The sequence below is a fragment of the Misgurnus anguillicaudatus genome, chromosome 9, assembly GCF_027580225.2.
Source record: "Misgurnus anguillicaudatus chromosome 9, ASM2758022v2, whole genome shotgun sequence".
Lineage (NCBI taxonomy): Eukaryota > Metazoa > Chordata > Actinopteri > Cypriniformes > Cobitidae > Misgurnus > Misgurnus anguillicaudatus.
In genome coordinates, this window is record NC_073345.2 from 36,940,421 (window position 1) to 37,012,509 (window position 72,089).

The following is a 72,089-nucleotide window of genomic DNA, read 5'->3' on the forward strand; positions in this document are numbered from 1 at the left end:
GCTATACGGCTGCGTCCCATTCTTACCATTCAAGCAGATTTTGGTAGAGGTAAAACCACATGTGGTAGTCGTTCAAATTTATTAAAATTTCGTTCACTTGTAGTTTAGCAATTAAACTAAATGTCTTTACAATTTCAAGAATGTCTTTACTCAAATTCAGTAAAAACAGCAATTATTTTAAAAACAACAGACTTTGGCGAGCTCGCACGGCCAGTAGTTAAACATAAAAGGTGGTGACTGAAAACGAGAAGGTACCTATGCTTCTTCCGGTGATGTTAAGAATTAAAACTCAGAAATTTCACCATCAACAAACCAACAGAACCACAACACCGCGCGCCGCCTGAGGAAATCTTGAGTTTCGTTGAGCGGAACCAAAAAGTCAGCCGCGACGGTGGAGTTAGCAACATACCTACTGTAATTGTTGTTAATAAATCTGTCAGAAGAAAGTGTGTAAAAGTTTGACTACAGTAACCATATCTAACCAAGCTTCAAGTACCAAGATAATTATTTCATTTATTTCTCTGAATTCAGATCAACTGTTCATTTATGCAGTTTATGTTTTATTTATTATATATGCAGAACTGTAAAAAAGGTAACAGTTATGCTACCTATATGACAAACCTAGGAGACTTTGCTGTAAGAGAATTAATCATGTTTTTGTTTTCTTTTCTCAGGTCCGGTCAGTACCCACCACCCTTCCCTGTTAACATCACCCACAGTTTATACTTTTTCTTAGAAAACCAATGGCTCTTTTAAGAGCCACTTCAATAGACCCTTTTACAACCCACGTGATCAAATAGCCTGCGTTCGCATTTTGGCAACGGAAGTGATGTTATTTCCCAGTGGTTCTAACGTGTAAGCAACTCAGAAAGTTTATTAAAACGATTTCCCCACATCAAAACGTCTGGTTGCAGCATTTGGTTGCACTATAATATTCGTTTAGTATTTGGCCATCTTCTAACGTCTTCTATCCACTCCACTATAACTGGAGTAGTAACTGTGTAGAAGATAAGTCAACTTTTTAAACTAACGTTCTCTCTCTGTGTTGCTTCACTGCTGATTCTTGCCGTGCTTCCGTTGCCAAACTGCGTGACGTTGCTACGTCATCATTGTGTACAAACAGTAAAAGGGTCACTCACTCACTCACTCACTCTTTCGCAAGCTTCTCTGTTTTCAAGTAAGTATTGTAATTAGGGGTCAAGCCCAGAATGGGCGAGACCCCTATTGGGATTGTTAGTTTTCTTATTATTATTATTATTATTATTATTATTATTATTATTATCTATTATTCTTCTTCTTCCGCCATTGCGTCTATGGCAGCCCATAGAACCGTACGTAGGAAAGTTATGAAATTTGGCACACTCATAGAGGACATTCCAAATAGTCACCACACCAAATTTGGAGTGTCTATGTCAAACCCAATAGCGCCACCAACAGTCCAAATTTTCACTTAAATTTTTGGTTATAACTGCTGACCCGTACGTCATAGAAACGCAATTCTTGTTTCTTCTGATTCCTTGGCTCATGCCGATTCGATTGCACCATATGACGTCATTTCCGTTATGCTAATTATTTCGATATTTTGAATTGTTTGTAAAACCTACTTTTTCGAACTCGTCCTAGAGCTTTTGTCCAATTTGCGTAAAGAATGGGTGTGTAGCATCTAGAGACACTCATAGCAAAAAGTTATGGAATTCGTGTTGATTCAATTCGTTACCGTATAACGCGTCAATGAATTTTACGTAGAGCGCGAAAAAACGGATTTGAGGCTGTATCTTCACCAAAGTTAAGCGTATTCATACGAAACTTGGTAGTTTTGATGCCAGTCACGACCTGATGGTCCATGCCCAGTTTCGTAACAGCGCCACCTAGTGTTCACGAGATTTGAAAAATTGCTATTTTTCCTTATAACTACTGCAAACTTGAGTCTAAAATTATAAAAGTGCTATTGTTAGATTCCTTGAGGCATGCCGAGTCAAACGATACCAAAAGGTTTTCGGTCGGCCATTTTGGGGGTCGGCCATTTTGAATTTTAACTTTTTTTGTAGGAAAGTTATGAAATTTGGCACACCCAAAGAGGACATTCCAAATAGTCCCCACACCAAATTTGGAGTGTCTATGTCAAACCCGATAGCGCCACCAACAGTCCAAATTTTCACTTACATTTTTGGTTATAACTGCTGACCCGTACGTCATAGAAACGCAATTCTTGTTTCTTCTGATTCCTTGGCTCATGCCAATTCGATTGCACCATATGACATCATTTCCGTCATGCTAATTATTTCGATATTTTGAATTGTTTGTAAAACCTACTTTTTCGAACTCGTCCTAGAGCTTTTGTCCAATTTGCGTAAAGAATGGGTGTGTAGCATCTAGAGACACTCATGGCAAAAAGTTATGGAATTTGTGTCGATTCGCCAATCCGTTTCCGTACACCGCGTCAACAAATTTTACGCAGATTGGGAACAAACGGATTTGAGGCAGTATCTTCGCCAAAGTTAAACATATTCACATGAGATTTGGTAGTTTTGATGGCAGTCATGACCTGAGGGTGCGTGCACAGTTTCGGTACAGCGCCACCTAGTTTGAGCATGTTGATGAGCATGCCGCAATGGATTTGCGGCTATATCTTCGCAAAAGTTTTGCACACTGGCAGTGGTTCAGTGGTTCAGGGGTTAGTGGTGGTTGTCTACAAATCAGAAGGTTGGTGGTTCAAACCCCAGCTCCACCTGACCAAGTGTCAAGATGTCCATGAGTTATATGTCATAACAGTCATTGAAAAGTGATTTTTTTTTTGCTTATAACTACTGCAAAATTGAGTCTAAATTCATGAAAGTGCTATTGTTAGATTCCTTGAGGCATGCCGAGTCAAATGATATCAAAACGTTTTCTGTCTGCCATTTTCAATAACAAAGCATACCAACTTTTTCAAAACTCCTGCTACAGCGTTCATTTGATTGGCTTGGATTTGGTACACACCATCTAGACTCTAGAGAAAAAGTTTTTTGTCAGTTGTTGTATAACACATCAACAAATATAATGGCGAGCACGAAAATGGATTTGAGGCTATATCTTCGCAAAGGTTTTGCACATTGATGTGTGTATTGGCAGTGGTTCAGTGGTTAGTGTAGGTTGTCCACAAATCGGAAGGTTGGTGGTTCAAACCCCAGCTCTACCTGACCAAGTGATGAGGTGTCCATGAGTGAGACATCTAAGCCCAAATGCTCCCGATGAGCTGGATGGCTCTTGTGTGGCTGACACTGTATGAATAGGTGAATGTTTCACAACTTGGAAATGTCATGAACTGAGGGTGTATGGAATGTTTTGTTACAGCACCACCTAGTTCATCAGTGACATTTTTTGAAAGCCCTTGTAAACTTTTCAGTGCCCCTACTGGTTAAGAGTTTTGAGGCTTTATCTCCAGATCACTTTATCGTATGTACACCAAATTTGGATTTGTCATCACAATCATGACCTGAGGCACCATATTGTTTCGGTGCAGTGCCCCCAGTGGTCAAGTCATTTGAGGCTATATTTCAACATTGCTTAATCATATGTATATCAAATTTTGTGGGTGTCATCACAATCATGACCCAAGGCATCATCTATTGTTTCGGTGCAGTGCCACCTAGTGGTCAAGTCATTTGAGGCCATATCTCCACATTGCTTAATCAAATGTACACCAAATTTGGTGGGTGTCATCACAATCATGACCTGATGCACCATCTATTGTATCGGTGCAGTGCCTCCTAGTGGTCAAGTCATTTGAGGCTATATATCAACATTGCTTAATTGTATGTATATCAAATTTGGTGGGTGTCATCACAATCATGACCTGAGGCACCATCTGTTGTTTCGGGGCAGTGCCCCCTCATGGTCAAGTCATTTGAGGCTATATTGCTTAATCGTATGTATATCAAATTTGGTGATGTCATCACAATCATGACCTGAGGAACCATCTATTGTTTCGATGCAGTGCCCCCTAGTGGTCAAGTCATTTGAGGCTATATCTCCACATTGCTTAATCGTATGTACACCAAATTTGGTGGGTGTCTTCACAATCGTGACCTGAGGCACCATCTATTGTTTTAGTGCAGTGCCCCCTAGTGGTCAAGTCATTTGAGGCCATATCTCCACATTGCTTAATCAAATGTACACCAAATTTGGTGGGTGTCATCACAATCATGACCTGATGCACCATCTATTGTATCGGTGCAGTGCCTCCTAGTGGTCAAGTCATTTGAGGCTATACATCAACATTGCTTAATTGTATGTATATCAAATTTGGTGGGTGTCATCACAATCATGACCTGAGGCACCATCTGTTGTTTCGGGGCAGTGCCCCCTCGTGGTCAAGTCATTTGAGGCTATATTGCTTAATCGTATGTATATCAAATTTGGTGGATGTCATCACAATCATGACCTGAGGAACCATCTATTGTTTCGATGCAGTGCCCCCTAGTGGTCAAGTCATTTGAGGCTATATCTCCACATTGCTTAATCGTATGTACACCAAATTTGGTGGGTGTCTTCACAATCGTGACCTGAGGCACCATCTATTGTTTTAGTGCAGTGCCCCCTAGTGGTCAAGTCATTTGAGGCTATATCTCAACATTGCTTAATCATATGTATATTAAATTTGGTGGATGTCATCACAAACATGACCTGAGGCAAAACCCATTGTTTCTTCACAGCACTCAAGATTTGAAAAATGGCTATATTTGCCTTAATCTACTGAAAACTTCTTAAATCTTAAATCATGACGGTCATCAACCAATACTTCATTCTGTGCCCTTTTCGGCTTGACCCCGGCATCGCTGCTTGCAGCTATATTTTTATTCTTTTGTTTTTCTTTCATTTTACTCTCTCTCTCACTGTCCAAAACAATTAGCCTATGCCTCTTTGTCTGACCAATGTAGTATTGTTGAAATGGCTGCTGAGCAAGACAGAGGGAGAGCAGAGGGTGTTATTTTCATAGCAGACATGCTTCTTGCTCAAATCAAGGTGAGTATATTTGTTGAGATTGTGTTCTTGCAGTATTGTGATAATTCTAAAGTGTGCGATTTAGAGTGCAATAATTGTGTGAACTGCTCAAGAGTTGGCTGTATTTCAGTATTACCATACAAGGCACACTTTCTTTTATGGAAGGCAGAGGAACCCAAGGGCAAAGCAACAGCCATTAAAGGGAGTACATTTAATGTCCGATAGGTGGAGAAAATGCTGAAGGACGTCCACTACCAAAAAGAAGCAGAAGTGAAGAGATACAAAGCTTCAGCTACAGGTAAACCCTTGGTATTTCTAGCTGACGTGATCCTAATGATCTGAGTGACCTGTTGGGTTTATATTCAATGAGCATATCAACAATGTATTGAGGTCCTAGTCCATTGAGTGATTTATATACCATTAATAATACTTTAAAATCAATCCTAAATGTAACTGGTAGCCAGTGTAGAGACCTGAGGACTGGTGTGATATGTTCATATTTTCTGGTTCTGCTCAGAATCCTGGCAGCAGCGTTCTGAATGAGCTGGAGCTGTCGTATGGTCTTTTTGGGAAGGCCAGTGAGGAGGCCATTACAATAATCCACCCTGCTGGTGATAAAAGCATGCACAAGTTTCTCTAAGTCTTGTATGTAAACAAAGCATCTAATTCTTGCGATGATAAGATTCATATTTTTGAGATGATAATATGCTGATTTAGTTATTGCTTTGACATGACTACTGAAACTAAGGTCCGACTCCAGAATCACACCAAGATTCCTGACTTGATTTTTAGTTGTTTGACCCCTAGCGTCAAGGTATGCATTCACCTTGAGAACTTCATCTTTAATTCCAAACGCAATGACTTCAGTTTTCTCTTTGTTTAACTGAAGAAAGTTTTGGCACATCCAACTGTTAACTTCATCAATGGATTTGCACAGGGAGTCAATGGGGCTATAGTCGTTAGGGGATAGAGCTAAGTAGATCTGAGTGTCATCTGCATAACTGTGATAGGCAATTTGGTTCTCTCTCATTATTTGGCTTAGTGGGAGCATATACAGGTTGAACAGGAGTGGCGCTAGAATTGAGCCTTGCGAGACTCCGCATGTCATGGATGTCCACTCAGATTTATGGCCACCTATACTTACATAATAACCTCTACCTTCTAAGTATGACCTGAACCATTTTAGGACCATCCCAGAAAGCCCAACCCAGTTTTCCAGCCTGTCAAGAAGTATGTTGTGATCGACAGTGTCAAAAGCAGCACTGAGGTCGAGTAGCACCAGCACTGATAGTTTGCCTGTGTCTGTATTGAGGCGAATATCATTTATTATCTTTATGAGCGCTGTCTCTGACACTTTTCAATCTGGTTTCAGACCACACCACAGTACAAAGTAACCATTAGAAATTAAGAATTTGTTCAGCTGATTGAAAACAACTTTTTCAATGATCTTGCCTAGGAAAGGAAGATTTGAGATTGGTCTGTAGTTGCTCAATACAGTGTTATCTAAGGGGAATCCAAGGCACTCTTCATATATCAAAAGGTAAAAAGCCTTTATTTAAATATGGCTATAACATTAAAAACATGGCAGTAACCCACGCGTAGCGGCACAGATAGCCTTCTTCAGGCTATCTGTGCCGCTACGCGTGGGTTACTGCCATGTTTTTAATGTTATAGCCATATTTAAATAAAGGCTTTTTACCTTTTGATATATGAAGAGTGCCTTGGATTCCCCTTTTTTTCACGTTTAGTGTACCCTACACCAAAGAGCACCTAACTAATTTTTCCCAAACTAAAATTTTTTCAGCTATTTTTGAGCACTTTGGATTTTTTCTGATTACAGTGTTATCTAGGTTGCTCTTTTTCAGGAGGGGCTTAACAACTGCAGTTTTAAGGGACTTTGGAAAAGTGCCAGAGTTAAGTGATGAATTTACCACTTTTAGGAGATCTGCTTCCAAACAGTTAAAGACACTTTTGAAAAAAGATGTTGGGAGTGTGTCAAGGGCGCAGGTTGATGTTTTAAGATGCTGTACTATTTCTTCCAAAATTTTACCATCAACTGCTTCGAAATCAGACATCGTAACTACTTTCTGATGTTGTGATCTGACTTGCCGACCCCGGCGCAGCTCAAGGATGTACTGATCACCTTTCTGATATTATTGATTTTCTCAGAGAAGAAGTTAGCAAACTCACTGCATTTGCTGTCTGAGAGCATTTCACTAGGAATGTGACTTGGGGGGGTTGTTAGTCTCTCTATAGTAGCAAAAAGAGTGCGTGTGTTATTTATGTTGTTGTTTATAATATTTGAAAAGAATGTCTGTCTAGCTTTGCCTAGTTCCACACTGAAAGCACGAAGGCTGTCTTTATAGATATGATAATGGACTACAAGTTTTGTCTTCCGCCACATGCGCTCAGCTTTTCTGCATTGTCTCTTCATATTCTGCACCTCTGTTGAGTTTCTCCAAGGTGATTTTTGCCTGCCATTCTTCTTCCTGACTTTCACAGGAGCAGTATTATCGATTGCACTCTTAACTTTAGAATTAAAGGAATCAAGGAGAAAATCAACAGAGTCTGCAGATATGCTTGGTGTTAAAGATATAGCCTTCATAAATAGCACACTGGTGTTCTCATTTAAGCATCTCTTTTTGACAGACACAGATTTAGTTTCAATAGTAGGAGAGATTATTATATCAAAGAAAATACAGAAATGATCAGACAGTGCTACATCCTTAATAACAATTGATGAGATGTTTAAACCCTTACTGATAATTAAATCTAGAGTGTGTCCACGATTGTGTGTGGGTCCATGTACATGTTGAGTCAGATCAAAAGTATTTAAAACAGCTGTGACATCTTTTGCCATAATACTGTCTGGCTTATCTATGTGAATGTTAAAATCTCCAGCAAGAGCAAAACAGTCAAACTCTGAGGAAATCATTGATAACAGTTCTGTAAAGTCCTCAACAAATGCTGGGGAGTATTTTGGGGGCCTGTAAATAATGATCAGTAGAATGCATGGGGTACCTTTCAACACAATACCTAGATATTCAAAGGACACTTGCTTACATTGATAGACATCTTTAAAAAGAGAAGCTACACCTCCCCCTCTCCTAGCAGTTCTGCAGACATTCATAAAAGTAAAGTTAGGAGGGACTGTTTCATTAAGGACTGTTGCACTGTAGCTTTCTTCTAGCCATGTTTTATTTAGAAACATAAAATCCAGGTTGTTTGTGGTTATTAAGTCGCTGACTAGAAGTGATTTATTTTTAAGTGAACAGATGTTTAAAAGTGCTAACTTAACAGTACTATTTTTTTCCCTAACAGAGATCTTAGTTTGATATATCACAGGCAGCAGATTAGATTGATTTGCCACACGGTTTGATACAGCCTTAGGCTTTCTATCATGTACTAAAACAGAAATAGAGAAAGATATAGGTACACTGAGTTCCTGCTTTTTATGTATACAATTGAAAGTATTAGTATTTTCATAGCAGAAACTCGACACACATCACTGAGAGCCGTTATCAGTTGTTTTTGGTTCACCTACAGCAGATGGTGGAGGGTGTGTGACTTGGCGTTGTGTCTGAGACCGAAGAGCTCTCACAGGACGAGGAGGGGGAGCTGGGCCCACTGGTTTTGGTGGTTGTGGGGCTTGCCGTTTTCTGGTCGAAAGCTGGGGGCTCGCAGCAATAGAGTGGGATAGTTTAGTTCCAGCATAAACCAGTTCCTCCAATTTTCCGGAGAAGGTCAAAAGCGGGGATGCTGGAGAGAGGAATGACATATCTAGTGAGGAGGAGTCCTGTTGCTCTGATGTGACCGGAGGCTGTGATATGTAGTCCTGGTTTCCCTGGCTGTTTTCCAGAAAGTCGTTCTTGGGTGCTGAATCTTGGAGCAGTTCTAATCTGACACAGTCTGACTGTGGTGAGCTCTGTGGGCATGACTCAGCTGAGATTGTGTCCATGAGCAGTGGTTGTTGTGGCTGTGTGGTGTTATCTCTGTCCTTGTGGGATATGTCGACGTCATGTCCATTTAGGTGCTGAAGAGAAGTCCTGTGGTCATTCATACTCTGTCCAGGTGTGTGTGTCCCATTCAGGTTGAGTGGATTGGCGCACACTGCTGAAGGATGATGAAGGGAGAAATAGATATTGTCCTTTAGCACTCTATGGTAGAGAAATTTTGAGTGTATTATCTTACAGATTAGTATAAATGTTTTATATGGTATGTTTTTAATGTCTACATGAATAAAGTTGTCTCTCTGTTGCTTGCATATGAATGTGTTGTTCCACAGCTGGGCCTGGAGGAGATAAGGGGGTCCATGGTAAGGATAGCAAATAGTTGTATGATGTGTTAGAGAACAAAGACACTGAGTTTTACCACCCATGGAAGGATTTATGTACCAGCTTGGAATGTTATAGAGATAAAGCCACAGCATCACCAAGTTGTCATGAGTTATGAGAAGGAGCTAAGGGGCCTGAAGGTTTTGAGTGCTGGGCATTGGGACAGTACAGAGCGAAAGAAAGGCAGGGCTACTGGACCAATATTGGACCACTATATAATATACTGAAAAACTCAGAACGGGGTCATTGTCATTATCATTTTACCAGGTGTACACCCTATGACCAGTATTGTGTTTCAAGCTGTCTGACACAATTCTTTAATAAAATACTTTGAAGAGAATTTTGCATCTCAACCGTCTCTGATTCTCCTGAAAAAATCCACGACATTATTGGCGCTGCGAGCAGGGTTACAAGAGAGAACATTGGACAACCGAGTGGGATCGTTCAGAGGCCGTTCATGGTCGGGGGGAGATGTTCTCCATCCTGAGTCGATTGTTTCTTCTTTGTGGGTGTTAAACTGCTAAGGCTGGCCAGCCGCTTGCTTCTTAAATTAAGGTAAGCAAAGCGTTATAGCATTTTTTCACCTGAATTGATGAGATTTTTGACTCTGTTTGGAAAACACAGACAGCCCGGCGTTTTCATTTGAATTCCTGAATTCTCTCTGTAACACATAAACTTACTAGTATTGCGATTAATGAGAAGGGACTTGTGGATGATATTACAAGATAAATTATCTCTAATGGGGAAACCTGGTCTTCCGAGTAGGTGTACTCTTATCTGAGGGTCAAGAGGACCCAGCTGTGAAACAGTTGATGGAAATTAATATTAACATAGCCAAGAGGGCGTTGACTGTTAATAGCCAAGAGGGCATTTAATTATACTAAATTTTGCTGATTTTATGGACTCAAACTAAAACATAAATTTTGAAACTAAATTTTGTAAAGCCAGTGGGCTGATTTAAATAAGAGTATCTGAGATGAGTACGGATATATCTTTTTAAAGTAAAGAAAACCAGTGGGTTTGATTGTTAGTTGTTTCTTGAAGTAACTGGTTAAGTTATGAAACAAAAGTGAGATAAGAGAGAGATTTTTGTTGAGGGAGAACCAGTGGGTTGCTTAAATGAGTATTTGAGAGTAATTTATCGATGAACTTTGATACTATAAATTGCTCTATGAAACAAATATGAAGAGTTTGCATAGTTTGGGTACCAAGGTGCTTAGAATGTGCAGACGAGGGTGAGCGAGAGAGTCTGGAGTGCGGGAAAAACCAGTGGGTTGCTTGAGTGAGTGTTTATGTGTGCCTCTATCGATGAACTGTGATACTATAGAGAGCTCACTGATATGGACACTGTGTTTAAGGGTGCTTTATCGATGAACTGTGATACTATAAAGTATTCTTTGAGTTGAACACAGTGTTTAAGGGTAATTTATCGATGAACTATGATACTATAAATTGCTCTATCAAATAAACACGGGAGAGACAAGGGAAAAAGCTTCTGTCCAACTTAAAGTTAAGAAAGTGTTTATTAATTGTTGCATGGTAAGGACTTACCATAAGTGAATAGTTTTAAAAACGTCCCAAAAAAAGGATTTCTGCATCTTATTAAACTCATATGAGAATTTTGATTTTGAAAGTTAGGGGTAAGAGTTATCCTGTGTGAAAAATATTGTCCGTGATGGAATGTCAGTTGTTACTGAAAACATTGAATTTTGGTGGAACCTGAAATCTTTATCTAATATTGAAAAGTCATTATTGAGTGTATTTGATTTAACAAAAGAAAAGTTAACAGAAGGAAGTTTAACCATTAAAACAGTAGTGTCTGAGATCAATACAGTTACGTATGCATTTAAAATAGCCCAATTAATCAGAGGGATCTTTTTTGTTAGTTTTAGTTGGCCTGAGATAAGAAGTTTTTCCAGTTGTAAGATTTATGTGTCAAAGAAAATTGTGGGATATAGAGAACTGAGCATTGTAAGTGCTAAGTTTAAATTTGAATCAAATCTTAAAAGTGGTTGTGTGACAGATAAAGTGATTGGTGAAGGGGAGATCATTTACATTCTTGTGGGACCCTTTGTGATTTATTCCAGTCGCCTGACTGGAACATTTTATAGTGCAGAAAAGTGCATTGATTTATTGTTAAATAAATAAAGTAAACAACCATTCAGTGTAACATGGAAGCAGCAACAAAAGAATTAGAGCGTGCTATCACTGTGGCCCCGGTAGAATGGTGTAACTTACAAGACAAAGGCTTTGATGGTAAAGCATTGGCTAAGTGGTGTAGTGATCTAAAATGGTATACCAGAAGTAACAAATATAAGAAAGGAGAGCAGCCTCCCTTTCACTGGCCAGAACAGGGAACATGGAATAAAGAAAAAACAGTATGAAAATTTGGATGACTAATTACATAGCTAATCAGGAGTTGAAAGCAAAGAAGGATGGAAAGAAAGAAAAGAGGAAAGCTTTGTTAGATGGAAGGAATTGTGGGAAAAAGCTAGAGGTTGCTGGAGTAAGGAAGCAGAAAGAGTGATGGCTGATAGAGAAGAGGTCAGAGCTCGAGAGATGGCAAAGCAAAACGAAAGAACAGAAAAGACAAGATTGCTAGAACAACCATTAGACACTGCAAACCAATTACCTGTGGTAACTACAACAGTTAAGCCACCGCCCTATGCACCGCCCACTCCCCGGCCTCCCTCAATCCATGCCCTCCCTCTACCACGCACACAATCACCCCTCCCTTCACCACTCTCTCTGAAAGTCACCCTCCCTTCACTGCTCTCACTCCAGCCCCAACCACCCCTGTTGCTTCACCAAATGCTAGTACACTGTATCCAGTTATTAAAGGAACTATGCAGCTTAAAGGGGAATTAGAAGTTGAGGGAATTGTTGAGATGCATAGAGGCAAGGAAGGATCAATCAGTGATCAAAGTCAGGCAGCAGGAGGAGCTAGTCAGTATACCAGGAATCAGCTAGAACATCTGGATCGATTAATTGAACAGAGAGCAAAGGAAATAACAGAATTAACTAAAGAAGTGAAGTCTTTGGGTTTAGCAGGGCTACCACAGGACAGAGAGCTGGGTAAAAGATTACAAGAGGAAGAAAGGATGATTTTGGAGCAAGAAAGGCAGGATAGAGAGAGAGCAAAAGAAAGGGTGCTTAAGCAACAAAAGGTTAGGGCAGTGCATGCTATGGAACAAAGAAAGCGAGAAACTGACGAATGGCTAAATATGAAAATGACACAAGAGTATCCAGCCTGTAAAGATGGTATAGATATGACAAAAATGTCAGGACCTGATGGATTAAGAACTTACAGAGCTAAGATGTTGGTAGAGGAGAGAAACAGAGATTTGGAGTATAGGGACACATTAGCTTTAGACTTTGACCCAATGGAGGACAGATCCCCATTATTGAAAAGTACCCCTAGAGGTGGAATGAATGAGCCAGGTGTTAGTGTATTTCCTTTGCGTATTGAAGGAAAAACAGCTGTGTATGTTCCATGGGCTCATAGGGATTTAGAGACTATAACAAATTTGTTGCCAAGTTTAAGAGACGGTGCTGGTCCCTGGATTGCTGCGTTGGAGAAAGAGACGCAAGGTACAAGATTGGCGGTGGGTGACATAAAAAGCATTACTGGCAAAAATTACTAGTTTAAGAGAAATGGAGGATGTGTTGTGGTTAGCAGGTATGGGACAGAGTGTGGTCTCGTCTGATTTTGACGGCCAGGCTATTGACTGTTACAGAGGCAGACTTTGGGGTGCCTTGAGAACTGTGTTTCCTGTCAAGTTTGACAGCACCAAACTGACCCCCGCTGCACTGGGTCAGGAGGACTGTGCACTGTGGATTGCTAAAAACATGCAAATTTGGAGAGGGCAGGGGCTGAGAAAAGATCCTACTGACCCAAGAGACTTTGAAACCAGACTTTTCAGAAAGGAACTGCTGGACGCACTGCCAGTGTCTGTGCAAAACAAACTGAGTGACACCCCAGGGCTAGATGCAATGCCACACGGCCAGTGGGTGGAGACCCTGAAACACCATGCTTCCAAACACCAGAAATACGAAAGAGACTTAGAGCAACAAGCTAAAGAGACTGAACGAAAGCTGGCTCAAGTTAGTCTGGAGGAAAAGAAAAGACACAAAGACATTAGTAAGGCCCCCAGGGGAACCTATGTAGTGGGATGGGCGGGGTAATATGAGTCAGCGAGCAACTCTCAGGACGAAAAGGTTGCAACACACCCTCCTAACAAGTATGAACAGGTAGCTGATCTGCCAAAACAAGCTGCGGATCAAACCCAAAATCGGAACCCATGGCAGCATCCCCATGGCGCAGCCCCGTCTCAGCCAGTAGTTGTGAATGTGATGGCACCAAATGGACAGAGCAGAGGATTTAGTGTTCGAAAATGGCCAAGAGGAAGAGGAAGGGGATATTTTCAGAACAGGGAATCCGCTGATCTGGGTCCATATTTCGGGCAAAACAATGTTTGCTGGGGATGTGGGGAGAATAATCATGCTAGGCGTGACTGTCCAACAAACCCATGGAAGCAATAGGGGTGTTTTTAGGGTCCCATTAACCAACAGGTAGCATTATCAAAAATGATTGGGAAGAACCTAAATTAACATGCATAATTAATTGAGTGAAAATTGAATGTTTAATTGACACAATAGGATTCTCTGGAAAACCTATGGAAATGTGTATGTCAGAACCAATTATGCTTCAAATAGAAGGAAAAACTGTTGTAAATCCATTTTTGATGGCACCTCAGGTTCCAATCACATTAATTGGAAGGGACATTTTGTGTAAATTAGATGCTACCATCAAAACCACACCACAGGGATTAACATTGCAGTGTCTAACCAAAATAACTAAACAGGAATTAACCCTTTTAATTAGACCAAAAGTATGTTGGATAGGTAGCTAGGCAGGTATCTAATTCCATTAGAAATGACTGAGACAGGTATACATTAGAAGCAAATCATTTTACAGGATAGCAACACAAGGGAGTATGCTTGCAATATGTAGATGATATTTTGATAGCACACAACAACAGAGAGGGTTTTAAGAAATTAACAGAACAAATTTTGAGCAGATATACAGATAAAAGTATAAAAAAATGATATTGGCAAAAATCAGTGTACATTACCTAAAAAGAGTAATCTTTGAAGGGCAAAAACAAATTTGTGAAAAACACCACAGAACCATGCTTGACTATCCATAGCAAAACACAGTGAAGCGGATGAGGGCATTTTTGGGAGCCACGGGGTTTTGTAGTTCATACCTGAGTTAATACCAGAATAGGCCAGTAGGGTAAAGTAATTTAGGGAATTTAAAAAATCAGACAGATGTTGCTATATTGTAGTTGTAGTGAAGGAATATCACACATTTGTATAACAGAAGGCATTAAAGAGATGAAACTGAGAGCAGACTTGGTTTAAGAAGAGATCACACAACTATTTGAGGCAATAAAAAAACCAGCTAAAGTAAATGTAATTAAGTGTGCAGCACACACAAAGGGAGAGTGATTTATTGAAAAAGGTAATGAAAAAGCAGATGAGGAAGCAAAATTAGGTGTGGCAAAACCAGAGTTAGCTGAAAATTATGGCTATGGTTGTGACAGGATCAGGTAAAAAGAATGACAGTGAACAGGTGAGCATTTCCGCAGACGTAACTGTAGATGAAATCAGAGACATGCAAAATAAAGTGTAACAAATTTAAAAGATGAAGTGGCAAAGTAGAGGTGTTGTCAATGTAAAAGGTTTGTGGAGATCAGAGCAACAACAATTAGTAATACCATCTAGAATGGAGAAAATGGTAATGATGAATGCGCATGGTAGTGAACATTGCGCAAGGGGGGAGATGATAGATAAGATTTTGAGACAACAGGGTTTCTGGTTTATCAATATGCAAAACTAAATTAGCAAATTTTTGTCAGAATGTGACATTTATAGAAATGTGAAACCAGCAGTACACCCAATGCGTCTGTTTCCAAGTGTGGAAGGACCATTTGTGCATCTAGTGATGGATTTTGTAGATATGATCCACCCAATTAAGGAGAAAATGTTTTACATTTTTGAGATGGACAGAAGCTTATCCAGCGTGAACGCAGAGTGCGCAAGCAGTGGCTGGAGCACTTAAGAGGGAAGTGGTCGTAAGATTTGCGCTTCCCAAGGTATTACAGTCAGATAATGGACCAGGATTTCAGGCCAACCTGTTGAGAAAAGCACTTGCTAGGGTAGGAATAACCCAAAAATTCGGATCAGTGTATCATCCACAGTCTCAAGGGGCGGTTGAGAGGTGTAACGGTATACTTAAATCAAAAATAGGCAAAATCTGTGCACAGAGTAAACTAAATTGGGTTTAGGCCTTACCAATAGCGTTCATGGCCATAAGATCTAGTACTAACAGGGAAACGCGTTTATCCCCTCATGAAATGGTAACTGGGAGACCAATGTTTAAAGCTAACCAAAATTTTATGAATTTGGAGCATGAGGAGGATCTAAAAAAATAATTGAATATTAATGAATATAATATATGAATATATTAATGAATATTAATGAATATATTGCTGAACTAATGAGAAACCATAAAGCTATTTTACAGATTGAAAGCAGGCACAAAGAGACACCTGGTGACGAGACTGCAACACCTTTTCCTGTAGAAACCGGGGTGTACATTAAAGTTTACAAGCGTAAGTGGGATGAACCCAGACGAGAAGGCCTGTATGAGGTAACAGAAGCTAGCACAACTATTCATTGCTTCCAGGTACCAGAGAAGAAGACCCCCGGCGACTGTCTCCATGTCATTATGTTGAAATACTGATATGATAAATAAACACTGTAACCTTATTTTTTAGATAGTGATGTGATGAACCATAGAAACTGGATTTGGAGATCACAATGAATTGGTAACGTATGATTAAAGTATTTAAGGATATGGAGGATGAAGATTGCATGAATGTTGTTTATTTGTTTCTAATAATGAAAATGTTTTTCCCACCAAGTACAGGCTTATAAGAGTAATTGTACATGTTTTAAGAGAACCTTTGGAAATGAAGATGTTAAACATTTTACAGATGGGTGGTGCCAAAGAGAAATTGATGTTACAAATGATAAAGAGGTATACAAGGTAAACTGGTTTATAGGCAAGAACACAGAAAGGGCAGACGTATGGTGGATGTGTGTTGACATGAAATTAAGGCCAAATTTGAGAGTAAATTGGAAGGGAACCTGTACCCTTGTACAATTAATAATGCCATTTCAAATGTTTTCATTACCTGATTTTGGGAGCGTATATGATAAAATAAGTGTTAAGAGTATTAACAGACAGAAAAGAAATCTGCCTGGTGGATCTTATGATAATAGAGTGTATATAGATGCCATAGCGGTTCCAAAGGGGGGTGCCAGATGAATAAAAAGCGAGAAATCAAATTGTTGCAAGTTTTAAGTGAATAATTTTCTGGTGGTAAACCCTCAATAAAAATGTGGATTGAAAATTTATTGTATTAGGTTAAGGGGATAACTGAACAATTGGGACTAACGTAACTGATGGCACAACAAAACAGGCTGGCATTAGATATGTGGTTGGCTGAAAAGGGGGGTGTTTTAAAAAAATTATAGATGATGGTTGCTTAAAATTTATTTTTGATAATACTGCCCCTGATGGGAGCATTATAAGGGCATTAGAAAGTTTGACTGACTTGTCAAATGAATTGGCTGAGAACTCTGGGATAGATGATCCGTTTACAAAAATGATTGAAAATGGTATGGGAAATGCAGTACACTGATAACTTCTTTACTGATGTCAGCTGCTGTAGCTGTTGCTATCCTTGAATTGTGTGATTGTTGTTGCATACCATGTATCAGGGGTTTGATTGAGAAAACTATTGATAAAGGAATGGGTAAGATAATGTACCAACGGGTACAAATTAAAGAGGACGACGAGGGAGATGAATTTGAGGACAATATGTGTGTGATGGGGAACCAACGAGGCTCTAGTACCCTCCTCCCTCACACGGCCCTCTACGCGTGCAAAGCGCATGGGTTGAAGACCGTCGAAAGCTGGAAGATGCACCCTACACATATACATATAGAATTCATGTTTCTTAGAAAGACTCTGTGTGGACTGCCCACCAGAGCAAAACACTCATGTGAGAATCATTATGTTACTGGTCATGTTAAACTGGACATAGGGTGTAACTTATACTAATGCATTTATTATTTTTTATTAACATTTATAATTTTTTGCATGTGTTATCATTTATTAACAAGGTATTATTGTTTGCATGTATTAGTTTCATTACAAGTTATAATCTTTTATTAGTAATGCAAGTTGCAAACCTGAAGTGTGTGTAAAATAGGGAAAGGGATGGTTTTAAGCATCACTGTCCACGGTGTGATGACAGTGTAACAAGCCTGGTAAGTGACTGATGGTACAGGAATCTCCTGGGGGTGGAGGTAAAACATCCACCTAGCACGGCTTACCAGAAAGTGAAAAGAATTTTTTGAAAAGATGATATGCTTGCTTTTGATCTAAGATTGAATGTTATGTTATTTTTTTACATGTTAATCATTACTCTTTTTTACAGGTTGTTAATTATCATTTAAAGGGTAGCCCGTGTGAAATGACTGTTGAGACTATAAAAGTGACTGAGGGTCTGGCCCGAACTGTCAGGGGTATTTTATTCTTTTATTAAAGTACCTAGCCCGGCTTCTCTGGTATCAGCAGTCGTATTTGCAGGGTGGTTATCGAAAACGTTTAGTTTCCGAAGGGGGGATATATGGTAGAGAAATTTTGAGTGTTTTGTCTTACAGATTAGTATAAATGTTTTATATGGTATGTTTTTAATGTCTACATGAATAAAGTTGTTTCTCTGTTGCTTGCATATGAATGTGTTGTTCCACAGCTGGGCCTGGAGGAGATAAGGGGGTCCATGGTAAGGATAGCAAATAGTTGTATGATGTGTTAGAGAACAAAGACACTGAGTTTTACCACCCATGGGAGGATTTATGTACCAGCTTGGAATGTTATAGAGATAAAGCCACAGCATCACCAAGTTGTCATGAGTTATGAGAAGGAGCTAAGGGGCCTGAAGGTTTTGAGTGCTGGGCATTGGGACAGTACAGAGCGAAAGAAAGGCAGGGCTACTGGACCAATATTGGACCACTATATAATATACTGAAAAACTCAGAACGGGGTCATTGTCATTATCATTTTACCAGGTGTACACCCTATGACCAGTATTGTGTTTCAAGCTGTCTGACACAATTCTTTAATAAAATACTTTGAAGAGAATTTTGCATCTCAACCGTCTCTGATTCTCCTGAAAAAATCCACGACAACTCTTGCACCCAGTCTGTTTGGGTGGATGCCATCCTGTTTAAATAGTTGTCTCTGACTCCAGAAAAGATTGAAGTTGTTGATAAAGTTCAGTCCCTTTATGTTGCAGGTTTTTTGCAGCCATGTATTAAGTCCAAGCAACCTTGAAAACCTATTTGTTCCTCTTGCTGGAAGTGGTCCACTGATGAACGGCTGAACTTTCACTGTTCTGAGTGTTTCAAAAAGTTTGTTGAAATCCCTCTTAAGGAGTTCAGATTGCTCTTTGTGAATATCATTCTTCCCCACATGAATGACAACTCGATTTACAGTCTTATGTTTCATCAGAATGTTTTGAAGTTCCCTGTTTACATCAGAAACAGTTGCTTGTGGAAGGCAGCACGTAGTTGAGTCCCTGTTGTTAATGTTTTTGATAAGTGAGTCGCCCAATTCTGGGCTCAGATGCGCTCTGCGCTGAGTGCCGCTGTCTGCTCGATCTTGAGCGGCGGTTAGCATCAGTGTTAGCTGCTGGCTGATTTGATCGGTGTTCAATCACATTTATCACATTTGGGGATTCCTCACTCATATTCATTAATATTTCAAATCTGTTCTCAAGATGTATAGGTGGTGGTAGAAAGTCAGTGTTTGCAATCCTTGTCATAGCTGTATCTGGGGTAGAGGAAGCTACTGCAGCAAAATGTGATGCTCGTGACAGTCTGATTTCTCGAGTGATTTTGGGTCTTGCTCCCTGTTTGTACCATTGATTGGTGTGTTGATCATTAGATTCATGGGACTCACCGGCTGTGTGCTGAGGGCGTCCATGATGACAAAGCTCTGTTGTGTTGTAGTCCTGTAAGTAACTTTGTTTCAAGAACAGCAATCCTTTGTAAAAGTCTGTGGCAGTTTGTGCAGCAAGTAGATTTTTGATGAGGCATTTCTTTTTCTTATCCTTTTGAATGAAGGCAGCTGTGTTTTTCCTTCTGGAATGTAAGCTGATGGCGGTGGGAGGCTAGACAGATGAAAAATGCCACTTTTTTGTAATCCTCCAGTCCCGAAAGTTTAACGTTGATGCCAAGCTTTGTTGTTTGAGCACTATGCTGATTTGCTGATGTTAAAATTATAAGATAAAATATAAAAAGCGATAGAGCAAAGCGCGGAGCAGTAAGCAAGAGCGTCCGAACAGTAGCGAAGCAGGAAGTGAGCTCCTATATTTCCTAATTAGGAAATATAACTAGTTTTAAAACAACATGCCTTAATAAAAACATTACCTGTGTGCATCTTGAAGTAAACCAAAGGGCCCTGATGTATTTTAAGATCTGTAAGTGAAAGTTGTTTTCAGTTTGGAGAGCTCTTAAAAGTGTTTAAGTCTAGGACTAGTCTAATCCCTGTCCGGGAAACCGCCCCATAGATGTTTTTGTTGATTGCAGTTATACCAGGGGTATGTTGAATGCTGTATTCTGATTGGCTGAGAAATGTTCTGTGGCTATGCATTAATTTCTGATAACTGCACACCTAACTTGTCAAATGTCTTAAAAATAGGCACCAGAGCAATGTTTGTGGTAACTGTGGTATAAGAGGAATAATTGACTCCAGTCCTTTGAATTATTTGAAAATAATGCACACCTGCGGAGCATCCAGTTTGCGTCGTGCCTCATTGCACCAAATGTGCTTTTGCACCAAAAGTGCTTTTGAGAGAAACAACAGATAAAGAAAAAACATAATATTTTTTGTCTGTACTTTTAAATTATTGAATGACACAATTACAGTTTTCATTTTAATTTTACTGCTACTCTGAAGATTTAGTCCATTATTTTTCATTAGGGTGATGTTGAGCTCTTCAGCAGGCTTACACCACATGTGATATAAGGAGAATTATTTAAAGGCTCATAAGCAGCAAAGAAGTTGTTCTTATATAGATATAAAGATAATGGGAGACAATCTTTACTGTGTGAATGTTTCTTTTTAACCTCTCATAGCCACATTTCTGAATCAAATATTTTGCGCCCTGCACCAGATTATGGGCTGTACATGCACTGCTTTTGTTTTGCTTGCTTTTCAGAATATACCAGTCAAAATTGTGTTTAAGATGTTGTTATTTGTGTGACTTCAGAATCCAGCAACACCCTCACCAAGAAGATTTTTTTGATGTATACATGTCAAAAGTGCGCCTTCAAGAAGCAAAGATCATTGTGATGAGGGAGATGAGACACCACTGCCCCGCACCTATCTCAGAAGCCTGGCTAGGAACATCAGGAAAATGATTTCAGAAATGTCTTCAGGCAAAAACAGTGGTAAGAGGCTACCTTTTAATACCATCTTGCAATGATGCATGCCATTGGTAGAAATTGGTATTGGTATAAATAAGGGTTACAACAGTCTCAAGACACATGTTAGTTTCACATTCTGAAAAGTTCCTTTGTCATTTGGTGATAAAAATCACAGAAAATCTAGATGATTAGACACACTGAATAGCAAATACAACAATAAAACCCCACTCATTTTTAGATCCTGAAGTGTTACGTTATAGTTTTCTTGTGGTTGGATCTTAATGATCTGTAGTTCTTTACATAGAATTAGGGATGCACCGAATCCAGGATTCGGATTCGGATTCGGCCGAATACTGGGCTTTTTGACGGGGTTCGGGTTCGGCCGAATCCTAGATTTTTTTTCCACCGAACCGAACCCTATGCTTGCGCTACGCTGGTCGACTTCACGCGGCCGTTGATTACACACATCGGGTGCTGACGTGTAGATGAGCTTTTTCTTTCGGTGAGCCTTAGGAGCTGGACACACCAAAACTTTTAAACACGGCTGAAAACGCCTTTAGGACGCCAAATGCCAGCTGTTTTTTAGCCGAGAGCTTGGTAGCTGTGATGCTTCAGCTGTGAGCCGGTTGGTTGCTGTGGTAATGTCCCGCCCCTCCTCCACTGTAATTGGATGGCCGTGTGAAGACTGTGACATTGACGAGCGGAGCTTCTAACTCAAAGTATATAGTTTTCAGCGCGGAGCTGCTTGCTTATTGGAAAAACGAGCGTGTCGCAACGCATCGCTTTCATTATGCATAGGCTTATGGTAATTGTCAAAATACTTTTCCAACTTGTCATCCTGGCATAATGTACAGTTAAAATTAAATAAAATGAAAAATACACTGCTGTGGACGTTGTTTACTTCATTAATGTGCTTTACTGTGTTAATGGAATAAGGATGCGAGTAGGATTCGGTATTCGGTTTCGGATTCGGCCGAATCTTAAACGGTGGATTCGGGATTCGGCCGAACCTAAAAAATCTGGATTCGGTGCATCCCTACATAGAATAGAAACAAAGAAAATCAAGACACAATGAAAGCATGGCAATTGTTGTATATAGTTTAGAAAGGAGTACATGGAGGTATTTAAATGTATTTCCTATAATGTATATAATGTAATTAGTAATACTAATGTGAAATCTTTAGGAATATAATTGGACCTTCATAATGAAAGCAGTATTAACATAATGTACAAAATAAGCCTCAAGTAAAACCTCTAAGTATTTTCATGCATCCCTTCAATTTTTCCTTTTAGGCAGTTTAAGTGAAGAGTGTCATCGCTGGCTACTGTGTCGTCTTCAGAAAAGGCTTGCAGATGTAGAGAAGAAGTTCCAAGTTTGCTCAAGTTACAGCCAGGCTTTGGGACGGTGTTCTTCGCTCCCGGCCCTGGAGAGCCGGTGTCCTGCAGACTTTGGGTCCAGCCTTAATCAGACACACAATGTCTTCATGATCTCTAGAAAATCACAGGTATGCGTGTGTTTGTTTGGGGTTGGAGCTGGGCTCTGCGGGACACCGGCTCTCCGGGATTGGGAGTGAGGAACACTGCTTTAGGACCAAATGCTGTTTCTCTGCTGGAGGATGAGCCTGAGGAGATACTGGAGGACCACAAAGAGCTGGATTATGAGAGTTCAGATGACATTTTGGATTTGGAACTCTGAACTGGTGTATGCATTTAGACTGTGTGTCACACTGAACTGCAGGTGTGTTTCATGGAAAACATAAAACTATTTGGAAATGTAATGGATGTCTGATACAGTGCTTTTATTTTAGACAACCGTTTCCTGCAGTGTGTAAGCAACATTAGCCTCATAGATTGATGGGAAACTACTGTTAAATAAGTTTTTGTATGATAATCCATATCTCCGTTTACAAGCAGCAGGTTAGCTATTAGGTTTCCCCTCCACCTCCGATGTTTCACAGACTACTCCTACAGTCAACTGTGTTGCTACAACTTGCAAATGCCACAATCCTCTTGCAGTGGTTACTTCACCAAACTGTGCCCATATCATCTTGTCAACATAATGACATTTACTGTAGAAAATTGTGCAAATCTATTTTGCCTGTGTTACATATGTTACTATTATTGTTATATAGTTTTATACTGTATAAAGTTTTTTTCACAGTGATTGTGGATACGTTTGGAGTGAACTAACTGTATGTCATTAGATGAAATACTTTACATAAATGACTGATCAATAGCCTACCCATTCAATGCCATTTTCTTGAGGTAATTATTAAACTGTTTCATATATGTAAAAAATTGTTTGCTAAAGCGTGGTTTACTTTTACTTTTTACTGTTTTGAAAATGAGATGTAAAACTACTTTATCATATATTTTTAAGGCATAAATAAATAGTTTAATACAGGGTAAATAATAAAACTTGTTAATTAGTTAGCATATACAGTTGTGTTGTATTATTTATGGCATAGTTGTTATAATTAATACAAGTTTTTCATTACACTGCTGCATAACTTTGCTCTAGATAATAGTAGGGTATTAACACTAGACAGTTCAAAGATGATTAACTTTTAAGTTATGTATACTATAAATACATATATTTACGTATAGTATGTGTGAATGCTTTTGGTCTTTGATTAAATGCTTGCCAGCACGGGAAAGTGCTTTGTAAATAAAGTTATTTTTATTATTTGCTGTGTTTTCTGTATTAAAACCTAAAAGTTAGACATACTTAACCCAAAGAAAACGAATACAATAGGATAATTGGAGACCCTAAAATTTCTCTGGAGTGTTGTTTCTATTAGTAAATCAGTGATGATGACCAGTCTGACTTGAGGGTGTAGCAAACACCGCGTAGCCCAGCCAAACGGATAAGCAATGGATGGATAGAAATAAATAGCCAGCCCCTAACATTTAGTGCCTAAATTTCAATCTGAAACGCAATTATAAATAATGACATTTTAAATGATTTCTTAGCAATATCAGTATCTTTTTCCCCCAATACGTTTACCTTACTTAGGCCTATGTGTCTGTGGTCAGGCTGTTAGCTTAGCAACTAGCATGAACTCGTTTGAATTCTTACAATATGTTTTATTGTTTGGCAATAGCATGTCTGTTAGAAAGTCACTTTATACTATAGTTCTTTTGAAAAGATGTAAACAATACTGGTCCAGAGGCACTTCCTGTTTCAGTTTGTGACTGTTATTTCACACATAGGCTATATCATTATCTTTAAGATGTTTGTTTAACTTTTTGACTCAACTTTGAACTTAACTTTTGAGTTCTATATGTTCTGTTGGTTGTAATTTATCCCAACATTTATCTAGTGTTAAAAAACTGAAACAGGAAGTGCTTCTGGACCAGTGTTGTTTACATCTTTTGAAATGGTCTATTTACAACCCTAGTTTGCAAACCTAACAGTCTGCAACAGGGAAATTATTTGTATAGTGTTTTTCATGTCTGGAATATTAAACCCTAATGGAAAAACAGCAGACCAGCATAATTCCCATGCTGGTTTGGTGCTTGTTTAGCTGGTCACCAGCATACCAGCACCAAAACAACATATGCTGTTCATGCTGGTATGACCTGCATGGGATTGGTGCTGGTATGCGATGACCACCAGCACCAACCCAGCATGGGAATTATGCTGGTCATCAGCAAACCAGCACCAAAACACATCATTTCCCTGCTGGAAAAAAACAGCATACCAGCATGAGTATGCATTTAGGGTTATGCAGAAGTGAAGCACAGTAGTGTTGTCAGAATTAAAAATTATACATGACAGCAAAGTGAAATTTAATTTGTATCACGTTTTGTGATGCTAGTGATCACACCAAACAGTACTCCTCATGATGGAAGAGTTCAAGGGCTTTGTAAAACAGTTAGTCTCATCATTGTAGTCCCTTTCCTTTTCTGAATGATGAGACTCACATATATGCATCATTTTTATAGTTCAGAGGTCAATATATCAAAGCAAAGCAACTGTATATTTGGTTTAGTCCTATGACAACATTTTTAATTTCACTCTGCCCACTCAGCCCTTGTATCACACATTTCAAAGACATGAAATGGTCTGTCAGACATAGTATTCAATTCCTTAATGAATTCTTTTCTTATTTGAATCAAACACTACTGTGGGCCTCCTAACAGTGTTATTATAGATGGCCCTCAAAGCAGCAACAGTTGAGGGGTGCTGATCACATCCCAATTAGCTCCAAGTAATGTACTGCAGAACTCCAGTGTCCATCTTCTTAATTTTATGTTTGTCTGTTTGGGGCGGGCTGTGCACATATGGGTAAGTGGTTATTTTCAGAATCATCATCTAATTTAAAGAGCTATTATATGACACACTGATGTTTTAAAACTTTTCTATTGCTCAGAAGTTCACAATGCATTTGGCAACATTTAAATGATGGTGTGATTACTCAACACCTTATGTATTGTTGGTTTATATACTGAGACTATTTCTGGTGCACTTATGTATTGTTGTTCTTGTGTTGCTCTTAATGCTACCTCATTTGTAAGTCGCTTTGGACAAAAGCATCTGCAAAATTATTAAATGTATAAACAATTACTTATTTCCCACCATCAATCTTCAAGTAAAAAAAGCTTTGTATAGAGTTGTCTATCAACATTAAAAATTAAGGTGCTCTAAACCACATCATTTCCATCAGTGTTGCCAACTTGGCGACTTTGTCGCTAGATTTAGCGATTTTTCAGACCCCTTCAGCGACTTATTTTTTAAAAAGCGACTAGCGACAAATCTAGCGACTTTTTCTGGCATTGTTGGAGACTTTTGGAGACTTTGTGACTTGGAAGCACGTATCATTCACTCTTCTCAACGAGCAGCTTCCGGTGCTTCCGTGGGCTCCACCCCCATCCCAAAGCACTCACATGTGGCCTAGTCCTCACGCATCAGAGCAGAGTCTCTCCCAGCTGCAGGCAGGGCAGGAGATGTTGTACATCTTTCCGCGTCCAGACGGCATAATCGTGCATGCGGGAAGCCGGAGCTGCCTGATCCCGCAATGGCTTACATGGCGGGATGTAATAAATGGTCTTTTAATAAAATAAATCACTGTACAAAAATAAATGTATTTGAGTAAGCTGAGCAGCAGCACATTCAGAACAGACAAAGTGAACGAAGTTGACGCTTTAATTAGCTATACAAGTTACTTGCAAAACAACGTTTCCCCAAAGTTTATCCTCATATTTTTTAAAACTGTACTATTTGGACATATTTTAAACATGAACATATTTCGTTTCATTAGAACAGAAGCAGGTAAAGAACGAGAAAACATTTTTATGCATTCATGTGTATTAAAATTACATTTGTGATCGTTCATAGAGAAAGAGAAACGTGAAAAAGCCAATGTAGTAAGAATGCAAATACGACGTGATGGCGTCACTATTATGCTACTGACGCAATGACGTAATCTAGCGACATTTAGCGACTTTCCAAGCAAGCTTTAGCTACTTTCCATTGAAAATAGTTGGCAACACTGATTTCCATTGTTTGATAGATAAAATGTGTAGGTAAAATATGTGATCAATTAGAATGGATGATTGATTTGTTTTTAAAAACACAAGACAGGCAGAACAAAATATCTTGTTTCTAGAAACTAAACAGTTTTCCTATAAATAATACAAGGATCAGCAGCTATGGATGTTTTTTATTCTCTGAGCAAATACATTTTATTTTGTCTTGAATGTTCACCAAGTAGACTTTAATAAATAGTGTGTGTGTGAAAATAAAGAAACCAATGAATTCCTCAATGTTTATTGAAAAAAGTAAAGAAAATAGACTCACTGTACTCAACATCATTACATCACAGTAGGATATAACATCGATTAAAACTGTTAAATTGACAATAATTTGGTTGCAAAACAGTTTTAACAGTATTCAGTATTAATATCCAAAAAAGTGCAAAAAAGCAAGTGAAAGGAATAAAAGGGTCCAGGAAACAATGGTTTGTTTAAAACATAAAAGAAAAACAAGTTACATAGAGAAAATAATAGTGCTTCTTATTGTATCAGGTCCCCAAGAAGATGCCGAAGCACTAACAAGTGTCCCCATCCGCCACCCACTCCAATGGCCACTTCTTTTATCTGTAACACAAAAAGAAAAAATGCAATTATGTTTGGTTGGGCAAATAAACTGTAGACACATTAAAGGAGAACACCACAGTTTTTCAATATTTACTATGTTCTTACTTCAACTTAGATGAATACATACATATCTTTTTTCAACGCGTGCACTTAATCTTTGTACAACGCTTCTTGAATGTGTTAGCATTTAGCCTAGCCCCATTCATTCCTTAGGATCCAAACAGGGTTCAATTTAGGAACCACCAAACACTTCCATGGTTTCCACACTTTCCATGTTTTGTTTTGCGCCACCATACTTACTCGTGTAACTACTCATGTAAGAGTCTTTAAATATGGAAAACATGGAAGTGTTTGGTGGCTTCTAAATTCATCCCTGTTTGGATGTCGCCCACACCTGTTGAGATATATGAATGAACGCTATAAACACTTACAGTCTTACATCCACACTTTATATACATCCTAAAAATACATAAATTAGAATGTATTAAAGCTTCACGGTAACCCTCATTGACTGTCTGAAACCTAAAGAGAGAGACGCAAGAGAGAGACGCAAGAGAGAGACGCAAGAGACGCAAGAGAGTGGCAACACTGTTATCGGAGCTCCGCCGAGTTCATCATCTAAATCTTACTTTCTTACTATCTTGTTCCTATCTATATAATATAACTTACTAGTTCATCTTAGGAATACCTTACAGTGACGATTATTCAACAGTTTCAATAAGTGAAACGATTTATCACTGGTAAACACCCAGTATTAGCATATAGCCCGGTAGCATCAGCAAACGAGGAAACGCTGCTCCGTGCATTGGAGCTCCGTCGAGTTCATAATCTAAATCCTATTTTCTTACTATCTCGTTCCTATCTATATAATATAACATACTAGTTTATCTTAGGAATACTTTACCGTGACGATTATTGAACAGTATTAATAAGTAAAACGATCTATTACTAGTAAACACCTAGTGCCAGCATATAGCCCACTAGCATAAACAAACGTGCCGGTTGAAGTTAGCACTTGCTCACTGTCTGTTTACTGTAAATCTGCCTTCTTTTTCGATCTAATGGCGGACTCATCCGATGTATGTTTTTCAGACCTTTCCTCACCAGAGCGGGAAGCTGTGGAGGAGTTGTGTCCCGGCATTAGCACCAGGCGGTACAGCGTGCCTCACATCACCCTGGCTCCAGGCACCCGGAGACGACCGAGGCACGCAACGAGCGAGCACCCATCTCGATGCAGCTTCACGGACCGCGGTCTGGCGAACGGAGACGCCATCGCCCAGCATGAAAACGGTAAGACTCCGCTTGTCATTGTAACCTGCACTACTTGCCACATGTACAGTTTAGCTTCTTCCGTCAGCATAGAGGGGTTTACATGTGCTAAGTGTATTGAAGTGGTAAGGCTGACGGAGAAGGTTGCAGAACTAGAAGCACGCATCCGAACGCTAGTTGAGGACAGTAAGACCGCTAATGTTAATGTTACAAACACTGTTTCGAGTGCGCCTAGTGTTAAGCGTAATACACTTGGCTCGGTTCCGACTTCAGAGTCAAGGCGGCTGACTAACTGGGTGACTGTCAGGCGGCTTAGTCGCATTCGGCATCCAAATCACGTTTCTGTTTTAATATCAAACAGATTTTCTCCACTCAGCAATACACCGGCTGAGACATCTGTTAAAGGTGCCCTGGTTATTGGAGATTCTATACTCAGGAACGTTGGCATTGAGGCACCAGCCACCATAGTTGATTGTATACCGGGAGCCAGAGCGTCTGACATTAGATCCAAACTTAAAGTGCTGGCTAATGCTAACCGTAAGTTTTCTAAGATTGTTATTCACGCTGGCTCGAATGACACCAGACTCCACCAGTCGGAGATCACCAAAGATACTATTAAAGAGGTGTGTGAAATTGCAAAAACAATGTCAGACAATGTAATTTGCTCTGGTCCCCTCCCCGCCTACCGGGGGGATGAAACTTACAGTAGATTAGTGTCTCTTCATGGCTGGATGTCAAAGTGGTGCCCTCAGCATAACGTAGGGTTTATAGACAATTGGAAGCATTTCCGGGGAAGACCTGACCTGCTAAAGAGAGATGGCCTCCATCCGTCTCCGGAAGGAAGTGCTATACTCTCTAGAAATCTGACCAATAGTCTTACATTTGATATTGTCTGACTATCCAGGGCCCAGGTCAGGAAACAGACAGATCGGCTTACCCATCAGTCTGTTAGCTGCCTTGACATGTCAAGATCAAATATATCCCAGCACATAGAGCCTTTTTTAACAGAGTACCAACACATCTCGACTGTGTCTGTTCCTCGAACAAATAACTACAGAGCACCGTTTACCTCGTCTCGTACAAATCTTATTAACATAAAACTAGAACACAATACATTAACAGATGAAACTCAAATGTTAAAATTCGGCCTTCTTAACATTAGATCACTTACCAACAAAGAACCAATTATCAATGAAATAATTACTTACCAAAACTTAGATGCACTCTGTTTAACAGAAACCTGGCTTAAAGCAGACGATTTCACCAGTTTAAACGAATCCACCCCACAAGACTATTATTATAAACATGTTCCTCGTCTAATAGGGAGAGGGGGTGGTGTAGCTACAATATACAATAAAATATTCAAAGTAAACCATAAATCCAACCTAAAATTTAATTCGTTTGAAATAATACTGTTAAATATGGAAATAACTGATCGCAACAACAAACGGCTTTCGTTCATTTTAACCTCCAGGCCACCACACAGATTTTCTTAAAGAAATAGCAGACTTCCTATCTGAGCTTACAGTCACTGTAGATAAAGCTCTTATCGTTGGTGATTTTAATATCCATGTGGATAATCCAAAAGATGCATTAGGACGTGCGTTTATGGATGTTTTAAATTCTCTCGGCATTAAACAAAACGTGTCAGGGCCCACGCATACTCGTAATCACACACTAGACTTAATTCTGTCACTCGGACTCAATATTAATGACATCGAAATATCACCCCAGAGCGATGCCGTTTCAGACCATTGCCTTCTGTCATACACAATACTTCTAGATAGGACCGCTCAGTCTACAACATGCTACAGATTAGCCAGAACAATAATTTCCACCACTAAAGATAGCTTTATTAGCACTTTTCCAGACCTGTCTCAAATGAAACATGTAGCAGATAATCGTGAAGATCTAGATATTATAATAGAAAACCTGAACAACGTCTGCTCTAGCACGTTGGATGCCGTTGCTCCCATTCGAAAAAAGAGAATCAAAGAAAAACCGCCAGCTCCATGGTATGACCATCATACTGCAGCCCTTAAAAAAGTAACTAGAAAAATGGAAAGAAACTACCGAAGCACAAAGTTAGAGGTATGGCGTTCAGCATGGAAAGAGAGTGTTCAACACTAAAGACAGGCTATTAAAACTGCCAGATCTACCTATCTCAGTACGCTTATTAAAGAAAATCATAACAACCCTCGTTTTCTATTTAGCACAGTTGCGAAACTGACTAGAAACAAAGAACAAACAGAAACCAATAGTAAACTCCAACACAATAGTGATGACTTCATGAACTTCTTTACTAACAAAATTATGTTTATTGGGGAAAACATGGAAACTACGCAAGCAGCCACCCCTCTACCCAATTGTACATTTTCCACTAGATTACCAAACGAACATCTTGAGTCATTTAATCCTACTACAATAGAAGAGCTCTCTAAACTAGTAACGTCATCCAAATCATCGTCCTGTATACTAGACCCCGTTCCCACAAAATTACTAAAAGAGGTATTTCATGTAGTGTCAGACACGGTACTTAATATCTTTAACTCATCTCTAGAATTAGGATACGTTCCAACAGCTTTCAAACTAGCAGTTATTAGACCGCTCATTAAAAAGCAAAACCTTGACCAGGGAGATCTTAATAACTTTAGACCAATCTCAAATCTACCTTTTCTTTCTAAAATATTAGAAAAAGTAGTGGCAAGCCAGCTACGCACATTCATAGAAAATAATAATACATATGAAAAGTTCCAATCAGGATTCAGGCCCCACCATAGCACAGAGACAGCGCTGCTTAGAGTTACAAATGACCTCCTATTAACATCCGATCGTGGTGAAATCTCAATCCTTATATTACAAGACCTTAGTGCAGCCTTTGACACAATAGATCACACAATCTTACTCAATAGACTAGAAAACTATGTTGGCATCAGTGGTCAGGCGTTAGCCTGGTTCAGATCGTATCTAACCAATCGATATCACTTTGTTTATGTAAATGAGGAAAAGTCATATCACTCCCCCGTTAAATACGGCATACCTCAGGGATCAGTTCTAGGCCCTATCCTATTCTCGTTATATATGTTACCTCTAGGAGACATTATCAGGAAACATAACATAAGTTTTCACTGCTATGCGGATGATACCCAGCTTTACATCTCGTCGCATCCTAGCGAAACCCACCAGTCTAACAGACTGCATTAGTGATATTAGGGACTGGATGGCACAAAACTTTCTTATGCTAAACTCCAATAAGACAGAGATACTTATTATTGAACCGAATCGCTACAAACATAATATGTCAGATTACAAGTTGCCCATAGATGGCTGCACGGTGGTGCCATCTTCCACGGTTAAGAATTTAGGCGTAATGTTCGACAGCAATCTATCTTTTGATAGTCATATCTCCAACATCTGCCGCACAGCATTCTTCCATCTTAGAAATGTCTCAAAAATACGCCATATGCTGCCTGCATCAGACGCAGAAAAGCTTATACATGCTTTTATGACCTCTAGAATAGACTATTGTAACTCGTTACTTGGTGGATGCCATGCAAATCAGGTAAACAAGCTACAGCTGGTTCAAAACGCCGCCGCAAGAGTGCTTACTCGATCTAAAAAGTATGACCACATCAGTCCAATTCTGGCATCTTTACACTGGCTACCAGTTAAATATCGCATACAATTTAAAATATTACTAATCACCTACAAAGCCTTAAATGGCCTAGCGCCCTCGTATATTAAAGAACTACTATCAGAATACAATCCATCACGTAAACTGCGCTCACAAAATTCTGGTCACTTAATTATCCCTAGAATATCAAAAGTGTCTAAAGGTGATAGATCCTTTTCCTACTTAGCCCCTAAGCTCTGGAATGATTTACCAAATAATGTTCGAGTATCAGACACAGTCGATCAATTTAAATCTAAACTTAAGACATTCTTCTTTAACAAAGCATTCACATAAAATGTCCAGTAAATGTACATTTCCCGCAGTAGTTAGTTTGTCTAGAACAAAGCACTCACCTACCTCATATGGGTAATATACTATTGCCGCAATAGTTAGCCTGTCTGGAACCGAGCCGACTTGAACCACTATAATGTTTGACACTTGCATTGCATGCGAACGGCCCCTACGCTAATAGAATTCTGTTTTTCTCTCCCTGTCTCGTCTTCGACCACGAGGACCATGAGACAAACAGACCCAGTTCCGGTTGCTGTGAAGATCATTGCATCACTGATCCACTGGCTGTCCTTCAACGTGATGACCAGCCGATGCCCGACCAACGACCACCCGCTAAACCAGTTTAATTTGCTTACCCGCCTCCTATCCCTACCGTTTCTATATATATATATGAATATATATTAATTCCTCCCAAGGGTTTTTGTCCTTCTAGGACTTTTTCCCATTGGGTTTTTTTTCCTAGAGGGTTTTTAGTCCCAGGGAGAGTCAGCCAACTTTGGCTTAACTTAGCACTTTACTGTATACGTTACATTATTAATATGCTCGCTTGTACGATTTAACCGCTTTCTCTACTTCTTATATTATCTATTGATTTTCTGTGTTCTCCTCTACATCTTCTCATGTAATGCTGCTTTGCAACAATTAACACTTGTGAAAAGCGCTATATAAATAAAATTGAATTGAATTGAATTGGATCCTAAGGAATGAATGGCGCTAGGCTAAATGCTAAAGCATTCAAGAAGCGCCGCACAAAGACCAAGCGCACGCATTGAAAAAAGACACGCATTCATTCGTCTAATGCTTTGTGTACACCTAAAGACTTTGAAAAGATTTAGAAAAGACTTTATAAGATTATCAGCTCACATCTAAAGACTTGGGTTCACAGTTTTCAGTCTCAGACTAAAGATTTTACAAACACTGAATCTTGTAGTGACATTATTTACAAGACTACAACAAGATCATTTTAGCTTTTTATCATCATGCTCAGCAGTGATTTAACAAAAATGTATGCGCGTGTCCATTGTGCTTTCACACCAGCTGCGTTTTGCAGCGCATACTGTGCAATTTTCTCAGTCGCTTTGGTACAATTCTCAGATCAGAATTGAAATTCTCAAAACTACTTGTTCATTTCTCACATCATTGTGTCACTTGTGCACATCAAAAAAGCAGTTTCTTATTTCTTTGAACAAGTTGCAAATGCTTTGGTTGGTACATCCATGCAAATGATTATGTATAATTCTCTGCTTTTTCCTACATTATCGATTGCTTATGTCATGTTGATCAAAATGTATTATAATGGGTCTCTGTTGAATAGTCTTACACCCCACAACATTTAGGCATTAGTTTATAGTATAAGTCTTTACATGCAAAATTATTGAACAAGTTCTCATAATACAGTTCTTATAATTGTGCCGATCAAACATATTTTTATAAATTTCTATTAGAAGTTTTACTAAATCTGTCCTGACTTGGTTAATTGCTCCCAGGTGAATCTTGACTTTCTCTAACAGACAGAAACACCCACAGCAAGCAAAAACTGAGATGTTGAAATGACGGCTAATTATATAGTAAGGTGCTCTATATATATAATGACTATATATATATATATATACATATCTATATTTATAATGACCCAATATAGTCCAGCTATGAGTAACCCACTTCTACCCTAAATAACCTTGAATTTGGTTACATGCCATTTTTGCCAAAATAACTTGAAGATATTCCAACAGGTGTTCAAGGTGTTTGCTTTCATTTCTTTTACATGATCTAAAAGTATTTGCATTGTCTATTTTTTGGCTATGGTTAGATGTCTATTAGACTTTCACTGGCAGCCCAAATTTAGCCTTGTTAGCCAAAAATGCTTGCTGGGTCAGGAGGTATAGGAAGGACTTCAGTGTAAGACAGCACTGCATGTACAGTTTTCCCTAAAGATTGGTGTAGAGATTTGTGACGCTTTTAGATCTTAGTGGTGTAGAAGATTATGACGCTTTGAGCAAACTTGTAATGCGGAAGTAGACATTCAGACGAATAAAAAGTCATTTTAATTTTACTTAGAGTAAAAGTTACTTTTTTACAGCGGGGAGAGGTTTCTAGTATATTTCACCTCAAACTAGGTGTTTTTAATTGTAAACATCTTGACAATTAAAGTGCAATAACAAAAAGTTAATAAAATAAAAAGCTTTTTTATAACTAAAAAACATTTATGGAATTATTTAATGATTTTTACATGTGAGTTATGCACTTTTAAAACAAAAAAAATATTATGTCAGCAGCTAGTAAATACAATCATTATAGTAAGGTTGTAATTGAGTATTGCTGGTAACATACATTATTTTATTAAACTATATATAGTTAAATGAGCATATAATGAGATGAGTGCCATGGCTATACACGAAACATCCTTTACACGTTTATTGTATTCTAGCTTTCCCAGACCCTGATGTCTTTCAATCTTTCTTTCTCTCTCGCTCTCTCTCTCTCTCTCTCTCTCTGCAATGTCTAATCATCTGCGCATTCTCGAGGACGTTCTTAAGTTGTGTTTGACTTGACGCTAAGCTGCTAGACCTCAGAAGATAATGCGCATGTACGCTATTAAAAACGCGTCGTGCAAATTTTATTTAGCGGTAAAAATCCGGTCGGCAAATCCGTACTTAAAAGCATGAATCCTACCTGAATGAAACAATCACTTCGCGTCAATGGCCAGGTGTTTCTTTCATAAGAGAATTTAATTGAGGGTCATAGCCCGCGCCTGTCTCGTCCCTCTCCATGGTTCTTTTTGCGCGTTCCCCCGCCCATCAATCATCCGAGGCGCTTCTTTATCACCTTACTTTTTATTTTTTTTACTCAGTAACGGATATGATTTAAAATATAGCGAAATAGCCTACAATACTTTAAACAAAACATAGGCTACTTAAATAAAAGTACAGATTTTAAAAAACTACTCAAAAAAGTAAAAGTACACAAAAAACTCAATTACAGTAAGGTGAGTAAATGTAATTCGTTACTTTCACCTCTGCCTCACCTCTGCATGAATGCATAAAAATGTTTTCTTGATCGTTTATCTGCTTCTTTTCTCATAAAACGAAATTTGTTAATGTTTATACATTATATTCAGTATATTCAAATAGTCCAGTTTTAAAACATATAAGGATAAACTGATAAGTGATGGGAAACGTTGTTTTGTAGGTATATAGCTGATTAACGCGTCGGCTCCGTACACTTCTCTTCCACCGGACTGTGTGTCGGTGCTGAGGTAAAAGGGGCGCTGGCAGTGGACCAAACCACTGTGAGGCAAGGGAGGGGGGAATCAAAATATAAAACGTTTTTTGTTGGTGGTCCGTTTGCATTTGTGTTGTTTTACTTCTTACACAATTATTTTAAGTATTATAAATCACTAAATTATTTTCAATACACATATTTTAATGATATTTTAGGGGGGGACAACCCTCAGATAGAGGGGGTCCTGTCCCACCCGACCCCCCCAGCCTCTCGTACCTTATTGCTTACTTACACATAACTAACTTTTTATTACTCCCTCCACCATTTCAGTTTTCTCCTTAGCATGGCGTAGATATATATTTATATAAGTTTAAAAAAAATGTGTGCGAGTATTGAAATCAAGGTACATGTACATGTTCCACGAAGCATTCATTTCAATACTAAACACACACATTTCATTTATATAAATATATATCTATGCCATGCTAAGGAGAAAACTGAAATGGTGGAGGGAGTAATAAAAAGTTAGTTATGTGTAATTCTGTTTATTTCATACTGGCTCCAATGTAGGCTATCATACAATCTGAATAATTTACTTATGAAGAGTCCCTGATTACACGTTGCATGCTCTCTTATTTGTGTGTTTTTTAAAGACAAACCATCAATTTATATATATATATATAAAAAACTTACAAACAATAGATTTAACAGCCCCTTTTTAAACACTTTCTTTCTAAAATTGTTGGTAATTAAAATATTACACCTAATTGTCAAAACTGAAAACAGTATCCATTAATTATAGATGGACTTCATCCCTGCTTGAAGCAATACTTAGCAAATTGTGTTAACATGAAATATGAGAAACCTTAAAGATAGACTGATGTAAATGACAGAAACCTGTTATGATGCATGTTTTTTTATTAAAACACATGCAAAGTTCAACGTTAAACTATTAATTTGTACATCAATATATAAATCCAAACAAGATGTTCACACCAATTATCCTTTCCCTTCACACCAATGTGTTTCCTGCTGCACAAAAACAGTCCTGGGTGCAAAATCCTGTGCACGCATCAGAGTAAAAGCCCTGCAGTTCCCCACGTCGGCCTCTTCCCCTATACCCCGGTGGGTACGACTTAAAAAGGACTCGGCACTCCAAGCATTCACTGATGCTATACATCCTTCTAAACTCTCTCCGGTAGCGGGGAGTGAAGCTCTGCCAGTTGACCACACCTTAAAACGTAAAGACAAAATACAGGAAAGATAAATAAAAAGTTTAATTGAAGAATGTGCATTGAACAGGGTGTTAAATCTTACTGTCTAGCCAGGCAAAGTGTGCTGCTTTCCGAAAAACGTCTCGATTGACCACATCCCGAAAGCATCTGCATACCAAAGACAGTGTCATGTATGCAGAGTCACCCATTGACAAAATAACTTCCATTAGGATTTTAGAAAGGATTTCCACGGAAAGCTGTTAAAACAAAAACATACATGTTTATTTACATTAAGTCATTAAATATTATATAAACACTGACTACAGACAACCTTGGTTTATACAAACCTGATAGATGGTTGTCACTTCACACTCTGAATAAGAAAAAAAATAAGATATTATTTTATAATACTACCAAATAAAATATGAACTGTGCAGAATTTTTAGGCATGTTGGCATGTCAGCGAGTCCTCTGATTCTGACGGCGTTCTTTTACTACTCATAGTCTAAAACAAGGAGGGCATATTACGTGTTCATTGTATTTTCATTTTAACCGAGCAGCTATGGTTGCCAGTGTTGCCAGATAGAGTTGATGGTTTCCAGCCCAAAAGTTTTCCAAAACCCGCCCAAACGCACAAAAAACCGCCCAAAATATTTAAATCAACAGTTTGGTTTAATTTGATTAGCATTTAGTTATTTTAACTTACACAATCAATGCAACATACTATAGCTAGCGACACCAGAACAGAACCACACTAGCAAAATGACACAACTTGTTCACAACAGCTACATTATGCTCCCTCGCCCACACGAACAATGCACTTTTACAGCGTATATTTAAGTGTTTTATGATTACCCAATTCGTTAATAACGTTTTTTATCTATTTATATTATTATTAATAATGTATTTTTACTCTTGATAAATAGGTGTGTGTGAGAGAGAGATCGTAAATAGGCTTACCTTAAGCAGTAAATGCAGAACAACAATAATAATAGGCTGTTGGTTGTGCGTTAACTTGCAAGGAAGCTGAAGAACACTGTGAACATCTGAACTTTTCAGAACTATGTACAGACTGGCTGAAGTTCATGGTTCCACAATTGACTAAATGACAGCCGAACATTTGGTTCTGTTCACCTGAAATGCTCCGATAATTTATCCACGGCTCAAACACGTGTAATTGATGTCCGTTTCTCACTCCAGCTGCAGCCTGCGGAGGTCGCGTATGCAGGGTGCATACGTCATCAAGCCTGGTTTATTTGAGTTACCTGACCATTACATTCGCAAGGTATAAGCATATTACAACAATTTACTATTAACTAAGAATAAAAGTCAACTTTATAACTGTTAATATTCTAAAACAAGACAGTCGATGACGTATATGGAGCCTAGAAATGCGACCTCCGGAGGCTGCAGCATTCGCATTGAGACACGGCCGATGTGTGACAAGCAATGTATACGTTGCAATCCGGAGTCCGTGTTGCAGAATTTGCAGTGCTATTTTCCGATTTAAAAGGCATTATCCATTTGCTTCAGGCCCGGGTCACTCTCCAACTCCTATCTGTAACATCTTGAATTCCCGCTAAGAGAGCTGGCTGGCTGCTATCACTTGTGATTGGCTAAACGCGGACTCATCATCGGCGTGGCGTCAACACAAACACATGCAGTGGGCGTGTGTTTAGTAACGTCATGAAATACATGCACATTTGGGTTTTTTGTTAAATAATTAGCCTATAAAATGCACGTTTCAAACCCGCCCAACTGATCCCAAACCAGCCCAATTTTTGCACAACCGCCCAAGCCAATTTTTACCCGCACAATCAAATTCAAAACCGCCCAATTGGGCGGGAACCTGCCCAATCTGGCAACACTGATGGGCTCCAGAGCACGTTGACACTGACTGAAGGACGCATGCGCTTTTAACTTGTAAACGCAAGGGTGTATGAGTCTCTGCTCTCGGTGGAACGAATTAGGAAGCGTACATTAAGGGCGCTCTGAAAAGCGGCAGCGCAGCCAAATGATTAAATTAAACCTCTGATTTTTAAACAGATGAGCGTTCCGGTACGCTAAAAGCACGTTCTGGGCGCACGTAGAGGTGGTGGTACGCTCAAGAGCTATTTTTAGAAGTGGCGGTACTGAGTACCGGGGCGTTCCGGCCCACTTAAAGCACTGTTGATCGCTAAAAGAACAAAAGACAAGAGGTAAATTGGTAAATATGGTACAGAGTAATGTTTCATGTAGGAACATTCTAACAGCTACATACATTTGCGGAGCAAAGTTGTCCAGAAGAACAGCACACCACCACTTCCTGATCAGAGGCATGTCATTCTGAAAAAAAATCATATTACACACACACAAAATAATCATGCATGTCTGTTAGGGGTGTAACGGTACGCAAAAATCACGGTTCGGTGCGAACCCCGGTTTTGAAGCCACGGTTCGGCTCATTTTCGGTACAGTAAGGGGAAAATGCAAACATTAAACTGCAGGTTGTTTATTACTATAAACTTTTTTTACAATTTGTTTACACTTTTTTAAACACTTTTTATTAAAATATAATATATAAAATATATATAAAATGAAAAAATAATAAATAAAATACTACTGCAAAGTTCTTTTTTACATTATTTTATAACAGAAGGTAACTCTTTTCTTAACCTTCTCTTAAACTTTTTCTACTAAAACCTTGAACTAACAAATTCAATTCCTGAATACATTTATCAACAATACGCCTACATTTTTGCCACCAAAAATGTTCTGTTTTGATTTATTTTGGATTGTTGAACTCACAGTATTAAATTGGCTATGTACCATCTCTGTATAAAAATAATATTACTTCTCTATGTGTAACTGCATAGCAAGCAACATGATGATATACTTATTATACACTCATTTTGAGATTAGTGAGTTGCATACATAGCCATCTTTGATCTTTTGCACGTTTCTCCTATTCTTTGCTTGTGTTGTCAATGCCCGGGTTACAGCTCTTCCGTGTCCCGACCAGCTGATCGCATTGTGACAATGATATGATTGACGTGAGGTGCAGATGAAAATCTGATCACGCATTCCTTATTCTCGCTGTCACTGAGAAAGCGCGTCTCATGAATGCGTAGCAACGAAGACGCGCAACCTCTCACGCACTTTTGAAAGAACAAAGCAGCGCGTTGACACGCGTTTAACATGCGCTTTTAGATACGACACGTAAACGTTTACATCAATAATCAAACGGATATACAACTAAGTAAATAAAAATCTTTCTGCGGGCCGAATTATGTTATATGTTTGACAGAAGACTTGCGCTGAACGAGGAGACTTTCGCCACTTAATATGTTCGTGCGGAAACGCACGTATTATGTTCCGCACAGGCGCACACAAAATGCATTCGGCCTTTCGGTGCACGTGTGCACCGTGCCGAAAGCCCTGAACCGAAACGGTCCGGTTCGAATACACGTACCGTTACACCCCTAATGTCTGTTCAAATAACTACCTGAATAATGTAATGACATACCTCTGTAAAATCAAATTCCAGACCCAAAGCCATGTACAGAGTGTACTGTTACAATTTACAAAGAACAAGAAAATTAGCAGGTTATTACTTACAATTTTTAACACTAACTATTCAAATTGTACCTACCATCAGTATGTAAATCCCACAGTTGTTCCCACCCATCTGCTTCGGGATTCCCTGTGAGGTTTGGATTAAAACAAGCACATACTTTTACTCTCACAGATTACTATACTTTGTAAGTATTTAAAATGTTATAATTTATGTAATGGAATAGACTTTGTTAGCATTTAAATAAAATGTAAAATGTTTAAATAAAACACTTCATATGTCTTGGCAGTTTTCTCTGTCCACTCTCTGCCATCAATGAGTTTTGCAATGTTCCTGTAAAAAAAAATATGATACCCAACATGTTAGGGATAAAGTCCTCAATGTCAATTAGTCCATCTATATCTCAGTTTCAAACAAGTGTCATATCTGGGGTTTGTTGATACATAACCGGACATGAACATCACTGAAATTTTCAATGAACCAAATAAAAAGAAGATTACAGTTTAAAACAGAACCACTGTAATCTTTGAACACATTCTGAAAATTTCTATAACCTGAATATGTAAATATACGGTCCAAATCCTTATTGTTGAATCGAGTCGAGAAAATACATCTATATCTCATCTCCGTAATGATTTATGTAATTACTGGCATTGTGAAACTTTTTTAATTGCAAACATTTTTAATATTGAATATTGCTGAAATTACAACTTTTGTGTTAACTTTGTTCTCATATGAATTCTAATACTTACACAGAGAAGCCAGTGGCCAGGTACCCATGCTGGCAGAACCACAAGGTCAGGCTAAAATATATAGAAACATTAGAGCCTAGGAAATATGTTATATATTCAGTGATAATACAATCATTTATAAGATACAACATTCAATAACTCACCGAAAGGGACAGCTCAGGGAAACAATAATTTGGTGGAAGCCAGGTCACTACCACATATGAATTTGCAACATATACATTGACATCCTGTAACAAAGGGCCTTTTTACACCTGGTCACTTCATGCGTTTTCTCTGATCGGATAGCTATCTGATTTGTTAAAACTGTTCCATTTACATTTGGCCACATAAATGCATCTTGGCAAAAAGGATATGAATCCGATCTTTAACCTCCGCCCAAAATGCAAATACACTATTTATTACTCCGCCTTAAAAAACTTAAGATGACGTTTATGCAACAATAGGCGGCACTTATTGTATGTTGTACTGTATGTTAGGCAGGGGACGCGCATCTCCTTGCTCAGCATGAGCTAAAGCTCGCAGTACAGCGCAGCAGGAGAGTGACAGCGAGGTGATTTCATGTACAGGTCCATGACAGGAAAAGCATTCACAAAACTCTCTCTTAACGTTTATTTCTTTGTTTAATATCATTTGAGTTTGTCATTAGACTCTTGTAAAGCTTCTATGAAGCTTTTTTACCCGCTGTCATCACTCCATAAAGCAATAGGCGTGTCATCTTTGTTTGTTTGGGGCTCTTCCAGCTTACTTGCGAGTGACGTGTTTACGCTTGGGAGGAGTAAAGCGCGACGTATGTGGTTTCATCAACCAGATGCATTTACACTTCTCTGAAATGCGTCCCAGACCACCTTCTGAAGTGGTTTGAGTGATCGGATTTAAATCTGTCTCGAAATCGTTTCAGAGGGCGTTTACACCTGGTCTTTTTACGATCAGATAGCTATCCGATCAGAGAAAACGCATGAAGTGACCAGGTGTAAAAAGCCCCAAAGAAACAATAATCAGATACAAACAAAGCTATGCCGTTTCAATAAAATATTTTAGACTGTTACTTTACCATTCGGAAAGCGATGTGCTTTATAGTTCTTAGGCAAAAGTTCAAAATCTATAATTTTAAATAAAACAAATTAGTCACTTTAATATTTTTTCATCTCATTTTAATAAGAAAAATCGTTTTTACTGTTGCTTCAACTTCTTCTGACAGTCCTAAAGACAACAGATCGGAACGCAACAGTCTGGTTGATCCCACAGAAACAATTTGTTCCTTCATGTCACCGTTGGGGTCCAACACATGTGCAACCTGAAAAAAAAAACATATATATATATATATATATATATATATATATATATATATATATATATATATATATATATATATGTATATTGGGGGTGTAACGGTACGTGTATTCGAACCGGACCGTTTCGGTTCAGGGCTTTCGGCACGGTGCACACGTGCACCGAAAGGCCGAATGCATTTTGTGTGCGCCTGTGCGGAACATAATACGTGCGTTTCCGCACGAACATATTAAGTGGCGAAAGTCTCCTCGTTCAGCGCAAGTCTTCTGTCAAACATATAACATAATTCGGCCCGCAGAAAGATTTTTATTTACTTAGTTGTATATCCGTTTGATTATTGATGTAAACGTTTACGTGTCGTATCTAAAAGCGCATGTTAAACGCGTGTCAACGCGCTGCTTTGTTCTTTCAAAAGTGCGTGAGAGGTTGCGCGTCTTCGTTGCTACGCATTCATGAGACGCGCTTTCTCAGTGACAGCGAGAATAAGGAATGCGTGATCAGATTTTCATCTGCACCTCACGTCAATCATATCATTGTCACAATGCGATCAGCTGGTCGGGACACGGAAGAGCTGTAACCCGGGCATTGACAACACAAGCAAAGAATAGGAGAAACGTGCAAAAGATCAAAGATGGCTATGTATGCAACTCACTAATCTCAAAATGAGTGTATAATAAGTATATCATCATGTTGCTTGCTATGCAGTTACACATAGAGAAGTAATATTATTTTTATACAGAGATGGTACATAGCCAATTCAATACTGTGAGTTCAACAATCCAAAATAAATCAAAACAGAACATTTTTGGTGGCAAAAATGTAGGCGTATTGTTGATAAATGTATTCAGGAATTGAATTTGTTAGTTCAAGGTTTTAGTAGAAAAAGTTTAAGAGAAGGTTAAGAAAAGAGTTACCTTCTGTTATAAAATAATGTAAAAAAGAACTTTGCAGTAGTATTTTATTTATTATTTTTTCATTTTATATATATTTTATATATTATATTTTAATAAAAAGTGTTTAAAAAAGTGTAAACAAATTGTAAAAAAAGTTTATAGTAATAAACAACCTGCAGTTTAATGTTTGCATTTTCCCCTTACTGTACCGAAAATGAGCCGAACCGTGGCTTCAAAACCGGGGTACGCACCGAACCGTGATTTGTGCGTACCGTTACACCCCTAATATATATATATATATATATATATATATATATATATATATATATATATATATATATATATATATATATATATATATATAAAGAGAGCATAAACTATGATCATGTTTTAAGATTTTTAGTGTAGCCACAAACAAATCACTACCATTTTCTGAAGATGTTCTGGCAATGGTTTGCCCCACACTGCTTTATTTGGAAGCATGTCCTCCACTGCCCAGAAGGGCTTGTGGCTTGTAGTCACACTGTGACATGTGTGCTCTTCACAAGGTGGCTGGACAGCAGCTATAAAAAAACCAACAACAACATGAATCATCACTTCAACTCAACCAAATGTGTCTAAACTTTCTACCACAACATCACCGTCATACCTAAAATTTGACTACATACTCCAGCAGTCTCACTAGTTTTGGAAGATTGAGGACTCTCTGCCATGACTGTACCTAAAACACATAGGCATATACACGTACATTCATATGTATAAAGTACGTGTATGTAATATATATTTACATGCACACAGTCATAATATATTACCCAAAATGATCTTTCCATTGCAATCAAACTGTAATTCTGTGTTTTCATCTGCAAGTTTTCTTAACTGTTTTATAACCTTATTGTTCCGTGCTACATTTTTATGGTGCAAAATATTTCTTGCCAGGAAAACATGGGACGATGGCTTCATCATATTCAGAAAGTAGTTATTTTTCTTCATATCTGAAAAGAGTTGCTCAGCTGTCTGACTGTTTACTTTTCCTGCAAGCTCCGGGACAAGGCCAATCTTCCTCAAGGAATCCCTAGGATCCTTACTATTGTTCTGATGGAACACATCACATAAAACATAATGGTCACATGAACCAGTTACAGGGTGACCATCTTGATCAGCTGGTTCTTTTCGGTGGATAAGCCATGGCAAACTAACATCCAGGTCATTTTCAGATGCCTTCTTGATATTCTCTTCCGATGGATGCAGTAATCGACCTTCAAATGGATGAAAGAATTTCTTTGAACGGTGGTTTGCATTCTTGGCATTGAGCAAGGGCAATACCAGGTGTTTTTCTTAACATCATAGGAGACCATTACTCTGCCAAGTCTGCTGTAATAGGAGCGTTTTTTTTCATACACAGACACATGCAACTTGTTTAGTTGGTCTCCTATTTGTACAGACACTGACAATGGAACTCCTTCAGCCTTAGAATCCTTCTTCAGATTAATTAACTGATTCTTCCTTGCTTCTCCAAACCACTTCTGGTCAACCATCATAGACAGTGTTTTTTCTGGAAGATCAGTCTGTATTTGACCAACACGTGGACAATAGGATAAAGACTGCAAGTGGTCACACTCAAAAGGCTTAATGCCACTCCTGTGGGCGAAGTCTCTGGTAATGCAGCACTCATCCAATTCACACTCAGACCTTTGTAATTGTCCCCAGGTATTTTTCAGAACATGGATTGGAGTAGATACACCGTGGAAAGACTTTTCAACAGCAAAAATTCCATTTTTGCCATCAACACACTGGCATCTTAAATATCTTTTGGATGATATAGTCTCCCTGCATTCAGTGTGTCGTCTCTGGATGTGCTTTCTTAAGTTGTGTTTTAATAATGTCAAATTGCAGTGCACACACACAACTGTTTTAGGCTTTACATCGGATGTCCTCACACGTTTTTTTTTCTTTTACTGGAAAAGTTGCATGAAACAACAACATAGTTGAAGTTTAGTCTTTACTACTGCACACTTATAATCAGTGTGCATACTGCCTACAGCAGGATTAGGATTGCAGCAGTATAACAGTTTCATGGTTAAAAGTAAGAAGATCGAGTTATCATCTCTCATACATTTGTTTATTAACAGTACTGTAATCTACCATCGCTATATATCAAATCTTAAATCCTAAGATCAATCTTTTATAATACATGCCTTCCATCCAGCAACTGCAATGAGCTTTTAGTTAAGGAAAAGTAATCATCTTTGTAGATGTTGGAGTAAATTTATCCTCAATACAATATTTTATTGTGCAGAATTGTTTGCCATTAAACCATGATATTTTTTGACACTGTTATTGTACCGTGAAAATCTCATACCACTGCAACCCCCCGGGTAGTATAAGTTTACAAATCAGTTACCTGTAGAACTCTTGACATTTCCACACTTTTGTTCCGCTTCATCTGTAACTGGTGGCTTGTCAAGCGTCAGGTTTTCAGTTTTTATGTTTGAAAGAGACCCTTAAAGCAATAAAAGTAATTACTAGATAGAAAAGATCACTCTACATGCAGACAATTAGGCTAAACAAATATGCAATATTTTATTTTTGTCGCAAAGTCTGACCTCTGTTTATAGAAGCTAAAGATGTCAATGTGGGACCATGTCTTTTTGATGTGTCACAAATCCTCCCACCTTTCAACGAAGGGCTCTCTTGAACACAAGATTCAGCTCCAAACCTCTCTGCTCCAGAGTTGTAAACACTGTGCTCCTGCTGGTTACTCAGACCCACTAGATACAACAAATATTTATAAAAATTATCAATTGATTCAGAAATTGAATTTCAGAATGTATTGCTAAAACCTTTAATCAAAATATTTAACATATTTAAACAACTTTACAATAACAAAAGACATACTATTGTGAACTAGGTCTAGTTCTTTAAGATCTGTGGTGTCTTTATTCATGACATTGTCCATGTCAGATGTAGTGGCTGGAGTCAAACTAGTTGTAACTCCTGGTTCACCAACATCACGAGGCTCAGGGTGCATTGAAATGTGAGTCAGTAATTGTGACCTATTAATAACGGTCTTCTCACAAAAGCAGCAGTGAAAATGTGCTCTTTCTCGGCACTTGCCGCTGCATTTGACAATTAGGAAATCTAAAAAAGCACAATGCCATGCAAAATCAACATAGTTACTTAACTTATATTAATATAACTATAACGTGATCTATAGAAAAACATTTAATACAAATCATACCTTCAAATTAAATACATCAAAATCAAACAAACCTTTACTGCGGCTTCAAAATGTCTACCGACATGGATATGTACCATGTGGGAAATGGAGTTTGTGAAGCCACAAAATGGGCACAGTTTAAAAGTAGACTTCATATAAGCCTCGTGTTCTGCTCTGGTTACCACGGTGTGGTGGACCATGTTTGTTGAAAAATGTAGTAACGTTCTCTTGAATTTTCTAAAGTAGAAAAAAAAAACAGTTTCATTTATTCACCTGAATAACACTGTGATATTGTTACACATTCGATTCTTGAACATCGTGTAAAATGTTAACACACACAACCACTTTTACTCACCTCCTTCTATCAACGTGATTATTATTACTCTGCTGCTGCAGTTGCAAGCGTTTTAACGCTAACTGCCCCCTGCTGGGTCGGAGCAAAATGTCAAAGGCGGCGTTTACATTTGTGGCGGGGCAACACGTGTAGCTCCGGCTAGAAGTGTCGTACCGCCCCATCGTCCAGGCTGCACCCTGGGGTTACTCGGTGCATTAGCTGTACAATACTGTTGATTGACTCTCTTTGAGCTCTGCTTTGAGATGAGGAAGCCTTACTTGTTTTAGATATGGCCATTTTTCCAGGTCCTGTTTGTTGAGGGATATTTTCCTGTTTTACTGGAATCTCTTTCTGAGTAAACACTTCTATAGTTCTACATAGTTTTCACTTTCCAGGTCTGACAGAATGTGACTATGTACAGGTTTTTCTTGTCCCATAGTACGAAGAAGAATCTCTATCTTTCTGCCTTTCAAATTCAAATTTGCCGGATTCTTGTCCTACAGCAGGAATTCAAATGTATGCAGATGATGCAGTGGTTTATGTGCGAGGGAAAAATGTGCAGGCTGTTTCTGAAGAACTTGCAACACATCTGCAAAATGTGGTGTTGTGGTTTCAAAACGCAGGTCTGATATTGAATGTTAAAAAGACCATGTCTATTTGATACATTCAGACAGATTAGAGAATGCCTGCCGTTTCATGCTGCTTTCACTTTCATGCACGCTATGATCTTCTCGCACATAGGTTACTGCATTTGCACATGGTCACAGGCCACTGCCAATGTAGTTAAGCCAGTCAAAATGATTTATAACAGAGCTGTTAAAATCCTAGATAGGAAACATATTAGGTCACACCATTGTGTTAGTTTAAGGAAGTTAAAGATTTTATCGTTTGTAAATTTTATTAAATTCTCTTTAATGAAGCTGATGCATAAATGTTTAAATCAGCAAGCTCCACTGGTCTTGAGTGATTGTATAGTTGCCCTTAGAAGTGTGGGTTCAAGGACTAGGGGAGCTCTGAACGGGAATTGTCAGATCCCCAAACGTAATACTTCATTTGGACAATCAGTTTTCTCTGTACAAGGTACAAAAGCATGGAATAGTTTACCCACTGAACTGAAAGGAGAATCAAACTGGGTCCTTTTTAAATACAAACTCAAAGACTTTTTAATTAGAGGTCAGAAATGTGAACATTGACTGTTGTTTTGAATGATATTGTGTAATACTGCATTTTAAGGTTAATTATTTAATTGTATATTGTTAAATGTTGTAAAGGCCCACTAGGGACTGACATTGAGAATTAGCCTTGGCTAAAATGTTGTAGTATGTAACATGAGCTTATGTAACATACTTGTCCCTATTCAAATAAACTTAAATAATAAATAAATAATGATGAGGCAACAGAACTACGTCCAACTCATGAACCTGTTCTACTCTTTTTTTTTCCTCACAGCAGAAGCAACTACAGAAACACTATCACCTGGATAAATGTCCTCATTTTTAGCAGCACTTGCATTCCTTACGTGTTCAGTAGTAAAAATAAAATCTCTGATATTTGATGATTTGGGCTTAAACCAGATTTGCTGATCATCCTTTTTTTCATCATCCTGCAAAAACTCTTGAAGATTTTCATTTACCTCAATACAATTTAGTAAGTGTACAAAGAACTTCTTGTTTAATTTTTTCCACATTTTCACTCCTGCAGTGCTTTTTGCGTGTACTTGGGCTCCCTCTTCTGGGTCAGCAATTTCTTCTGCGTCATCCATCATTTAAAGAGTTCAGCACAATACAAAGATAAACGTAATAGCAAATTACAAATTACCTTTCAAAAAGTCCAGCCTCAAGAAACAAATGAAATGTTTCTATTATCCAAAGAGTCCAAAGAAATTTGTGCACCTGACTCTTCTTTGCTTTCACTTTCGTCCGTCTAATCTTCATCCACTTTTTGCTTAAAAAAAATCTATGTTCCTAATTTCAGAAATCCTGTTCTAGCTTCACGCAATTCCAATGTGAAGAAGTTTTTTGACTAATGTCATTACATACTATACAAACTATAATTCTTTATTCACCATTTCCACATTGTTTATGAACAAGGATTTGATGCGATTTGCTTTTAAGTGTTTACTTTTCTTGTAGTCAAAACATAACATATGAAAAACAAACTCTGCCTTTAAGTTGTGCAACATAACTTTCAAAACTAAACGTTTCCCAATCTACAGCTCAGGCATAACATAAGTGTCTTATTGGATTGCTTTGTGGTATTTAGGAGTCAAAAACATGTGTCCATGCATGGTTTCATATACTGAGTACTTTAAGCCCATATATTCATCAGAATATAAATGTCTCTTTTGTGTGTGCAAATCTGTAAAGGAGCATGTCTGTGACGATCATGTTTAAAATACTGTCTGAAAACTCAGCTGCTTGCTCAGTGAAGTAGCTGTCCGCACATATCTGTCCATACTGTGATGATTTACTAAAAAAGAAGTTAAATATGGTTAATTAAAGTTAAAAAATAAGTTAATTAATGATATTTATTACTAAAACAAAATATCATTATCATACATTGATGTTATTAATTTGTTATCATGACTGTGTAAATATAAACCTTATTGCAATCAAACTAAAAGACCTGCTGTATTGGAGCACAGCTTATTAACGTTATTAACGTTACAACAATTATACCCTTGGTATAACTTAGGCTGTTATCCGTTGTTGCATACATTGTGCGGTACATTTTCACAGATTGCACTGGCCATTGTGGTTAATAAGTAGCCATGCTGTTGCATTGGGGGGCAAAAACAAAACAAGTAAAAGCCGCTTATCCAGTATGTAAATACACACAGACAATGACGCTCCCCGCTGCACACTTGAATCTTCGGAAAAACAAGCAGATTTCAACCGCAAAATGTACTCTTTTAAATATACCAAAACTGCTATCTCTAACATGGAGAGGCTTCTTCGTGATCTCAATGATTCTGCAAAAAATGAAAAATCTGGTCACATTTGTGTGCAAAAAATCATGGTCACAATTAAGGCCACATTTGAGTGAAAACCATGGTCACATTTGTGTGCTGAAAAATCATGGTCACATTTGTGTGAGGAAAAATCAAGGTCACATTTGTGAGAAAATCATGGTCACATTTGTGTGCGGAAAAAAAATATAAATCACATTTGTGTATGAAAATCATGGTCACATTTGAGTGTGGAAAAATCACGAATCACATTTGTGTCCGGAAAAAAATATTAATCACATTTGTGTGTGAAAATCATGGTCACAATTGAGAGAAAAATAATGAATCACATTTGTGTGCAGACAAATCATGGTTACAATTGTGTGCAGAAAAATCAAGGTCACATTTGTGTGTGAAAATCATGGTCACGTGTGTTACATTCTTAGATGGTATTTGATGAGTTAGATGGTATATCCAGGGGATATTTGATGTAACAGTTGAGTTTAGAAATTAAAGAGTTAAAGCAAAATAATTAAGACGAAACCACCATTTGGAAAACAAAAAGGAGCATTTTATTACGAGTTCAGACTCCACTCATTTCATGTCAAAAAGTAGGTAATGAAAACAGTGGAAGCAAACAAAAAGGCATCAGGATGGGTTTAGCCCAAAATAGTAATAAACATAAAGCCCTCTACCTAGGAATATTAAACCGGCTAAACTGTCGTCAAAAGGCTGATGTTTTATGGAAGGGGAAAGAAAAAAAATCACGGAAGTGTCACATTTTAAATACCTTGGCATTATTTTAGAATACTTTTAAAAAGCATGTTAAAAAGTGGCTAAAACCATCAGATATAATATGGCTAACTTCAGACACATTAGGCCATATTTAACTAGCCTGGTCCAACCAGACTCTTGTACATTCCTTTCATTTGTACAGATAGTCTGGCCACGCTCCATTGCAAAGTGTTACTTCTGTTAAGGAGGGTCCTCTGTTAAAGTTTAACTGCCCCAGAGTCACTCAGGATCTGCCATCACTAACGTGTGGTCGTAACGTATATCATGAGGCGAAACCGGCCGGAAACAACAAGTCGAATGATCAGACCAACAAAACTTAGCAAACATTGTTCTTGCTCCAGCTTTAACTTCTGTATTTTCGGCAGTTTTGTAACAACGGACCGAATAGCTTTGCTCACGTCTTTCTCCGCTGCCATTACTGAACTACAACTCAAACTGACGCACCACCTAAATGCCACCTCTCTCTGTTCGCTGATTGGACCTGCAGATTTTTGCAGGAGAAAACGAAACTCTACACAGCAGTCCCAGATGTACTACTGAAGTGAAATGAAAATTAAGCAGAAGCACGCAGGAGGGCGGAGCCAGGCTAATATTTAACAACAAAGGCAGCCAAAATCTTTATGTAGCCTTGATTTTTTCTCATATCATACCGTTTTCACAAGCTGGTCCCAAGCAAATATGACAACTCTCAAATCATTAGAAACCCTTTATAAGCAAATTAAAAATATTAGATCAAAAACCTATCAGCCATCATCACAGTAATTATTAATAAATATAACTCATTCAATTTTAATTCAATTCTAGATGCCTGTCCCATTTTTTAAAATTTTACATGTACTTGCACTTGGTGAATTTATAAAACTGAAAGAACAACTACGGTAGGGCAAATAGGGCAGCTACCAGGGGAGACTGTGTTATACAGTACAGGCGAAGTAAGTTTGGCCAAACAGTCTTCTCAGTGCGGGCCTCAAATTATTGAAATTGTCTCCCTACTGAACTTAGAGTACCAGCTATTCATTATTTAAATTTAAACTTAAGAAATAGATTAAAAAACACCCAAAACTGCAATCATCAATAGTTAATTTATCTTAGGTACTGACCATCTTTGTATTGTACTTATTATTATTATTATTATTATCATCATCATCATCATCACCAATCTAGTTTTTCTAAATTTATCTTGTGTTTTTCATGCATTTTATTTTTGTACTATGATACAGTGTTGACCTGCCAAGGGACTTCAGAAAAAAATAGCTCTTTAGCTAACTCTGCCGCATTTACATTGTAAGGACCCACTGCCCCAACGATGGAATCAAATGGCATGGGAGAAGGGGTCTCATGTTCTTTCGTGTCTTGGCACTTCTAAAGGAATAATTTCAGGATTAATTAAAATTCTTTTGACCTCTATATTTAAATTATAATCTGACTCCTAACCCTAAGTAAGAATTTAGTGTATTATTCCAATTATCTGTTGATCATAATTTAGATATTTGATTATTTATAAATTCCCATAGTCTTAGTTATTCATTCATTAGGTTCATTAGGACCCGATATCGCACAGAGTATATGCCGGCCGTTGCGTATATCTCACGGACACAAAATTGTCAGTCTGGTCTTAGTCAGAGGTTGCCGGGTAAACTAATATTTTTATGTCTGGCCGCTCCATGCTTGCTCAGATCATAAAAATAGTTACTTTAGTCTAGTGCTCATGCAACTTGCTAAGATAGACATAAATCTGAGAGTTTTAATGAATGTGCCCCATGCTCCATTCGACCATCAAAACTGATCATATCCTGACAGAATAATCTTGCGGTAATAACAGACTCCTTCTAATTAGTCTAACTAGTCATAATAATTTCTGAAAGAATTAAAATAAATCAATACAATCTGAAGAATTAAAATGAATCAATTATAAAAAAAATGTATACCAGGCAGGTTCCAGCTTAAAGAATATCATAATAATACAGAATATGATTCAATTCCAATTAAAATGATCAACAGTTGCAAAAGTTACAAAGTCATACCTGGCAATAGACACTCTGGCTACAGAGTACTTCTATCATGAATATAATACACACAAAATGGTGTAGGAAGATTCTTGTTAAAGGTTTCTTCCATGATGTTTGAATACACACAGAGTGTGGGAGCTTCTGGGTACAGAATGGCTCCCAGAACATTTTGCCAAGCCACCTTTTATACACAGCTTGAGAAAATTATCAAAATCTAGTTTGACCTGTACCAAGTGATACTAAAGAACACTCGGGGCCTCATTTATAAAAGTGCGATGTAGGAACTGTCCTACATTTCATCTAAGACCATTTCTGAAATGATCGTAAGTGTGATTCAGAGAAAAGGAGCTTACGCACAAAAAAACATGCGTACGCCGCTTTTCCAGATGTGCGGTTTATAAATCATTAAAATTGTGCGCAGCTTTTAGAACTCCGCCTTGTAAACGCCCCTAATTCATTAGCATATAAACATTAAATTTTCAAAAGTATTTGTGTCTTCAAAGTTTTGTTTCAGTTTGCCATGCCTCCTGCGCGGCGGTGTTAAAATAAGATATTTTCGACTTTAAAATTCAAAGATCGTATCTTAAACTGTCGGAATATATTCCATATGGATTCATTTGGATTTACAGATGTTTAACATAAAAATCAATGCATGGGAATAATTTATATTAATTTTTTGAAATACCCATCACTCTTAAATATCGCATGTCCCTTGGATACATCGAGGCTTCACAATTTAGTTCCTTTCACGTCGTTTTAATCATTAAATTCGATCGGTTTTACTTTCATTCAATAAAGCGCATGTTCTGTAACATTTACATGTGCGTTAAACACCGCAAAACAATTTTGCTATATTTTTAAATATTTTGTTTGAAAAGATGACGAACTAGAAAATCGTTTTCTGAACCTATAGCTTGGGCGCCATCTTTTTGCATTAGAATAGGCCTACATTTTAAAATATCAAAATAGACCAACATATTTTGTTTTAAAATATATTCTAAAACCTGGTTAAATTATTTTGGAGTAGCCTAGTAGGCCTTCTCCACAGTTTGTTCATTTTCTGTGTGGATCATTGTTGCATGTTTTTATGTTTCTATTCTGAATAAACAAACAGTGCAGTTTACATGCTTCGTCCTTATTGCATTAGCTCATTAAGATAATTCTAAACAGATTTCTGTAATTCAAAAAACTCTGAATTGTAGTTGAGAACCTCACGGCGCACTATTAAAACATTGTCGGTAATGTGTCGGTCGGGCTGGGCTCGGACACAACGTGCAGTGGCTTCGGTTGTTTTTTTGTGCCCGATCTAAGATCTAATACAGATGATGTTGACGCTGTAAAAGTTTCGATTATTTATTTATTTATTATCAAACATATTCAACACTTTTTTACATTAGCCAAGGGATGAAAGAGAAAAATAATTAAATAAAAACATGGAAATGCTGACATACATTAATACATTTAGCAGCTTTCTTGTTTATCAGATTATTAATAGATTTTAGGTAGCCTATTGCTTAACTTCTAATTGATAAATACGGAATAATGGTTTATAATCACCATATTTACATTTATTTATAATAAACGTTGCAAACAAAAGTAACACATTAATCAAATAATATTTCTTATGTAATAATATCTAATTAAATATTTAAATAATAATCTAACTGTTTTTTCTTTTTGAATAAGGACAACTCCAAAACAAATGAAAAAAATGTTCTGCATGTTGACCACAAAAGGTACAAAACAAAAAGTTTTGAATATGCCTACCTGCAATACTGCAATATTGCCACAAGGAAACGTACGTACATCAAGTCGGAACCTGTGGAGGTAAGTACTTTTCCATGTCAAAGACAAGTTTTAAAAAATTTGTCTAAGATCAAATCTGTGCTTAAAAACGCTTTATAAATGAGGCCCCTGTTCAAACTAGCCAGAAGTATCTGGCAAAACCCCACCTCCATCTTCTATCCTAAGTTCTAAAACCTTGATCCATCTTATCTTATCTTATGACTTATAGAAATGAGACCTTTTTACTCATCGCACCATGACCTTTAAAATAAAGCCAAACATGAATATAAAATTGCAATCTTAGAACATCATATATATTACATTATATATATTTCAGCAGATACCCAGGGATGTGAGCCTAAAGGCTAACAGTGCAAAAGCCTTTATAATGAAGAGATTAGGAGCACAAAGAGTTTCATGTCTGTAACCAGTTTAACCTGAGGGTCAAATTTGGGGTAACAACACCACCTGAGGTTTAATGGTTTTATAGTGTCTCTTCATTAATAAACTTAAAGTTTATTATATACCAGCTGTACTACAACATTGAGTGTAAACAAAAAATTGATTGATTGATGTGCATTGTCCTTTTCAAATAAAGGGAAAAAAAAGAAAAACAAAACAAAATGCACTGCCTCCCTAACTAGGGAAAAACAGGAGAAAATATTTAATAGAAAAAGTAAAAAGCGGGCACCCAAAATAAAGTTTCAATAGGCTTCAACTAGACTCTCAGCAACTCTAAACAACGTTAGTTGCTTAAAACTCATCAAGAAGTACAACGTATATTCAAAATAAACGGTGTATAACAACTAGTGATGTTAATCCTGATACCGAGGCTTCGAAGCGTGTATCGAGCACGTTCGGTATTCCCCGGCGGAGCTCTGTATCGAGGCATGTGTCATTTGAGGGCGATGACGTCACTGGAGCTTGGATATAATTCCAACACCTCATCTATGCTGAGGCATTACCGTGCCCTGCATGATAAGGAGACTAGAGCTGGACCTAGCCAAGGTAGGGATATATATATATATATATATATATTTATATATATTATTTATATTTATACACACACAAACTTTTTTTAGGTTCAAGGAAACAGGAATTGGATGAGGCCTTGGTTGATATGGTGGCAAAGGATTGTCAGCCATTCACCTAGAGGATAAAGGGTTCAGGGCATTTGTTCACAAACTGGACCCTACATATATTCTGCCTACAAGACAGGTGTGTGTTATCATTGATATGCACTCAAAATATTTATATAAAGAATTCCACATGCAATTATCTTTCATTTTATTTTCAGACTCTAAAATCTATGTTGGCAGAAATATTCAAAAAGGCCAAAGAGGAAGCTAAGGCCCAGGTCAAGAAAGCTGTGGCAGTAAGCGTGACAGCAGATATGTGGACCTCAATGAATATGGACGCTTATCTTGCTGTTACATGCCATTTCATAAATGAGGGAACACTAAATACAGTTCTTTTAGGAGTGCAGGAATTTCCACAAGCACACACTGCTGCAAATTTAGCAGCTGTAAAGGCTACTATCATGGAAGAATGGGGAATTACCCAAAAAGTAACTTCTCTAGTTACAGATGCTGCAGCCAATATGTTGGCATGTGCCAGGGAGCTCAATTTAAAGCATTCTGTTTGTATTGCACATGTTTTAAATTTAATGGTGAAAAAGGCACTAGACCAGACTCCTGGGGCCTCATTTATAAAAATGCGACGTAGGAACTGTCCTACATTTCATCTAAGACCATTTCTGAAATGATCGTAAGTGTGATTCAGATAAAAGGAGCTTACGCACAAAAAAACGTGCGTACGCCTCTTTTCCAGATGTGCGGTTTATAAATCACAAATGATCTTAAAATTGTGAGCAGCTGAATGCTTTTAGAACTCCGCCTTCTAAACGCCCCTAATTTAATTCATTAGCATATAAATATTACATTTTCAAAGGCCAAATTCTCTGACTGCTACAACGGCGAGTGGTAAGAAAACATATTTGTTGTCGTTTGCTTAAGTTTTTAATATTTCTAAATTCTAACATGGAAACTTTATTGACATCACTCAAGTTAAGGCGATTATTAATGGATCTTTCAATTCACGGGTTTCATTTAAATATAGTTTTACACGTAGGCTAAAGTAATATTTGTGTCTTTAAAGTTTTGTTTCAGTTTGCCATGCCTCCTGCGCAGCGGTGTTCACTGTGTTCACTTTACGATGGCCAAACAGTACCTGTACCATGATTAGGCTACTATGGTTTTTAAAAGGTAACTTATACTTGTGAAATTACTATAATATTAATAGAAATATATATATATATATATATATATATATATATATATATATATATATATATATATATATATATATATATATATATATATATATATATATATATATATATATATATATATATATATATATATATATATATCCAGGGGAGACGAGCTTGATTCCTGCCGGTTTCCATAGTGAGAGCGGCGCGACCAGATAACTTTTGTGCGCTGCGGCATATTAAATATATTAAAAATAGTTTTTCTGCCTGAGAAATACAATGTGTGGCGGGAGTGCGTGACAAAAGACCTAAATGAGTGACTGTCACGCTCAATGCGTGACACTTGAGAGCCCTGATTTACTTATCCATTAAAATCAGCTGAAATGTAACAGTTCAATTCAATTTTATTTATATAGCGCTTTACACAATACTCAATTGTTTCAAAGCAGCTTTACATTAATAGAAGCAGTAAAAGCACAGAAAAACGACAGATAGCTCAAGATAATACACAATAGCATAAGCAATCAAATTTGCTGCGGCTATGACTCGACATTATGAGCGAGCGTATTACTAATGTAACGTCTAGGAGAAGAAGCTAAGTTAAGCCCAAGCAGGCTACCTCCCCGGGGACCATGGATTAAAGTGAAAAAAATTCTTCTGACTGAAATTTTTTTCAAGTCATATTTCTTTAACTAAAACTTAATGTAGGCGAGACCAATAGCATTTTAAGGGGAGATTTTTTTTGCCATTAATTCCATATTAAAGTCTCCTTGGCATATATAGGTAGCTGTAGTTTGCATGGCATTTAAGATGAAGGCGAAACAGCTTAATAACTCACTATATAAAAAGAAAACATGAATATCACCACCTTTAATGAATCTTTTATTATTTATTAATTGTAAATGTATTTATTTTAGCATTTACTAATATTTTTTTAAATCAAAGTTGAAACTGTTAACATTAGTGAATGCACCATGAACAACCATCAATTACTGTAATGACATAAACAAGAATTCCTTAATGCTTATATACTCTATATTTCAAATTATTTGTTCATAATGCATATACTAATGTGAACAAATACAACTTTTTAATATCATATTATTCAGTACACATAAACGAATTATCCAGGGTCTGTTCTGTTCACACAACAGTTTACAGTCACAGCTCTAACCCAGTAACGTTATGTATGAATATAAACCCTGAACGTGTAACTCGAGTTAAACTCGTGTACAATTCGCACAGGATGTCTGTAACCACAGTGACAGTTGTTAATTGAATGACTGTACATTTATCAACAAATTATTATGTTACATAGAGGCAGCGCTGATGTGCTATTTATGCGCAATGGTTCTGCTGTTTACTTTCTCCTAAGACCTAAACGGTCGTGTTTATATGAGGATACTTGCAAAGACGGGATTTTTGACGCATATTTGTATTTAAGGCCAATAAAGTGGCAAAAATACTCACACGCTCAATGAGAAGCGAATGCGCGGCTTACGCGTTCAGCTCTGACACACAAACAGCGGACGCATTTAGCACTGTTGTATGGCTTAATATCACTTGTTTATCAATTGCGGCGCTTAAATATATGTACAAATGTAACGTTTTTTGAGACCACACGCAAATGAAACTGCAAGAACCGACAAGTGGATGACATCAAAGTGCCGCGAGAGCATTTCGGAAGCAGTTTCCTCCTATGATTCCTGAAATCGCTCTCACGGGATGTGGATGTCATCTGCCTCTTGGTTCTTTTGGCGCCACATTAAGTTTACCCACGAGTTTAACAAACCTGTTGTATCAGCAACTAGCCTGATGAGCATAGCATTCAAAAACGGGACGCGGGTGATCACGTACGTGAGAAATCATTTACCCCCAAAATACAGGACCCCTAATCGCAAATACACGAAAATTACCTGGCGGTTTGTTTTTCTTATCCCACGAACTGAAAGGCTTGCCAATCTTCATCATTTCGCTAAGCCAAGTCAATCTCCATTTGTCTTTTACACCTTTATCAATCGCCAAAACATCGGAGCCTTTCTGCATTACAAGTTTTACCTCAGCTTAACGTGTTACAGTCAAAAACCCGGAGTGGATCCGGTGCGCAGTGATTACAGAACGCTTGGGTGGAGAGAGGAACGTGATTTGGATCCACTCCAGGCTTTGATCACATCCAACTTAAAGTTGAATACACGTCGTCTTTATGAAAAGTGAATTTAATAATTTTGCAATTGACGGAAATCCGTCTAGCGACGGAAAACTTTAATCCATGCGGGGACACATTACAAGTGAAAAAAATTCACTTACATATTATTTATAAGTTATTATTTTCATTAAATTGTATCAATCATAAATTTTATAATAAACTACAAATATATTGTTTTTACATTGTGTAAGGGATCTCAGGTTTCGGAAGGAGAACAAAACTGCAATCGTTCCCCGGTTTCGGACACAATAGGTCTGAGAGCGTTGCTAGAGTATGAATATATTGTATTGCAATATGGAGCGTTTAAGTATTAACCTTAAATCAAAACTAAACAACAGATTTGTAAATGAAAAGGTTTAATTACAGTACTGACTTAAAGTTACAGTTGAAATGGTTACACTATAAATGCATAAAATGGTAAATAATACAAACAATTGACTGTTTCCAATGTATGTGAGATATTACCTGATAAGACAGAGAACAGAGAAAGAAAGAAAGTTTAGAAGAAAGAGAACTGGAACCTAGGCCTTATGGCCTGAACCCCAGTGAAGAAGAAAGTAAAGGGAAAAGGCCAATGCAAAAGCCAAAATGCAAAAGCCCAGAGCTCATAAAAACCTTGACCTTTATCCTCTATCTCTTGACCATGTGCCTAACTTGATACATTCAAATTGACAAATCAGAAGATCACCTTTAACCCCCAACTGTACTTGACCAAACCCAACATAATACATTCAAACTGACCAATCAAAAGACCACCTTTAATCCCAACTGTAAAGTCTTTGATCACTATCAGCACAGGAGGTTTTGACAAGTTGTAACCAAGTATTCAATTCCTATATTTTTAATCTTACAATCCGTCCTTTGGCAACATGGGCCACACGTCAGAAGATCCATGATGACACAGTTCATAAGATTATGCTTTTAGTTGTGTGCAGTGGTCATCTTCAGATCATCTTATTGTCCAAACTGGTTGCTGATGAGACTTGAAGACGTCCTTCTCCTTTAAGCCCTGCATGAAAGGCTTCACCGAATGGAATTGCACCTTTCATAGTCATGCAGATTTCCATCGATACTTCACAATTTCACAAGAACAGGCCCTGAAGGGGGACTTCACTTTTGTCCTTCTATTTGAGGCAACACCCAAGATGTAAAACAGCAGGAATCCTGTGATTCAAGCAAATGGCACAACAAACAGCAAAGCATGGCATTTGTTACTCAAGTTTTAAATGGTCAGATTGGTCTTCAGTCTAGATCCCTGTCAAATACAATAAAACATGGTCAAGGTGAGAATAAAAGGAAAAAAATAATAAAAGCTCTAACATTTGTTTTTGGAAACATGTAAACAAAATTCTTCTTTTAAACTTAGCAAATGTTAGTTTTAACAACTAATTTGTCATCAGAAGATACAACAACAATATAGTGTAACCAAATACATGATTTTTAAAGATCTTAATTTTCCAGTATAACCATTATAAATGAAATGAACAAAATGAAAACAAAGAGCATGATAGTTTTAAATGTCTTGCAAAAGAGCAAATTAAATGTAAAACATAATAGCAAAATTAATGAAATTATTACACATAGACTCTTTATCAAGGTTTCAATATTTGAGACATAAAACTAATCAAACTTTTTGAAAAGAAACCAAAACAGATGCTTAAAATCAGACAGTCTGAAATAATGACTAAAGTGAGGCTAATTGTGTTCAGGGCCGGCGCCACCTATAGGCAGAGTAGGCAATTGCCTAGGGCCTCGAGCTTAGAGGTGGGGCCTCCATTGCCATGAAATCCCTATACGCTAATACACCAATCAGGATGAGCAGCAACAAGTGGTCTCTTTGTCTATTGGCTCTATTGTCACTCACCTGTAGTGAAACCACTTATGTGGGTCCCGCAGCTCCCGCCCTCTGAACGTTAAATAAGATTGATATGCAAAAACGTTTTTTTCTGCAAAAAGTCAAAGGTTTATTATGGCGCCTAAACGAGTGCATCCTTCGGGGCTGCTAAGCGAAAAGCAAAGCAGGCACGCATAGAAAGTGCAGCGTGTGATGAAGGTATGTGATTTGTCATCATCTTTTGAAGTAATTGGTAATGTAACCTGTGCCGAATCCGGAACATTCGCTTTATTTCACTGACTTTGCCGGTTTAATCTGACTGAGGCGACCGTTGTAACGCGTCCACTCGAGACTGTCGGACGTGATGAAATTGCGCGTATAATAACATCGCGTCAGGAACTGATTTGCTTTATATTACAGTAAATAAATTTGAGTTCAAAGACAAGGAGCAAATACAATGGAGTATGTTTAATTGTTTCAAATATCTGTATATTGTAAATAAGCTACGCTGCTGTTTAGTTGCTCAAACATACTACTTAATAAACATAAACATATTTTTAACAACAAAATGTTCTTTTTGCTTAGTTTGTCCGTTTCACTTCCACTAGCAGTTTATTAGTGTGTTTAATGTATTGCAATGGCATAATGTGCTACAAATAATTGTTTTTTAGGGGAAATCCTGTTCATACCCAGATAGAATATAACTATAAAGGCACTGATGTTTATGAACTGAAGTGATGTCCAGCAAGTGTACTTCATACAAGTAAATAACGTTGTTCTGTATAGATGTTTTCCTTGTTCTGTGTTATTGCAAAATATATAAAATACTGAACAAATTACAGGAAAACTACCACTAAAATCATGGCTTACTTAAATGCTTACTTGTTTTAAAATGATAATAACCAGTTACAGACTTAAAGTTTTAAGAATTTTGAAGTACATGTCATAACTTACTGTACTAAAGTTTATTTTTACTTAGTAGAAAACAATGTAGACGTTCTCATGACATTACTGGTATACTTGTAGGATCAATGATGAGGTTTTTGAAGAACACTGGAGAGTCAGGTAAACAACAGGGCAAAGAGAGAGAGGAGCAATAGTGATTGTGAAGAAACACAAATACAGGGAAAAGAGACATGACATATATTAGTGTAAATGTACAAATAGTAATAAAAGATATATAATAAAAAGGTTAAGAACCGTATTTTTTCTGGTGCTTTGTGTTCATTCTAAAAAGTGGAAGAAATGAGTGGTGCAGGGGGCCTCCAACATAACTTTTTGCCTAGGGCCTCCAAATGTCTAGAACCGGCCCTGATTGTGTTTGCTATGTGATTGAATTTAACTGAGGCTATGTATGAATACCATGCAGCAACAAAGGTGAGGAAGTTAAGATTGTGATGCAAATTTGGTCCTGTTGTTAAACAGGGAGCCATTTTGATATTGTAAGTATGATGGTAAGTATTGAAGCAAATCTGGCTCTGTAAATCTTCTCACACCCATGTTTTTAGTTAAGCATGGTAAAAGTGCTACTGGATCCTGTTGTGAGGTAAAACATTTTCATTAATGCAATTATATAACACAATGTAGCCACATGGCATTTTTGTGCTCCTCTTTAGGGTCTGACTGCAGCTATACAAGGAATAGCAGAGTTTACCACTTAGGAGACAAATCTTTCAACATAGAAACACATACAACTTGAAACTGGTAGACAATTTCAAGAGCAAACGTTATTCCATTAACACAAGACAACTGGGGCCCGTTTCAATAAGGAGCAGTGTTGTAATGTAACGAAGTAAAAATACTTCGTTACTGTACTTAAGTAGAAATTTCACGTATCTGTACTTTACTTCGCTATTTAAATTTATGTCTACTTTCACTTTTACTCCACTACATTTTCTAGATAAAATGTATACTTTTACTCCGATATATTTTCACTAAGCATATTCGTTACTCGTTACTACAAAATAAAATCAGAAGAAATGTGTGCGACCTCAATAAAGGAGGTTTTAGCGAATCAGTGCTTCTAGATTGATTTACGCATGCTCCGCAGACTCAATAAGGGAGGTTTTGGCGAATCAGTGCTTCTAGCTTGATTTACGCACGCTCCGCACACTCTATTTCACGTACACTCTTTTTTAGCGTAGTGTTGCCAAAGGATGAGGATGGAAGCACAACTGTAAGTGCAACGACTGGAGGACCTCCCGTTATCGACCACCCCGACGATGAACAGGATGAGAAAGCTAACGTTATACATCCGTGGCCGTATTTGTAAGAAATGTTTTTGTACATTGGAATTAAAGATTCCCGATTACTGAATAAAGTGCCTCTTATGCCTAGTGAAAATCACTTACATTTTGTCATTTAAAAACTCCCCGTCCAACCTGAAGAATCACATCAAGGTACGTTAAAATAATAGTTATTAAGTAAAGCCACAATGTCAATGTGATTAAACCTTAGTTATCATAAGCCGTATTAGATAATTATCTGTCTAATGTGATGGCCAGGCGCACATGTTTAATAAACGTTAACGTTACACCGCTGATTTTCCCATGGATTTATTTAATTCACAGAGAACTCTCAACTGAAACACGCTTAACTGTTTATGGTAACATTATAGCATAACTGCCGAATATTCCCTCCGGTAGGCTAATGTTAGATTGAGAAATATTTGTTAAAAACATGTTAATCAGTGGCAGGTTAGAAAGAAAGTGTTAAGGACTATATTCACGTCTTTAAAAGCATCATACGTTTTGTCAAACTTGAGATTTCCTTTATGTTAATTAACTTAAAACTCAGTGGTTATAGGATAATGTTGTGCTAATGTTATACATTGTGAATGTACGCTTGCATTGTTGATCAAAGTCACAGTGCTTTCATTGCCACACAACGAGTTGGCATTTTTTTCTTAGTAGAGCAGCTAACTTAAAGGGATACTCCACTTTTTTCAAAAATATGCTCATGTTTTGAAAGAAATAAGTTATAATGTATTTTTCATTTTTACCTGTAGTTCATACAAAAGTGAAATTTCTGCCTTTTTATTTGATGTCAGCTCTAAAAATATGCTGTTTGCTCTTTGAACTTAAGAAAATTGTGCCTGAAAAGTGCTGGAAAAGACAGATTTTTATTTGATGATTGAGATTAAGAAGATAATGGGAACCTTGAATATGCTTTATCATAAGAAAGCCACAATAAAGTTCACAATCAAAGTTCTAACCGCTTGCTTTAAAAAAAAAAACTTTTTACTTTTACTTCAAATACTTAAGTACATTAAATATCAGAAAATTACTTTTGATACTTAAGTACAGTATATATCAGATACTTAAAGACTTTTACTTAAGTAATATTTTAAAAGACAACTTTCACTTCTACCAAAGTCTTTTTCTAGTACAATACTTGTACTTTTACTCAAGTACTGCTTTCTAGTACTTTATACAACACTGATAAGGAGGTTCAACCAACTCTTATTTTAAACTTGAACTCTGAGTTGATTTACTCTGAGATAGTAAATTCTGAGTTTTCGGTTACAGAAAAGCTTATCTGAGTTAGTTCAATCGACTCTGAGTAGGTTGACTCTGAGTTAAGCGTGTGCACAGCCACAATGAAAAGCCATCATCAATGGAGCTCAGATATTACGATTTACCATGCCAACAGCACGTGACAAAGAGGTCTTAATCATTTTTACTACTAAAACTGAAAGTGTTAATGCAAGTGTACAGCAACTACGAGCATATATTTTAAAGAAAAGAGTTGTGTTTGTAAATTGCTACTCTAGTAAATGCGTACCTTTAATTTTTCATCACAGTTAAAATATCCGAAGTAAATAAACTGAGGACTGTACGTTATTATATTCATTTACATGCACATGCAATCCCATGGACAAAAAGATGACAGCAGCTCAGCTAAAATAAAATTAAGCATAATACTTTGTCATATAAGGCTACGAACTTTACAAATGTTTGTCATGAATAAAACAAAAATTCACCCAGCGGGGACTCGAACTCCGATCGCCGACAGTACGTCTTCCCTAACAACTGCACACAGTACTACCCACTATACCAGCGGTAATGACGAGTAGATGCGTAAGAAATGTCAAGGCAACTGTATAGATGTAAGAGCACCACAAAGAGTGATATTAGTCATATAAGGATATTTATATATCTAAAATGACTGCAAAAAATAATAATTTCGCTCACATAAATGTAAGTGCATATGACAAAAAAATCACTCGGGGTCTTAAAATCCACTCGCAACATAAATCTAACTTTCTACAAATGAATGCAACATCATCATCTACAGGATCCTCTATAAAAGGACATGACATTTTAGTCACTAAGACGATCTATGCACCTAAGTATATCATATTAGATTTACAAGTTATTTCAATTTACTGTTTTAATTTTTTAGTTGAAAGTTTAGTGTAATATATAAAAATATAAAGTCGTAAGTTAAAATGGTTTCACTGGCAATTTAATTATAACTTAAAGACAGCTAAAAATATTTTACAGTGTACATAATTAAAATGTGCGCAATGATTGAATGTACTAAAGCAACTAACAAGGTTAAACACAGCTACTACTTTAAAAAAAGGGGTGGAGACCACAAGAAACTCAGAGTTTACAGGATAAAACCTGCTCCCGACCAGGTTAGGTTCAGAGAGTATGTTACTCCGGAAACAGACTCTGAGTATAAGTTACCTCTCCTTCTGAAACAGGCTTGACTTACCCCGCTGTCTCAGGTTTAACCTACCCCCCTTTTTGAAACGGAAAACTCAGAGTTTCCCTTATCTCAGGGTTAACAAACTCAGAGTTTTCACTTAACCACCTTTCTGAAACGGGCCCCTGGTCTAGAATACATGTAGCTTCAACAACCTCTCACTTAAATGTTTTGTCAAACACTTACAGTGGAAACAGTCAAGTGTTATAAGAAATTAACTTCATTAGCCTATGTGTACATATAGTACAACAAACAACTAGAATTTGTGTTCTATAGAAACAACAATGCATTACGAACAATTACAAATCAGGAAATGCAAACAAGATAATCTATGAGAATGTTAAACACATGCTAACTGGCTGCTAAGCCACTAGCAAGTGAGGTTAACAGCTGGAGTCCTTGCATAAACAATGCAGTTGTAGCAGAGCCAGGAGAGGGCATTGGTTTAGGTCACGTGATGCAGGGACGTGCACGGGGGGGTTGCTCAGGTTGCCCGGGCAACTGCCCATATGCCCTTCTCGACTCAAGTTGCCCTTCCGAGGTGGAAATTTTTTTACTTTTACTTCGTTTACATTGTGCAGCGTTCCTTCGTTACTGTATTTTAATTAATTACTAGGGCTGTCAATAGATTAAAAAAAATTATCTAGATTAATCGCATGATTTCATGAGTTAACTCGCGATTAATCGCAAATTAATCGCACATTTTATCTGTTCTTAATTTACCCTAATTTAACACTTTTCAGGTTTTTAATACTCTAATCATATATACATATATAGATGCTTTATGCAAATTATGTTAACAACAGCCTGTTTACATTTTTAACAGACCACCGCCAGCATTTTTCATGATTTTCACAAAAGTTTAATGCCTTCCAGAAAATGCTCCTTTTTAAATATATAAACATATAATATACAAAATAAAAGAACAGACCCTCTGCTTTCAAACAAAAAAATCTGTTTCATCCTACCTTCATGTGTTCTGTTTTTATCACCTCTCAAATATGTGTAGGTTTCATCAAAAACAGCCAATTTTGAGCAAAAAGCTGAGATAATTCCATTTTTGTGAAGGACTTTTGATAGAGATCAGATGCAGAGCGATCTTTAAAACATACACGGACTTACAGCGGTTTGCCCTAGGGCAATACTTCCGGTTTTTATAAGTTGCGGAAGAGCGCCACCTGGTGGATAATACTCGTAATGCAGATTGACGAGATATCTCGTCAATGGCGGGGAAAGAGTTAAACCATTGTTTTGTATATGAATTTTCCTTTCAGAAGAATTTTCTTTCTCCATTTTTTGTTTGCTGCTGCATCATTTGTGACCTGTGCTGGCAAGTTGAGTTGGAATTAGCAAATTTTCAAAAAAAATAGTTGTTCATATTTTGACATTCTCTATTAAAACATAGAACAATGCATGATTTGTTGAAATATAACAAAATATGACAGAACTATACCTGTTTGAAGTTGAAAGAGTCAGCAAAGTTAAATTACCACAAAAATTACCACATCCATACATTAAATTACTACATCAATACCTTAAAATCACTGGTAAAACTAATAGATTTAGCACACACAAAGCAAAAACATCATCAATATATGTTAAACTTTTTTCTTTTGTTTGATTGACATTAAGACAGACTGCTTAAAATCCAAGTAATCTAATATAATGTTACACATCAGATATTTTTACCCAACAGTTAACCAAACATTTACTTAAGACATAACAGATTATAGATCCTACCTGCCTGAACTCTTATCAAAACAGATCTTTTAAAAACTAAGTTTGTGTAGATGTCTATATATCCGGGTCGCGCACTCGCGCGTCTGTGTGCACGCGCTTCAGATGTCAGTCAGTCAGCGTGAGGAGATCGCTTTTGAGTCTTGTCGCTCTTAATAACTCTTTAACATTAATCAGGTACCGAACTTTATCTCTCTTAATGACTCTTTTAACATCAAGCAAGTCCTGCAGTCTATTTTCTAAGTCATGAATAAAAGCGAAACCAAAATGAATTGAGACGCATCTTTGTAGATTAAACATTAGGAGGACGGTAACGTTACACCTCTCAGACGTAAAAATAAAGATCATTTCAGATGTCCAACGACCATTAAGAGCATTGGATTTGCTAGACGATTTGCTTAGTGTTCTTTTTTTATGAAAACCTTTGACTCATTTAAACAGGGTCATATTTGTCTGCGTCTCTGTTCATTCAACTATGGGCTGTACCAAGGGTCAAACAGAAATTGCGCGTTGCGTTAATCGCCGTTAATAAAATTAGCGGCGTTAAAATGAATTTGCGTTAACGCGTTATTAACGTGTCAATTTTGACAGCCCTATTAATTACGAAATTTATATTTTATTATTAAATTGCTGTCTCGTGTTTCTGAGGCATTCGCGAATTAATGACTCGTTTGAGTCGATTCCTTACAAAGTGTTGCAAATAAATGAGTCTTTTGAATCGATTCTTTACAAAGCAAATGGGCCAAACTTTGAAATGGTTCGCGAATCAGTTTGAATGAATTGTTCAGATCGCTGCAAACACGGAATCGTCTGATGCTGTTTTACTCGTAGCCTATGTAGAAACACGCAGAATATAAACAGTTTTGGGTGACGTGGATATGAATTTACCAGTCTTTTAACTAAAAGCAGAACTTCACACATGTACCCGCCATTATATACGCGTGACCTGTTCGTCGTCAAACACAGTTAAACGCGCGCAGCCTCCAGAAAATCCATCGATGATTGACGTCTGATTCAATGTATACTGTACTGATGTAAGTGATTCTCACAAAACACACGTGACATGACAACATAAGAAAACATGAGTTTTGTCTAAAATCAGTTTGTATCATGTAAGTGTAAACTGTCAATGTCCTCAGACCATCTTAGGAGATTCTAACTTTATATATAGTGAATGCAAAACTCTTATCAGTTTACAGTCTGATATTTCAGCTATAAGCTGAAATAATCAACATTGAGACTAGAGTTAATTTGTAATGCTTGTCTATTTTGTGTTTGTATTCTTTTTTCTGTACTGTTTGTGTATGTTGCAGTTTTACACATAATGTATAAGTGCCCTTCATAAGTATTCTTCTGTTTGCTGTGGAGTCAAGAAATGTCTAAACATTAAAAGATGAACATGATACAAAAGTACAGAATCTGTCACATTATTTTTTTATGGGCACTGAGCTGTGTCCTGATTGTTTACACATGAAAAGCATAAAATGTGTAGAATCAGTTTGATTCACTTGTGTGCATTTGGGTACAATACACATAAATCAGCATTTAATGCTGTTGTTCTTTGTTTTTAAAGCATGTATGTGTTGAAACTCAAAGATTAATAAAATGTGACATTCTAAACTTCTGACATACTGATATTTATCTTACCAATATCTGGTCTCCACAGCAAAAAGAAAAATGTTGTCTTTACTGTTCTGATACTTATGGAGGGCACTGTATTGTGGGTGTGTGTGCGCATGCATGTATGTATACCTAGATTTATTTTTTCATGAGTAACTAGGTACTCGCTACTTGAGTATTATTTTCATTGCATATTTTTTACTTCTACTTGAGTAATTATTTCTTTACTCACTTGTACTTTTACTTAAGTAAAGTTATTGGCTACTCTTTCCACCTCTGTTAAAATCTTCATAAATCCAGGCTGAGTTTGCCATGTTAGCCTAAATAATTAGACAGATAGCAGCTAGCAATCATAGCTTGCAGACAAGCAGCCTAGGCTACTATTTTTTTTGGTAGGCATTAGGCAAACACGGCCTATATGAAGGACTGAGAATAACAGGGTCTTTATTAAAATCACCAAACATAAGTTTTTTTCAGGGGGGTGCCCTTTTTTTAGGACAGAGCAACTGCCCCTAAAAATTCCTGTGCACGTCCCTGACGTGATGTGATGAGAATTATATAAAAGGCAAGTTTTGGGGCTACCTGGTGATGCGTCACCTTTGGCTCCACCCTCTCGTGGGACCCGATTCATTGTTTCTGCCAAGGTATGTGCGTTTGCATGGTGTGTTGATCTTTTTGGGTAACTTTATGGATGCGCTTGCTCATGTTACTCTGTTCTACAATAGGACCATTTGGCTAACTGGTCGTTGGCATGGGCTGTTGGCTACCTCAGGTATGTGCGTTTCATTTGTTGTTTTATATGAGCTGGTGTACTGAAATTTACGTGCTGCACCATTTCAGTGTGGTTTGGCGTTCGTTTGAACTGAACGAGCCACTGCGAGGACGTTCTTGTTAGGGGTCATTCCCGCAAGCTTTCGGTACGTATTGTTTTGGTCGCGTTATGCGCCAGTTTCTTAATTATTCTTAATTATTCTTGCTCATGTTACTCTGTTCGACAATAGGACCATTTGGCTAACCTGTGGGGAAATTTTACGAGTGTTTTGCTCACCACCACTTGCCAGTTCGGTCGTCGACGGCAAGTTGTTTACCGTGTTGCCAAGTGCGATTTAATTGTCGCTTTGCCTACGGCAGGTTAGCTTCTACAACTCCTGTCAGTGTGTGTTTTTATTAATGAAGACTTTACGTGTCGTTCCTTTACGGACAAAGTTACCGTTACCCGCCTTAGGAGAAAGCCCTTTGGACCACCGTGACTTCGGCTCGAGGTATTGTACGGTGTTTGTATTGGCCAGGGTAATGCTGTCTAACTTACTTGAAGTCTTCTTGATTTTGTGTTTTATACTGAGCCTCGTATTAATGGGTTTTATGTTTATGATGTAATGTTGTGTTTGCTTTATGTCTATGTTTCTGATTTATTTTCTTTTATTTTTGATTTATTCCCTTACCGCTGGTGATTGTTACTGTTATGACCAGTATTAGGTCATTCTAACTACTGCTTGAACCTTACCTTTTTGCATAGCCATCATTCTGAGTTTACCTACGATCTGAACCGTACCTCTCGTATAGCCCTTGTCTATTGTGAGCCACCATTGTATATCCGTATATGATGGTGGGCTGAGCAACTATGTAAACGCACTTCTGCGTAGTTATTTTTGCTACAAACTAACTCTGCTACGAGTGTACGGAGGCAGAGTGTTGGCCTCGTAAGACCCTTATTAATGGGGTATTGTGTCCATGAGCAGTAGTGAGTGTATTGTCTCTTTACGAGAACACAAATACCTGTACTTCCGCTTTGAGCGTTGGGTTCATCCCCGTGGTAACGGGACTTCTTTTGATTCAAGTGTGTTGTTATTTTGTTTTTATTTATTTGATGTTTGTCATTTAAGAGTGTAATTTCCTTTAAAGGTTGAGTGTCTTCAGTGTTATTGTTTTTTTGTTTCGGGTTATTTGTGTGGGGTGGGTCATCCATTTTGGAGGGAGGTAACTTCTTATTCTTTTCTTTGTGTGGGTTTCTGACACTGTGTGCTGTGCTTACTTGATGATTTTCACCTGTGTGCCGTGTGCATAAAATTGGGTTTACAAATTATGTGTGCAGCGAGGGGTTATCTCCTGTTCCATTTAAGTATTGACCCATTTCCAGTAGGTGTTTAAATGTTGTGTGTTATTCTAAGAGTGACCTTTTATTATGTGTTGTGCTTAAGATTTTAAATATAAATAAAAGTATATTTTGTTATTATTCTGGTGCCTTCGTTCCTTGCTCCCCTGGTAACGAACCTGTGTCCTTTGGATTGTTCCCCTGACAGTCAGGGGTGGCATAGTCGCAATTTGGCCCTTCGGGGTCTGGTTATTTACATCTTTAACCTTTTGAGATAGACGTATTCGCTGCCCACTCGACCGCTCTATTACCCTTTCGGGTCTAGGCCGGCCGCAGTGGAGTGTTTACATTGTGTCGAGAAACGCACCGCTCCGCTACACAGTCAACTCAGCAAGAGTTTTACCTGCAAAACCAGATTGCTTACATCTGCCCTTAGTGATTTCCTTCATTTCAAATAATAAGGTGGAGGTCTGCCCCTGCCCAGTGACCAGCATTTCTCCTCTGTATGGCCTATTTTATGACAGGAACTACAAAGCCTGTTCATTTTGCCACCAGGTCTGTAGCTTGGTTCTACTGGAGCTTCAGGAGGTCTTTGACTCTCTAATGCTTCATTCACACCATGCGGTTCTGTTCCAGCATGTTGATGCATCACCCCAATCACTGAAATAGGAACACTTTTCTGGGTTCTGGAAAATACATTCTCTTTAGTACAAGTAGCATCATTTTTAGTCCCATAGCTGTTAAGCATTTGGGGAGACTTAGTGTCTCGCACAATTAGTTTAGCCCTTACATCTGCAATAATGTCTTTATACTTCGCACACTGTTTAGCCAGGGCTAACTGCTCAGATGATAGTTGATCTATCTGAGTTTGAAGATTTTGGATCTTTGCCTCTGACTTTTGTAATTCAGCATTTTTGGTATTCAATTCAACAAACGTAGAATTCAGGATAGACTTAACCTGTCCAGCCATTTTACGTAGCTCCAAGCACTTCATGTAATTCAAAGCCTCAATGATTTCAGCATGTTTGGATTTTCTTTGTTCACTACCAACCATGTGCCACCATGTGAGAATATCATTAGTGGTAGCGTAGTAATCCAGACCCTTTCTATATAATTTAGAAAGTGTAGGTTCAACTTTCTCGCTCCATAAATCAAACAATATATCATTACTGAAGTTATTCCCTTCCATCCCCGAGGAGATAATCTGAAATAATCTCTAACTGTACAACAATGTTAGGACCAGTTGATCAATCAAAGTAAAACTCAGAAAACTCACCGCAAGGGATCCCCGTACGGGCCACCAAATTGTAAGGGATCTCAGGTTTCGGAAGGAGAACAAAACTGCAATCGTTCCCCGGTTTCGGACACAATAGGTCTGAGA

The 72,089-nt window shown here is 37.7% G+C and overlaps 1 protein-coding gene and 1 long non-coding RNA gene across 2 annotated transcripts; both read right to left on the reverse strand.

The window, feature by feature from the left end:
• Positions 1-36,345: 36,345 nt before the first annotated feature.
• LOC129448966 (uncharacterized) lies at positions 36,346-37,110 on the reverse strand. Its single transcript, XR_008645930.2, has 3 exons — positions 37,007-37,110; positions 36,763-36,916; positions 36,346-36,678 (listed from the first exon to the last, which is right to left on the reverse strand). It is a non-coding gene; the product is annotated as an uncharacterized lncRNA (long non-coding RNA).
• Positions 37,111-37,543: 433 nt separating this feature from the next.
• On the reverse strand, positions 37,544-41,014 carry LOC129431819 (uncharacterized). Its single transcript, XM_073871668.1, has 6 exons — positions 40,965-41,014; positions 40,485-40,545; positions 40,291-40,341; positions 40,165-40,209; positions 38,920-38,984; positions 37,544-38,835 (listed from the first exon to the last, which is right to left on the reverse strand). The coding sequence occupies exons 3-6, from the start codon at positions 40,324-40,326 to the stop codon at positions 38,640-38,642; spliced, it is 342 nt and encodes a 113-aa protein (XP_073727769.1). The 5' UTR covers positions 40,327-40,341; positions 40,485-40,545; positions 40,965-41,014; the 3' UTR covers positions 37,544-38,639.
• Positions 41,015-72,089: the final 31,075 nt, after the last annotated feature.

Bases quoted from the DNA above. Each gene is read 5' to 3' on its own strand.
- LOC129431819 (XM_073871668.1), bottom strand. From the start codon at position 40,326: ATGGGTGGGAACAACTGTGGGATTTACATACTGATG. The intron at 40,210-40,290 runs GTAGGTACAATT...AAATTGTAACAG, and splicing joins GTGGGATTTACATACTGATG to TACACTCTGTACATGGCTTT. The intron at 38,836-38,919 runs GTATGTAGCTGT...TTGTTCTTTTAG, and splicing joins GACAACTTTGCTCCGCAAAT to CGATCAACAGTGCTTTAAGT.